The sequence below is a fragment of the Ornithodoros turicata genome, chromosome 2 (assembly GCF_037126465.1).
Source record: "Ornithodoros turicata isolate Travis chromosome 2, ASM3712646v1, whole genome shotgun sequence".
Lineage (NCBI taxonomy): Eukaryota > Metazoa > Arthropoda > Arachnida > Ixodida > Argasidae > Ornithodoros > Ornithodoros turicata.
Window position 1 is genome coordinate 135,290,240 of NC_088202.1, and position 71,901 is coordinate 135,362,140.

At 46.6% G+C, this 71,901-nt stretch overlaps 3 protein-coding genes across 3 annotated transcripts; 2 read left to right on the forward strand and 1 right to left on the reverse strand.

Moving 5' to 3' along the window:
• The first annotated feature begins 3,099 nt into the window (after window positions 1-3,099).
• LOC135384108 (uncharacterized) lies at window positions 3,100-19,327 on the forward strand. The gene is made up of 4 exons (XM_064613331.1): window positions 3,100-3,269; window positions 5,447-5,955; window positions 16,512-16,906; window positions 17,910-19,327. Exons 1-4 carry the CDS (start codon window positions 3,243-3,245, stop codon window positions 18,965-18,967), a joined length of 1,989 nt encoding a protein of 662 aa, XP_064469401.1. The 5' UTR covers window positions 3,100-3,242; the 3' UTR covers window positions 18,968-19,327.
• A 12,412-nt stretch (window positions 19,328-31,739) lies between these two features.
• On the forward strand, window positions 31,740-43,775 carry LOC135385063 (uncharacterized). Its single transcript, XM_064614238.1, has 4 exons — window positions 31,740-31,892; window positions 38,230-38,735; window positions 41,236-41,633; window positions 42,628-43,775. The coding sequence occupies exons 1-4, from the start codon at window positions 31,740-31,742 to the stop codon at window positions 43,695-43,697; spliced, it is 2,127 nt and encodes a 708-aa protein (XP_064470308.1). The 3' UTR covers window positions 43,698-43,775.
• A 12,507-nt stretch (window positions 43,776-56,282) lies between these two features.
• Window positions 56,283-66,121, reverse strand: LOC135385064 (uncharacterized). The gene is made up of 5 exons (XM_064614239.1): window positions 66,086-66,121; window positions 64,589-64,801; window positions 61,885-62,390; window positions 57,630-58,027; window positions 56,283-57,450 (listed from the first exon to the last, which is right to left on the reverse strand). Exons 1-5 carry the CDS (start codon window positions 66,119-66,121, stop codon window positions 56,381-56,383), a joined length of 2,223 nt encoding a protein of 740 aa, XP_064470309.1. The 3' UTR covers window positions 56,283-56,380.
• Window positions 66,122-71,901: the final 5,780 nt, after the last annotated feature.

Below are 71,901 nucleotides of genomic sequence, written 5' to 3' on the forward strand. Positions count from 1 at the left end.
CGGCGATGGCTTGCTCCTCCTTCCTTCCTCTTGCACCCTAGCCTCTAGACTTCATAAGTACAAAGAACCATGCAGTTCACAGCAGATCATCTTCTACTGCACCGAAAAGTGCTGGGAAATGGCGTACGGCAGAGATTCCTCTATGCTCTGAACCACACACCAACCTCTTTCCCGTGGTTGTTAGTTGTCCCTGTTGCTTGTGGGGATGCTGTTCACACTGCGGCGCTGAATGAAAGAAGGCAGCCGAGGCAGAAATGTAAAGTGTAGCTGTCGTGTAGCACATCTTATTATTATTATTTTTTGTTACCCCTCGAGTCACAAAAATGTACAGGGATATCGTGAACCTTTTGGAGGTGAGGCTGTAGGATGTGTGAATGGACTCACCACTTCTTGGTTTATCAATTTGTTATATCCGCTCTATCAATTCGACAAGATTCCGAGCGATGCAGGGAGCTGGTGCCCGGCAGTCGCGTGCCGTTTTGACCATCTGGCGTACCGGTTACCGCATCATATTTTTTCCGTTCAGTTCCGGTTCGTTCAAAGGGAGAGAAAACATGTTTACGGTTCGGTTCGGGTTCGGTTCGGCAAAAAATAACCGCTTTTTCGGTTTTCGGTTACGGTTCAGTTACGGTTTGAACCCCTGCTCTCGGGGCATCACACACTGCGCTCTGTCATAGGGCGGTAGCCGGCCTTGTAGCGTACATCGTGCTCTCCAACCGCTTCTAGGCACTTCCTTCCTACTCTCATACACTTTTACGTACACACACATTCATACAGTTATACTTTTGGCCATGCATAGTCGTCATACGCATATTCCTACCTACGTGCATATCCATTTTTTCATGTATTAGTCATCGTACATTGTTACGTTCCTACACTGTAGCAGAAAAGTGTACGGGTAACACGATCTGCGCGAGTTTTCGTGGAAGACGTTTCGGCACCGGGACGGGCTGCAGATGGCCATCAGTTCCACGAAGGTGTCGCCTTTCCTTGTTTTGGGGGACCCGTCCGAGAGACATTCGCTCCAAGACACTGCCACAGTTTCTCGCACCCAACAAAGGATTCGGGGAATGCTTTCTCATGCCGACCGAACAGATATAAGCGGAGACCAGAGTGACCGAGGCGTCTTTCTCTCAACCGATGATGAGCAGGCTGGACGGATCGCCGACAGTTTCTCTGTATCATCCAACTCTTGTACTTATGTAAATAGTTAACTTCATTTGCTTGTACCCTGAATTGGCTCATGGTCCTTTCATTGGTGTGTTGCCACGCTACCAGAGACGACACACGCAACAACATCATATATATGTCATAAGTTACTTGGGTCTGACCTGGCCTTAGTCCCTACCATTACTGCACAGACATAGACATAGACAAACATCGTTTGTCCCTTTTGTCCTGGCCACTCTCCCTTAGGGGCTCACGGACATCATCTCCTTGGAAGAAGAAGAAGAAGCTTGCGACCACTGCTCCGAGGACAAAGAAGAAGAGATTGCGCAAGTATAGCGCAAGTTCGTGGCAACTATGGCAACTAAATGAAACTTACTAAATCGGATACAAATACGGCGACCTCATATCACCAGTATTAATCAGCGCTGGATTGAAGCGACTTGTCATAAGGAACTACTATATGATGCACTCTCAATTCATCACTCAAGACAGCTAACGAAAACTTTTTTGAAGTTTGAGACAATCGTACAATTGAGATAATTTATCAAATAAACATGTATATGATTGAAAGAACAGGTCTAGCTTCTTTTTTAGTTTTTTTTTGTCATCACAGTTTCAAATTTTACGCATCGCAAAGAAAACATGATACACATGATACACAGAGGGTGAGAACAATTGCTGCTGACTAGAAAAGAATATTCTACGTGCAAGAATTCTTTCTAAGTCGAATGGAGTCAGAAAGGACTTCCAAAACAGTTTTCTAGCCGAACCGCGCAATTCATAACCCCCATGTCCCGTTAACAATAGAACACAGAGAAGCACCGTCCTTACAAACTTCAAGGCCCAAAAGATTGATCAGACCGAACGCCCCAAGGTAACTGAGGGGGGGAAGGACTTGTACACACAGTGAAGATATGTCACTGAAATTCTCAGGCACGGACTACGTCTTTTTCTTTCTTTCAAAAAGGATCGGTAATTTTTTTGCGAAAACTTGCACGTTTTTTTATGCATTAATTTGCGTGGTGCCTATTCGCTCTGAAAATATTCAGCTCAAATCTCTCGCCTCTTATTCTTGAGCAATGACAAATGCATAACCGAAAGAATGTCGCTAAGCTCTTTTGTTAGCATATCTTGTAGGAGCCCACTGTCGAATCGCTGGATGGAAATGGTCAGTGAACACTGCGAAGATCCCACTTTATCAAGACCCGGAAAGATATTGCTCCATGCTCTCCCTAATTAGGTCCCTGTCATTAGGTCAGGCCACTTCATTTCGACTTCGCTTGACATTTATCCTCCCAAAAGCATGCATTCGCAGCAGAAATGAGCGTCGCATAAATAGTGCCATATGACTGTGGAGGCCAATATGCAGTGCTGGTACACCCAGCAGCGCATTCCTCCCTCAGAGTGACACGCTTGCAGCGAGAGGGAGGGCGCGCATTTACAGATATGTGGCCGAGTAACCCGCAGTCACCTTTGTGCAAGTTCGTACGGTCCCATTCGCTGTTAACGTGTTACTCTGAAGAAGGATTGCGTCTGTTGCGTGTTCGCTTAAAGTGTTGTCGAGCACATTTTGGGTAGAACCTTTACACGTCTCCAAGCTTATACAGAAAGAATTTCAAAGAAGTCAGCGATTACATAACAAAAAACAACGTATATCATCATGCAATTCGTATCCGACAACCTGGGACCTACCTAAGGTGTACAAAAACAACGCCGGTGTACAAAAAAAAAAAGAAAAAAGAAAGAAAACAATTTCGGAGCGCTTCACGTCGCCTCGAGACGCTTTCGAGGTAAATAACTACATGATACCCTTGTAGTTATTTAAAACCTGTGGCCATGACAACAGCTCTTTTTTCTTTCTTTCTTTTCTCTGTAAAGTTATCCGTGACGTAGATGAAGAAGACAATGTGTTCTATCTTGCACGAGGAACTGGCCACTGGCTGGTGGCCACTGTTCCTAGTGGTGGAAGAAGAAGAAGAAGAACTGGTCGTTCTGCGTTCACGGCATCCTTCTGCAATTCATCAGCTGAGACAACTGCATTTCGTACGTGGCGCAAGAAATACACAACGAAGATGAGCTCCAATGCTGAAAGTGCAGAGGTTAGTAACAGTGCAATAGCTGGGGAACATTCGCGTGATCGACAGCTTTGAATGCATATCTGGACCGCTGCTTACTAGATGATAGTATTATCGCCCTGTACCCTCCCGTGTGTGACGCTGTTGCGCTGATGTCCTGATGTGTGGGGGGCCCATTCATTTAAGCTTATGAGCTGTAGTGTTGTTCTTTATTGCCCTGAACAAATCATTGGGCATGTCATCATATGACGCAGTGTCTGTAGCCTGCGTTGACGTGGTCATGCCATTGTGATATCACAGTATTACGATTATTATTAGAGCTAGTTTTATTAATAAACGCAGAGTAATTGGAAATTGGGCTGAATGAAACCTGTCCCTGGCTCACTATGAACCTGTGTAATGCTTTATCTCAAATTCATAATGACGTTCTTATATCACTTGATATTGGTCTGACATTGTGCGGTTGGCCAAAGCTACCATCACAGAAGGTTCGCACGAGGTACTAGCGCTATATCAGGCACTGCGACACAGGAACGGTTATAAACGGGATTAATATCAGTGACCGGAGAAGTCATGTCAATATAGATCAACTCAGGCTACAGTCGTGCGGTATCCGCGCATTGCGAAGACAGGTATAGAAACCAAGGTTTAAACATGAAATGCCAAGACTTCCTCAGTTTGACCCAAATATACTTTTAGCACTCATGGAAGGACTTATTCATAGGTTCACATATATATATATATATATATATATATATGTGTGTGTGTGTGTGTGTATAGGAAAAATCAGAAGATGACAAAGAGCTTACAGGAAAACACAAAGGGGAGTTTATTAACACATATAGGGATAGGGGTCGACGTTTCGGCAGTCAGCGCTGCCTTCGACGGGACTGGGGTTTGGTGACAAGAACAAGCTTTATATATGGGAGAGGGTTATGTACAAGGGAAAGAGAGCAGCGCATGCGCTTTTGTCATGACTAACATAGGTTGGTGACTAAGTGAAAGGGGGATGACCGGGTCTGTGCAGCAGGACCTTGAGGTGATCTCCTCGAGCCAACGAAAATTCTGCAGTAAATCTCACTGTCACATTCAATGGCAGCGTTCCTAACATTAGCCGGATACTCAACCGCCACTACACAATTCTTTCACAATCTGATTGGATGAAGGAAATATTCTCACAGCCACCGCGCGTAAGTTATCGCCGGGCGCGGAACATCCAAGACAGACTAGTAAATGCCAAAATTAACAAACTTCCAGAAAATAACATTGGTTGCCACCCTTGTAATGCAACTAGATGCCAAATTTGTAAATCAATGCAAGCCGCTAACTCTGCAGATAGTACCAGTTCTAATTATCGGGTCAACATTAATGGCGACTTTAACTGTAATTCTTCCAATGTTGTCTATCTTCTTCAATGTAATGAATGCAACGCCCAATATATCGGACAGACAGCTACTTCATTTAGAACGCGATTCAATAACCACAAATCTGACGTCGCGAAGAAACCTAATCTGCCAGTGTCGCGCCATTTCAGTAAACCAGGACACTCAATCACCAATATATCTATTTTCATCCTGCAGTCAGGCTTTCTTTCCCAGCGGCTCAGGGAACAGCGCGAGTCTTATCTCATTCATAAATTCCAGTGTCAGATAAACGAAGATCCAGGAATCCTTTCTACTATTCGCAACCTGCGTTCCTAATCCAGCACAATACATACACTCTTTTGTCTCTTTTTCAGGCTCACGGGTATTTCCTCAAGGTCCTGCTGCACAGACCCGGTCATTCCCCTTTCACTTAGTCACCAACCTATGTTAGTCATGACAAAAGCGCATGCGCTGCTCTCTTTCCCTTGTACATAACCCTCTCCCATATATAAAGCTTGTTCTTGTCACCAAACCCCAGTCCCGTCGAAGGCAGCGCTGACTGCCGAAACGTCGACCCCTATCCCTATATGTGTTAATAAACTCCCCTTTGTGTTTTCCTGTAAGCTCTTTGTCGTCTTCTGATTTTTCCTGCTTATTTCATTCTCGTGGTCAACCGCCCTCCTAAGCTTCTAATCTATATATATGTGTATATATATATATATATATATATATATATATTGTTAGGGAGGCACCAGTTGACTTATAACTAAAAGTGCACTTTTTCTGCCGTTGCGTTCTGAACCGTCTGGATGTTCCTAACCTGATCTAACCTAACAGCAACTAGAAACGGGGCCCAGCGGCGAAGAGGAGGGATATAACTGGCAGGCCCAACGCGAATATATCATGGAAGTAATGCTGCCCATCTGCTCGTGCGGCATGGCCACTGGGATTGCCCTGGGAGCCGTACTTACGAGCTTGGTCCTGCAATTTTTGATCTCACCAAAGACCATCAGGGACATCATTGGGCTCAAGCCAACCACAACCACCCCACGGACCTACTTCGCGTACCCTCCTCCCGCAAACGTATGCTTCACCAGGAGTTGCCGCACGATGTCTTATGTGCTGCAGAGCTTGCTGAGCCACTACGTAGAACCGTGTGACGATTTCTATGGGTACGTATGCGGTCGATATGAAGGCCCGGGAAGAGGAATGAACGAGACTTTGCAAATGGATGTGGAGAAGAGTGCTCGGAAATGGGCAGAAGCTATGGTGATACCTAAGACGGGACAAACGCCAGAGCAGAAATCTGTAGCTCTACTGCGAGCTTGCAAAGCTACGCGCACCAAGTGAGTATCTCCTCAGACTAAAAGTTTAAATAAGACTTGTGTACATATTAGAGAGCTAATGGCTTGATATGGTGCGTATATGACCGCGTAGGCTCGTGCTTGGCTTCACGAGACAGACGCTGAGAGTGCCGATGCCACGTGATCGCCAGACTGTTTGATTTGCGCTACAGACATTAAGAGGCTACCATAGTAACAGCGACAGGATTAAGCAATTTCAGCAAAATTAATATGCTTAAAAAAATTATAAAAAACTAAGAGGATGTCAAAATGAGTGTCCCCAAAAATTTACTGCCAGAGGTTGCCCCATAATAACGCTGCATTTCAATGCGATCGGGGCAATTCCCAACGACGAACTTCCAGAAATGTGCCTACTGCACTTTTGTCATGGGTAGAACTTTGACTAATGCGCAATTAATGAACGCTAAAGTCTCAACGCAAAAAGTACCTGTACAAAAGCTTCACGCAGTTTGCTCGTAGAGTAGTAACTTGCAACACAGTGAATTGCCCAATCGTGTACCGGTTCAAATGCCGTTACTCCTAAGAAGAGCACAGAGTTACCGTCAAGCAAGAACACCTGACATTGACATGCCTGCTCCTGTGGAGCGTTCTGAAGATTGCCGGAAAATTACTGCCGTAGGTAACGGGGCGCGTTCGTCCCCGGTCACCGCCAAACTGTTCCCAATCACGTTTGGTTCCGCCGAGCCCTCTTTGAAGCTGTAAAAAAAATGTTTGTCACTGCTCAAACGTCGCACTGCCGGTACTGCAGAGCTGTTTCGGCCTTATTGGACCATCGTCAGTAGTAGGAAGGCAGGCAGCGTTTTGGACGGATGGCGTCAGAAGGTCACGTAGCACGTGATTCCACCCAGCACTGTTTGCTAACACACCACTGGAAGCCCAGTGCAAAGCCAGTGAAGTGTATAAGGGAAAAAAATTGCTGGAGCTCTTTGGCTGCGTATATAGCACAGTATAAGGGAAAAAAAACTGGTTTGGCACTGGGTTTTCACTGGTGTGTTAGCACACACTGACTGTAGGAATCACGTGCTGCGTGACCTTCTGACGCCATCCGCTCAATCGTTGCCTGCCTGCGTACTACTGACGATGGCCCAATAAGGCCGAAACAGCTGTCCAGTACTGGCGTGGCGACGTTTGAGCACTTAGACATATGCTAGACGTGGAGCCAAAGAGCTCCGGCTTATTTTTTCCTTTGTATGAGACTATGTTCTTTCAAAATATAAAACAAGTGGACATGGACCTTTTTGAGAAGGAGGCACACAACAATCTATACTGCTGGGAATGAGAGGTGCACGATCCTCTCGTTTTTAACTCCCTCGTCGCGATTCTGTGCCACGAAACAACGGGCTCATCTTACCATGTTGACCTGCAAAAGTTTCAACTGGCGACTGGCTTTGGAGGCTAAACATTTTTATACAGCAATTAAGGCTCAAGCGTGTCAGGTCTAGATGCCGTAGCGACGTCAAATTTTGTTATAGAACTCGTGAAGGCCTGCGACTGAACATGATGCGGCATGCGCTCAATGGTAAAGTCGAACCGTCAAAAATGGCGTCTGAGTTTACAGGTCGGCTAGCTGTATGTTATCTGTCATTCGTGGGAGGTTCTCGAAAGTGGAAATTGGTTCTCTAACTGCGCAGAAAATTTCGAGGGACATTAACCTTATCACAACTTACAACGTGCACGACGATGATGTGAGTGAAATCCCCCGCATTCCCCACAGCACCACCAGCAACGGGGTAGAGTATCGCCCCTAGCGATGCAGCTCCCCATTCATCATCTCGCAATAAAGTTGTTGGTGGTGGTAGAAATGACGTGCGAGTGTATCCGGACACAATGCCACTAGTTGAAGAACAAACGAGTAATAAATAATCTTTGTATTAAGTGCGGTGGGGGGGGGGGGGGACTAATACGAAGCTTTATGGTGGTCACATCCTCAGCTGCCGTTCTGAGAATTTGTTGCACGATAGGCTAGTTAAGGTCCTCGTTCCTCCTACAGATGCCCCGGCGCAAGAGTACATGTTTCTCTTCCTTGTTGTAGTGCCTTACTTTCACAAAATTTCTCACATCCTAGAGAATATAGCCGAAAAAGCGAAGGCAGCCTTCATATTGCGTTCTCGAATAGCTCTAAGCTGCCAAGATGAACACCTTCTTCAAGTACATCCAATTGAGTCACCAAACACACAACAGCGGACACCACCTGCGCCAGGAACGTAGTCTACTGTCTCTTTCCCCGTGGGTCAGTGTATGTGGGACAGACTTCCCGTTGTCTTGGGTGGTTAGGGAGTAGGAAGCATGAGGTCTTACTGTATTTTCTAAGCTGTCGTTCATGCCGACCACTTTGCACTAATACGACTATTGCTTGCTGTGGGTAGAGTGGCAAAAAAGAAAAAAAAAAGAGAACGGGTTGTCCGTGATGAAGTGACGATTCTGTCCACGGATGTTTCTGTGGGCAATCCCTCTCTAGCCCACGCGGGCGCGATTCGCGACTTCGTTTTCCACCAATTCTGTGTCCTGTAACATGTTGGATTTATTGTATCAGAGCGCACAGGACGTCTTTGGTTAAGAGGGTGCGCCCTCTCGTTACGCCTCCGGGTTGCCCGGACGCGCACCGAGGAAATCGGCCAAATGAATCACTCGTTACTCGGTGCATGGCCGATGTCCCAAGGATAAGAAACAAAACAAAAAACGGCGCCAACTGTTCGTGTAAAACACTCTACTCTTGGGACGTTCGGCGACACAGTACCATAATCCCTAGCGCGGTTCGCTATTTGCACGGGCATCGCTATGGTGATGCATGTGCTCCAGGAAAAGCATGTCCTCAGTTGCGCTGGTTGACGACGTAGCATTGACAGAAGTACGAGAAAGGTAACGAAGCTTGCCGTAGCCGAGCGGTTGCGCGACGTCGCTCAGCTAGGCGTCATCGCACTTTACTTTCCAATATGGGGACAACATCGTTTAGACCAGTACACGATTTTTCAAAACAGATCCACCGTGTAGCATGCTTCGCCTCGTGACACCCGTACAAAGCTGGGCTAGTTGGTGACTGTTCATAATGGAAAGGAACGAAATGCCACTACGACACAGAGCTCGCACGGATCATCCAAAGAGTTGAGGGTAGCTACTCTTCACATTCCACGATCAGCCGAGGGTAGTGACTGTGACAACACCGGATCGACTAGCGCTACTCCCAGAACAGATGGATGCGGCTAAGAGCAGGGTTGGGGGAAGCCTGGGACACTTCCTGGGGTTTTGTGGTTCCTCCCTGCTAATCCCGGGATCCCCGGGCAGGATTCCGGGATTGATGTAAAACCGAAACAGCACGCATTTGCAGCCTTTGTGTGGAAACTCTTTCTGTGTGCGTTCGTTTTCTGTGTCTGCAGGCGTTCTCCAACTACGTTGTAGTGAACAGTTTTTAATATGCAGCTGATAAAGGCATGCTTTATGGTTTCCTCAAATGAAAAGCTCGTTTTTTATTCGCAGTGATCACGTATACCGCCGACCAATTTATTTCATACTGTCACCGTGTACGAAGATTCAGCTCCGAAAACTAAATCACTAAAGTCTCAAAAACTTGCAAAGCAACAGGAAGGAGGAAACCAACGGAGGGAGCTCCGGCGCGTGTGTCACAGGCGTAAAAATAGTGCATCCTTACCGGCACCAAGGACAAAGAATTGCGTGCTGAAATGAGATACCTCGTCATTGTTATGCTGCGCAGTGCTGTGTCGCGACTGCGCCAATAATAGATTTGAAGTATCCATCAACTCCCGATATCCCGAATTCCGAGATTCCGAGCAACAAACCGGTATCCCGGGATATCCCGCACCCCAGCACTAGCTAAGTGTAGTGGCGCTAGAGCTGCCGACGTCTGCTTCTGCTCGTCTCGGCTGCATCATGGAGGACGCCCGAAAATTGAGTGCGGATCGACCTGCTGTTCTCTTCACAGCAGCATGTGCAGCGGAACGATAGATACAAGACACATCAGCTCGTTGCATGTGACGGTCGAAAGATGCTTGAATATGTGTTGTTGTGGAATATCCACTCCGAGAATGAAGGAACTGTACTTGCCACTTCAAATACGTTTAATTTCAGCGACCAGCTTCAACCATGTCCGAGTATACAGAGGTACAGCAAAAACGTGTCCGCTCCTAACACGAGCGCAAGGTGGAAAAAAAATATATAGAAAAGTCCCCCAAAAGGCTCACACACACGCGCTTCTTACACGCGTTCTCAGTTGCTTCGTAGTCGTCTTACGATGCACACAAAGAAAGCTGCAACATCCTCCCCCGCGCAAAATAGAGTTAGTCAATGTCTAGTCATTTCTAACGGGTACAATAGCTGCACAGGCCGTCGAGTTATAGTCCCATTGGGTAGCCTCACTGTACAAGAGCGTACATTGCCATCTCGACCGGGATGAACTTCGTTGACTCTAGCCAGCTTCCAGATATGTCGAGGTGTCTTATGGTCGTGAAGAAGAACCACGTCCCCTTCCGAAAGCTTTGGGAAGCACTCCGTTGCGTTTGTTTGATGAGCTGACCCGAGCTCGAGGAGATACTCCTGCTTCCATCTTCTCCAAAACATGTCTGCAATTTTCTGTTTGTGTCGCCATCTTCGGATGCTTGACTGGGCTGTCGAGGATTGAACTTCATGCGAAGGTTTCTCGGGTAGTGCCGTTAAGGTCCTGCCTATTAGTAGATGAGCTGGAGTCAGCGCGGCAGGTTCGTCGGGAGTGGAATGAAGAAAGGTGAGAGGTCTGGAGTTAACAACTGCCTCTACTTCATGAAGAAGAGTTTCCATCTCTTCGAATGTGAGGCACTGTCTTCCCAGAATTCGCCGCAAGCAGCTCTTGACCGTCCGTATCAGTCGTTCCCACATTCCGCCCCACCATGCAGCCCGTTCTACGATGAACCTCCAGTTAATACGTCTTGCAGACATAAAGTCTTGTGATTCGGTGCTACGCATTATCCTCCACAAGTCTTGAATGTCCCTCGACGCCTTCTTGAAAGCAAGGGCATTGTCGCTGTATATGATAGAAGGAGTTCCCCTTCTTGATATAAATCGTCGGAACGCCGTGAGGAACGCTTTCGCCGTTGTATCGGTCACTAACTCGAGATGAATCGATCTCGTCGTGGCACATGTGAAGAGGAGGATATATGACTTAGAGGAGGATTCGTAACCTTTACTAGCTTTGATGTACAACGGTCCCGCAAAGTCGACACCTGTGGTCTCAAAGGGGTGAGTCGGGTTTGTCCGAACGTCTGGCAAAGGCGCAGTTGGCGCTGTGATTCGAGTAGCACGAAACCTTACGCACACCGTGCAGTCGTGTATGATCGACTTCACAATCTGCCTGGCCTGGACTATCCACCACTTCTCTCGCAAGGTCGACAATGTCAGTTGTACCCCTCCATGTAGCGTTAGTTCATGTGCATTCCGAACAATCAGCTTGGATAGCGTGTGCTTCTTTGGTAGCAGAATGGGATGCTTGATATCTTCAGTGTTGTCCGAGCACTGTAGTCTGCCCGTAAGCCGCATCACTCTATTTTCATCGAGAAACGGATTCAGCCTCAGAAGCTTGGATGATTTGGCAATTTGCTCGTTGCGACTGAGTGCGAACGTCTCTTCGGGGTAGACTTCACGTTGCACATGTCTCACCCATAACATCTCGGACTCCGCCACTTCAGATGCCGTAAGCGCCCCTATGTTTTTTACATTAGTGCGGCAATTCCACACAAATCTTCGTATCCATGCGGTAACCCGCACAACGCGGTTGTAACTGCTGTACTTAGAAAGCTCGAATAGAGGAGAAGGCCCCTTTAAATCACCTGCAATCACTAGTGCGGCTCTCAGCTTTTCTTCCTCGACGCTCTCTAAGTCCGCATCTTCTTCACCGCAAGGCTTTGGCCAAACTGTGCGTGGATGGGCAAGCCACCCGGGTCCTTCAAACCACTGTGTGTTCTGACTTAATGACCTGACGGTGAGTCCCCTTGTTAAGGCGTCCGCTGGGTTATCGCAGCCTGGGCAATGCCTCCACTGCTGCTGACGGCTATTCGCCTGGATCTCTGCCACTCTGTTCCTCACGAAGGGTTTCCACCTCGTTGAGTCACCTCGGATCCAGCTTAGCGTAATGGTGGAGTCGGTCCAGAATGTCGTCTCAAGGTTCGACAAAGACAGCGCCTGACTCAGGAACTTGGCTATTCGCACTCCTATCAGGGCCCCCATTAGTTCCAGCCTGGGCAAAGTGATCTTCTGGAGTGGTGCCACTCGTGACTTTGAAAACAGCAGGGATACCTTTGTTTCTTCAATCTCACTCGTGCTCCGTAGGAGGGCGCATGCTCCATATGCCTGCGGACTAGCATCTGTGAAGATGTGCATTTCATAAGTGTACAAAGACCCTTCGGTTGGAAGCACACATCTTTCCACTGAGATCATATGTAGGTCGGGCAGCTCCTTAAGCCAGAGGTTCCATGTCTTCGATATCTCCTCTGGAAGTTTGGAGTCCCAATCTATCTTCGCCTTCCAGAGTTCTTGGAAAAGCATCTTCACTCGAATGGTATACGGTGACAGGTACCCCAGAGGATCGAACAGTCTGGCGGAAGCCTGCAGTATGGACCTCTTGCTGTCTTTCATGTCGGCAATGACATCCAGCAGGTGCTGTGCTGAGAAGCTCAGTCTGTCACTAGATCGGTCCCACATCACCCCAAGTACCTTAGTGTGTGCAGTGTCGACGAATGATTTTCCTTCGCTAGCTCCGCCGGTGTCGGACTGCAGGAACATAGTCTGTAGCTCAGCAGAGTTAGACGCCCATTTGCTTAGTTTCATTCCTGCCCTCTGAAAGATGTCTTCCGCCTTTTGGACCAGATGTTTCCCTTCCAAAACGTTGGCTACGCCCACAAGCAGATCGTCGACATAGAAAGAATTTATTAGTGCCTGGGCCAGATCTTTGTTCGACCCCTCTACTGATCTCAGGTGATGCTGTAGAGTTGCAGTCAGCAGGAAAGGACTCGCCGATGTCCCGAAAGGCACCCTCGTCATTCTCCAACACTCCACTTCAGGCTGTGGATCGTCCAATGTTGGAGCATGGTTAAACCACAGGAAACGGAGAGCATCTCTGTCTTTCTCTCGAATGCCGATTTGCAGAAATGCCTTTCGGATATCCGCTGTGATTGCTATTCTGTGTAGTCTGAAACGCAACAGGACAGGCACCAAATCGGCTCCCAACTTAGGCCCCTTCTCCAAGTGGTCATTCAGCGACGTAGCTCCAGATGCGTGTGATGAGGCGTCAAACACCACACGTATCTTCGTTGTCGTGGATTCGCTACGTACTACTGCCCTGTGAGGCATGTAGTAATGCAAACCAGTCAGGGCTGTGTCTTCGTTGGCCTTCTCGGCGTGCCCATTTTCAAGGTAGCTCCTTATAACCTCGTCATACTTCGTCAAGCAGTCATTTTGGAGTAACCGTCTCGTAAGTCCTCGCAGTCGCCGGTTGGCTTCCTCGAAGTTGTCTTCCAATTCTTCTGTACGAGGCTTCCAGGGTAGGGCCACCTCGTACCGGCCGTCCACATAACGAATGTTTCTTTGAAATACTTCAAGCACCGCTGTGTCATGCTCGTTGTTGTTTGTCGTTACGTCTGCGATTCCAATACTTTCTAACTTCCAGAACTTCTCCAGCACATCATCTGGATCCACACAAACTCCTGTTCTTAAGACGCATATCGTCGTGGCTGCTGAAGTTTCAGCATAGCCATGTGTGACCTGTGAAGGCCCTTGAAACGTCCACCCGAACACTGTTCCAATTGCTACCAACTTGTCATCGTCTGCATGCCTCTTCACTTCTCCTGTCAAGAGCTGCCACATTTCGTCACTGCCTATTAGCAGTCCAATGCCAGCTTCACACTGAACATTGGGGAACAAGGAGTCGTCGGCTATCTGCTGTCCTTGTCGACGAAGCCTTTCGACGAACTCCTGATTAGCTGGAACTTCCGCAAGATCCTTGCAAATGAACGGAATAGTGGTTGCGCGTATGACATAGTCCACAGGACGATACTGACTCCGCAGGTGAAGTTCAACCACCTTCCCTAAGTGGGTCTTGTTAGCGGTAGACGAACTGGCAAAAGTGTTCAACTGCAACTTGCTCTCACCTACAACTTTCAGTTTCAGCTTCTGCGCAATGTCGTCACGGATGAAGGTCAGCTGACTACCTCCATCGATGATGCCACGAAGTTGGGTACACGCGGTGTCAGATGACGCCCATAGTCGGAAGGTCTGCAAAAGAACCTCGGCACGTCCCCGTTGGTCCCTGTGCTGGGTGGTGGTCATTATGTTGGTCACGGTGTCGTTGCTACTTGTCGGACCTGGTCTCTTTGAGGGATCGCAGACGACGGAAGCGTGTCTGTTTCCACAATGTTTACAGACAACGTTAACACGACAGTCCTTGGACCGGTGACCTCTTTTCGTACACCGAAAGCAGCGCATATCCTTTGACAGTTTTTTAATCTTTTTGGCGATCGATAGTCCAGCATTGCAGTCCAGTGTGCTGTGGCCAGTTGATGCACAGAACACGCACTTTGGAGTTCCTTCAACGCATGCTTGGAGAACCGCTCCGGTAGCAATAAGTTTGTTTCTTGCCCCGTTAGTATGTTGGGCCCCTGAAGCCTTCTGACTGTATTGCAGTCCAGACCGTTCTAGGCTATCTAATTCCGCTCTGATGAAGTCGAGGACCTTCGACAACTCATCTGTAGTCTCTACGCCGCAATCATCTTGAGCAACTGGCCTGGTAGACCTATCCCTGTGCTCTGCGGTCCCGTCGTCGCTGGGGGTCCTCTTGTGTCGATGCATTCGGTGGTACTCAACCACCATCTCTGTAGGGATAGCTGAGAAAAGGATATCGACCATCATCGACGAGTAACTACTTGTTGACACTCCCAGCGCCTTGAGACCTCGCATGTTGGCTTGTAAATGGTCATACAAAGACCGTAGTCCATGTACGTCTCTCTGTGATTTCACAGCTGGTAAATCCCGTAGCCTCGCGAGATACTCCCGTTGTATAAGAGAGGTGTCTCCGAAACGCTGCGATAGTATCTCAATCGCGTCGTCGTAGGAAGACTCTGTTGATTGCAGTCCACGAAGGGAATCAGCTGCTCGTCCTTTCAACGACGTGTTTAGGTACTGGAACTTCTCTGTCTTATTCAGCCGCTGGTTTTCATGTACTGCCGTCTTGAACTGCTCCCAAAATGGTCGCCATTCTGTGAGCTCACCGGCGAAGGTCATCAACTGCAACTTAGGTAGCTTGATCCCCGCTTGGACTTGTTGGTTGATCTGTGGCATACGAGGCGACACTGGCTCCGACTGAGGAGAAGCCATGTGCCGTTCCAAAAGCTGAAAATCAGCCAGCCGTGTCCGTAGTTCCGCAGTCGCATTAGCAGTTTGCTCTTCATATCGGAATACTGCTTCGTACTCCGCGGGTAAATCCTCATCCTTTATGAAGGGCTCGATTTCTGCGTTCACCGCTTGTAGTTCCTTGTAACTTTCTTCTATGCGAGCTAGAAGTCCATTCAAAACGGTCTTACTGACACCGCGACGTCCTGCCGAAGATCCGTGACCTCGTTCACGAGTCGAGTAATTTGTGCACGCCGTGCTGCTCTTTTAGGCTTAAGCCGGTCCATGATCAGTCTTCGAAACGTTCAATATCTTGTACAGCCAGGCCAGTTCCCGGGTTTCGGCACCAGAAATATGTTGTGGAATATCCACTCCGAGAATGAAGGAACTGTACTTGCCACTTCAAATACGTTTAATTTCAGCGACCAGCTTCAACCATGTCCGAGTATACAGAGGTACAGCAAAAACGTGTCCGCTCCTAACACGAGCGCAAGGTGGAAAAAAAATATATAGAAAAGTCCCCCAAAAGGCTCACACACACGCGCTTCTTACACGCGCTCTCAGTTGCTTCGTAGTCGTCTTACGATGCACACAAAGAAAGCTGCAACATGTGTATTAGAGCTAGCTCCAGACCTAAGAAATAGTACTACCGTTCCTCGCAATACGCTGTAAATAGGTAAATACCCTTTGTTCATGGCATGGATGCTTTACCAACACACGAAGATGATCCCGCGCCGAGTTCAGCACAGCCAGATGTTCGATGTTGAACAGTCAATGTCGTCTGCTGTAGCGATGTGGGGGATCGTATTCCCGACCCGTTCCACAACCATCTCGAGGATGAAAGGGCTTTGCCGGACGGATATGCTTGGAGCGATTACATCCTTAGGGGGCGTTTTGAGCCCTTGGTGCTCAAAACGCCCCCTAAGGATGTAATCGCTTCTTTGTAATCTTCTTGTAACCGATTCTTTAGTGTAGGGGGCGTTTTGAGCACTTGGTGCTTTGTTGTTGTGCGCTTGTTCCCTTTTCTCACCGTTCTGTAGTTCAGTGGCGCTTCCTTCCTCTCATTATGATTTCCCTTTCACTGTAATGTCTGTATTTAGACGCTGCCTCACTGGATTAGAAACGTTCGTTCGACTTAACCTATCTGTGATGAAGTGTATTTTATTCCGCAGCAACGTCAACGACCCAACGGACCTGCTAAGTTTTATTGCGCATCAAAGCGTGTCCCTAAGTGGTGCAGATACTTCCGATCCCTTCGGCCGCATCTTCGGGTTATCCTTGCACTACAGCCTGCACTTCCTTTTTGTGGCTGCAGTACCAAATTCGGGAGATCTAACACCTTCAGGCGAACGGGTGCTGCGTTTGAATTACAACAAGAAGTACAAGTCTTGGATATTCCGCACACCCAGTGTAGATGTCAACTACTACACCAAACGGCTGACTGCGTTTGGTGTAGATACTTCACTGGAGCCTGGTATAACTGGAAGTGAAAGTGTCGTTCGCCAGGTTATGCAGACACTGACAAGACCCACGACTCAGAAAAGAAAGTTTACCATCGCAAGCTTAGGTATGAACAGTGAACACAAAGTGTACAGGGTGTCTCAGATTGAACTGAATTGAATTTATCATTATTATATAGAAGTAGTAGTGAGGCCAAGTGGTGATGGCGTACGCGTGACACCGTATCGCGACATGTACTACACCATTGGGGGGTCTTGAGTACATACCTCTCCGAGAAGACAAAAATCTGTTCTATAGTCATCGGAGTGCAAAAAGTTCTCTTTCACAGCGCTATCTGCCTCGGAATTGCGTATTCTTCGGCGTGTTTGGCAACAGTGCATGCTGATATAAAACTAACAGCCTGAAGGCTAAGGACTACGACAGAGCAGACTTGATCCCCGCTTGACATCTTTCTTGCGTTTGTTTGATTTGTACGTACATTTCTTCGCGCCTACGAGACTGCATGAGAGCAAGGGCTAAGGGTCTTGAGCACACCATGTTGCCAAACATGTGGATAGCGCTCTGAAAGTGAGTCTCAGAAACCAATTACTTACTTGAAAAAATCACTACCCGATGAACTTTTTTTTATTGGTGAGGTATGTACCCAAGATACTGTCTCCGGTGAACATTGAACACTGATTTTTGGGGAGCAGATTTTTATTTGCGGCTAATTAATGACGTGCGCACATCAATTTCACGCTCCATGGCTATTGGACGATACGTCAGAAATGCTTGCAAAACAGTTTCCTGGTAGGTGGCACCCTTCTCAAATTATTCGGGCTGGGGATTCATCTGAAAGAACATATATACATTTGTGCCCTTATTTGTACTTTGTTTCAATGTTGTGAACAGCTTTTCCTTCACAATGGGAGATAGGCAGCGATTAAAAATCGCTCTGCTACCTATATTCTCATGACCAAGGAAGCGTCCGCAAGCAAAAATAATCACTAGCTAACTGTTCGATACTTTAGAAGCCTTTGCTGAGTTTCATGCATCCGGTTAATGCAGGATACACAATCGGCAGCCCCCGCTTTTGGTAGCCTAATACTGAGGAAACTATCCTTTTTCAGATTCTACAGCAATCCCAAAGGCGACCTGGCATGCAGCTTTCATGAAGTATGCATCGCCACACTATACAGAGAACGACGAAGTCATAACATCAAGAAAGGTGCTAGACCTTGTAGAAGGGGTTTTCGGGGGTGTATCAAAGCAGCGCATCAATCTATTGGTCCTGTGGGAACTTATTCGCCAATTTGGTCCATACGTCAACAACGAGCTTAGTGTCGACGACGACGATTCAGCTTACTACGCCGGCTGTGATAAAATGTTGGAGCAAGTTGCCCCCATGAGTTTCTACTACTCTCACAGCGTTGTCACGCCTGCCGCCCTTCGATCGGTGGGATCCCTAGCATCTATCATTCAAAACGGCCTTCTAGCGTGGATTTCCACATCGACACTTGTAGACAAGCAAGTTTCCTTAGACAACGTGGCGAAAGTGAACTTCGTGCTTGGCTTCCCAGAAGGCTTCCAAACCAAAGAGGACTTGGAAATGCATTGGTCGGTCGTGCCTAATGTTGGTGAACGTTTTCTTGGAATATGGCTTCGTAAGCGCAAATCTGTGGTGACGTGGAAACTGAGCAATCCCAGAGCTTTCCTCTTTTGGCAGAGTAGGAAGCAGCTTCCGCTCCCACCTAAGTCCCACGTTATCGGCGTGCCAGCGATGCTGCTTCATAATGTTTTGTTCCGTGAGGACTTATTGGCTGCAGTAAACTACGCTGGCCTGGGGCACCTTATAGCCACTGCTCTGGTTGAGCGTTTCGTGACTTTCAAAGCCAGCAAGACGCTCTGTAAACAGACAAGTTGGTTGCTGGGACTGCACATCGCCCACAAGGCCTACCTGCAAAATTCGGTGGAGCAGGCAATCCGCTTGCCGGTGTTGGGCCTGTCATCCCGGAAGCTGTTCTTCGTGTCAGCTTGTCTGAAGACGTGTGCCTTGCGCGGCCTAGACGGCACGGAGGAGAACGCAGACTGTCATGACCTGGTCAAGAATATGCAACCTTTTGCCGAAACTTTTGAGTGTGCGGCTGATAGTAACATGAACCCCAGCCAAAAATGCAGCCTGTCATGACTCAGATAATAAGCTGCGTGTGCGTATTACTCTGCATCTAATTTTCCATGTTACAAGTTTTTCGTAGGTAGACATCCTTGCATCTTTCAGCATACTGAAACATAATTGCTTGCGTCCATAAAAATATTTCACTTCAGAAGATACAGATGTAATTATTGTGATTATTTTTGTTCTTATCGTCCTGTGCAGTTGTTGTACGAAGAGCTGGTATAGTCTTAGAGCATCGGGGCATCCGAAGTCTTGTGTGCACAGTCAGGATGACTTTCGCTCTTCGAGGGACGCAGGCAGATGTTATGTGCAGTGTGAGTGAATACGCATTGTTGCTTAAAGGTGTTGCGACACTTTTTCTCATATATATGCATCGTACTGATTATGAGAACACAGTGAAAAAAAAATTTCCTCTCGCTAGATTGGTTCGGAAAATAGGCGCAGCCAAAAACTACGACCCACGATGTGACCTCACGGACCCCTCTCCCCCATTTGGCTTGGGAGACTCTCGTCTTCCCTCGCTGCTCCTGTGTGACGTCACCAATGTCGCTTCTTCGGGGCCGTTTTTCTCCGTACCTGCTCACGTCATGGACCTGAAATATGGGATGATGTCGGGTGTCTGGCAAAGCTGGAAACCAACTGTCACAACACATTTAAAGGTACTCTAAGGCACTCATTTAGTGTGGCTATTCGGTAGTCAAGCCATTCCAATCGGCGGTTCAATTAATTATAAAATTACAATTAAAGATTACGGGCAACACTGTACTAGGTATTCGAAATGAATCCGTACTCCTGACACATACGGCGGCAACCACATTGCATGCGAATAACACTGGGCCCGACATAACAATCCACCGCAATCCACCATAAAATCCGCCCCTGCAATGCACACAACGATCCACATCTGAGGATAAACGGATAGGCGAACTGAAATGAAATGCTGAGCCATTGAAAAAAAAAATGTCAGAAAGCGTCGGGACTTGTTTGTTCACAGAGGTTCACACAGTTTGTTCACACAGAAGGAGCGCGCAGGCGCAGCAGAGAAGTAGGGAGAGCCTCCATCGAACAACGCCCAGCGCTGGGTTCCTTCGCAAAAACAGGGGTTAACAAGTTAAACTGTTAACAGGGGTTTCAGAATGCACAGGTAAACACGAAAAGTAATAATATGGTTACTAAAATAACGAAGTCCCGATGTAAAAGTGTGTAATACCAATTTTCAGTGTTATCCGCTGTACAGGGGGTTGTTTGACACCAGGCGTCGCACCGCTCCACTACGCCGCAGAGCCCATTTATAGGGAGAGTTCTATGGCCATTCTTTGATCTTTTGCCGCCTCATGGGAGGACCTTATTTTGACGTCAGAGTCTTCGTTGCGCCGCCCAAAAAGCATGAATCCGAGCGGAATCCGCTTTTCAGCCATCTAGTCCGCGCCATATTGATGCTGTCCGCCAGCTGGTCGACACCTTCGTGGTCGCGCTGAATGTAATCTACAGGAATAACCGGCTTATGCCCCACTGGCGTAAGTGATAAGGGGGGGGGGGGGGGGCTTTGTTGCCGAAGAGAAAGAGTTTAAGGACGAAAGGCTTTCGAAGCAAGAAGTACGCACGTATCGTCTCTCCTTGGATTGTAAACAACGATCAGCATCGATATGGCGTTTGCGACCGGTTGACGACTGGATAACAATAGAGCACGAGGAGGGAGGTCGTTCGGCCGTGACGTCCCATGACACGCTTTAAGTTAGGCTCCTCCCAATGGCCAAACTCTCTCTATAACACACTCTGTCGCTCTGCTACGCCGCATCTTTCGTGGCAAATTAAATATATTTATAGCGCGTTGTCGGTCGTATGGTTCCGCATATGGTATTTAGAAGAAACAAACTCTCTAGTCACATCACCGGCATATCATGCTTGTCTACTGCTTTACAGTACCTTTAATGCACGTACTTCCATATGAAATGACTAGTATAGTGTGCCAATCAATGTAAGGCACATAACTAAAGTATGGATTACTGTGTCTCGTCACAAGCTGCTGCTATTTTCCAAAGGTGCGTGCGCCAGCAAGCGCGTGGCGCAAAGCAGCATGGGAAATTCGGGTTTCCCGTTATGGTCTACTCCGACTCACGCGGCTGCTATAAGCACATCAATGGCCCTGCTTCAGACTCCGTTTCTGGCCGTCCCGTAATGCTGTGAGGCTATCGAAGTTCCCATGAGCCCTTGCACGCCACATGTGGCGCTTGTATTTTTAAAGAGCTCTATTACGTTATATTACGTTATGCTCTGGTCTCCCTTCAAATACGCGTATACGGTGGAGGGGGTCAAATGGGAGCCGGTCCCTCATATACCGAAGAGGGGCCCTTTGATAACGCGGTCCGCCCCCGGATGGGCCGTGTCTTTGAATGCGCGGCCGATAGAAAAGTCGTCGGGGCAGTACCGCTTGTGGGGCTGTTCCGGGAAGATGTTTTCTTAGATCTACTACGTTCGAAGTATCTCGACTGCATTTGTGGAGAGGTCTTCTCGTGCCCAAGGCTACAAATTCGAGGTTACCCAAAAACTGGCCCAAAGTCATCCTTCGTTGCTGGGTAACTGAGGCACACAACAACTCTGCAGCCACTTGCAGCCATAAAACGGGCGAGAACAAACAAAAACCATTTATAGGCTGCAAGGCAGCACATATTTCACTCTGCCATTGTGCACATTGATCTATTCCGCTTGCATTTACAAGCTGCGCCTGACTGAACTAAGCAAAATACTGATTGTCAGTAAGCTTGAATGCCGTGTTGGTCAAAGGTCAAAATCTAGAAAGATCGTTTGTGAGAAAGTATGCAATTTCGCTTCAGAGTGGCCAGTTCTGTAGCCAGCGGTGTGTAGGCATCACGTCGCATGGCATGAGGGTCGCTTAAACGTGGCTTCGACAAGTGCAAAAACCCCTGCACGCAACCTCTTTTGTTTTTGTTTTTTATTTTTTTGATTGCATGTTAGCGCCGCTAAGCAACTGTGGCTATGAGCGGCGTACAGATGTGGACAGACGTAGAGAGGACAGCAGGAAGGAGTGGGGGACAGGGGGATTATAGTATGCGTCCTGGGCCGACTTCATGGGGAACTGAGCCGACATTCGTCTGGAAAGTCTTCGGAAAACCCAGGGAAAACCTCAGACAGCACAGCCGGTGGGAGGATTCGGACCCACCACCTCCAGGTCCTCAGCACGACCTTGGTTACCACCAACGAGCGGACGCCCTAGCCCACTCGGCCATGCCGCTGGTCCTGTACCCAACTAAGACGATCCGAAGGACTTCGTACCTATCGTCAAGGGGAATAGGAAAGAACACACTGTGCTTAATTCAGCATTATGTAGTGGGTGATGAAAATTGTCCTGATTTAGGTGTACAGGAGTCTCAAATGTAGTGTGAGAAAAAGCAAAAGAAGCCAGTGCCAAAAGAAGCCAAAAGAAGACAGAAAATAGCCATTTGGCATTTCCCAAATTTCGGCGTCGCGACAGTCAGAAGGTAGCCAATTTGGCACGAAGTGGCGAAATCTGACAACCCTGCTTGCATGTTGCTGCCAGACTTCGAAGTATCTTGAGTACCGTACCCTAAGTACTGTGTCCTGAATACTTTTGTTGGTATCGTACTGTGTACGCTTCGTGAAAAGTATTTGTACTGGTATTAAAATACTTTTTAGGTACTTAGTACTCAGTACTCTAATTACTCTTTGTGTCAGTGATGTGTTCAGCCAAAAACCCGAACCGAGACACAAAAGATCTCGAGTAGTCGTTACCATGCTCTCATACCCTCAGGGATACTCTCAGGGATGTCAGCGTCCTGAGAGAAAACAGGCACCCACCTCGTGAAGTGATCAGTAACCACAAATATGTACTGATTGCCTCTAGGACTACATACAAAAGGTCCCATCACATCACAAGCAACTATCTGCCAGGACCTGTTGCTCATAACAGTTTGTATGAGCTCAGGTGACAAACCATCGCAAGGTGCTGCTCTCTGGCATATCATACATTGTGAACATATTTTGTTACGTCCTGTCTCATTCCTGGTCGAGTCGCAGCAAGACATAACTTTTCATAAGTCATGTCTTGCTGCGATGTTTTCCTGCCACTGCTGTGCCCCGCGAAGGCCGAGCCATGACAGTAACGTATTCAACACTTACATAACTTCCCTGGCACCAAGATTCTGAATTGGTGGAAACCGTCATCGTCATCGCCCTGGGTTATGTACCTGAACAGGATATCATGCTTGCCCAGCAGACAGGGATCGTGCCGTCCGTCCGTCTTTCTGGCACCACCGAGTCCTGCACAGATAACCATATTGAGACACCCGCGCTGACAAAGGCGGTCAGCTACCTGATCCATTTCTAACTTGTTTTATTTATTTCAGAGGTACAAAGTTTCGGTTAGGTTGTACAGAAAAAGGTCCCATACTTCATACTAGTTCTGAGACCAGAAGTTATCTTATTTTGTTAGCAGCCGTATATGGTAACTGTATATGTTAGGAAGGAATCACATCAGGACTAACATCTCCATATTTTTCTTTCATGTCTCATTCCAATTCCAAATACGGGGTAATACCTATTTACGTACAGTACATGTCGGAATAGGTAAATTAATACAATAGAATTATACTGTATACTCGTATAATATACACATAGCCATAAATGCGCATCCCATATACATACACAGTCAACCACCGTTTATACGGGTCTTCGTTTATCCATACCCCGTGCTATCCGGACAAAAATGTTGGGGACTGATTTCAGTCCATGTATCTGGGTTCCATTTATCGAGGCTTCACGGTCCGGATCCGGAGAAGAATTTTTGGGTACCATTGCTGTAAAGTACCCAAAAACCTGCTTCAATTATCCGGTCTTGCGTCTGAGTCAGTCTGCGACCTACATTTTTTTTTTTCAGTGGGGGCGACAACGTTGACCACACTATACTGCGCTTTGAGGATTACCCACTTTACTGTAGTGCTGTTGTGGCCAATGCACCCCGCAAGGAGCATCAGTGTACGCTGATGCTTGGTGAGTGGCGCCACCACGGACCCCAGCCCCCTTTCCCCTTTTATCTTTCCTTTTCCCTTTTTTTTCTGCCAATAAATTCCCTCTCCCCAGACTCTAGTCCCAAGTCCCAAGTGTTATGCTTACCGTGCCGAGGGGATGAAAGGCGAAGTGTAGAAGCCTTGAACAGCGGCGGTCGGAGTCTTGGTCAAGCCCCGGTCGATGGTTGTCGTTACCACTCCGAGACCTTCCCACATGTAGGACTGTGAAGTGTGGGCGACCGGTAGGAACATTCATTTTCTTAAACCTCGCAGGGTTAAACATTGAAACGGTAACCGAACTTTCTTCCTTTTACTGGGAGATTTCGATGCCATAACTTCCTGCGGGGCAGCGGAATACTGACGGGCGTGGCAAAATGGTAGAAAGGTACTACTTTCAAGACAAATCCGCATTCTCAGTACAGAAGCAATTGAGAGCAACCCTCGTGAAAGCGATCACTTCTCAGTAGTGGTGGTGGTGGTGATGGTGGTGAAGGGCTTGCCGTTGTCGGCCTCACGTATGTGGGCAACGTCACACGACTGACGCCCTGGGGAAATGTGCGTCCTGGGCCGACTTCCAGGGGAACTGTGCCGACATATGTCTGAAGTAGGGGGGGGGGGGGGGGTGTCGAGGTAGCTTGCCGTTGTTGGCCGCACTCAAGTGGGCATCGTCACGACTATAGCCAAAAAAAAAAAGGAAACGAAGGTGGGAGAAAGGGAGTTGAGGACTTCAAAGTGATGTAGAAGCAGGATGACCGGTATTGATGGGACGGAAGCACACTGTAGGTGAGAGGTGCACTAGTCGTCACCTCTCACTAGTCACCAACCAACCAATCAATCGCTAACTTCAGCACACATCCACCCAGGTGGAAATCGTCAGAGGCAAACAGGAACCTTTTCAAGAGAAAGCACGTTCCTTCACTTCCAGCTTTCATGAACTAGGAGTTGATGAAGCAAATATTCTTATCACACGCACCATAATTAGCTCTGCCACCGAGTCCATCCCACAAACTTCCGGTCGCGCCTCCCCAAGCGGCCAAAACCTTGGTGGACAAAGAAATGTCAGACTACTAGAACAGAACAAAATCCGTAGCATGGGGCATCTTCAGAAGATACCCGACTTCGGCAAACCTGGTTGCATTTAAAAAAAGTCAGAGCAAACGCAAGGCGGACGCGCAATAGAGATAAGCGCGAGTCTTGGGGAAAGCTTTCTATCATCCCTAAATTCTAATACACCATTAAAGTTTGCGTGGACCGACTGAAGAAAGCCAAGGGTGAATATGGCTAACTTTTCCACTTCTCTTTTATAAGTCAATGATATGCTATCTGTGATAGTCTCGAAGAACAGCCTAACGCGCTTGGCTAGCATTTTCAGAGCGTATCAAGCTCTTCACATTATAGTATGGATTTTTTTTAGGAAGGAAGCCGCTGAGAAACGGAATATAATTAATAATACTGGTGACAATTATCCATATAATGAACCTTTCGCACCATGCTAGAATTGTCAGGAGCTATCATCGATACACACAGCACCAGGTCCAGATAACATTGAATGTGCTATGTGGCAACATTTATCTGAGATGTCAAAAGAAGGGTTACTTGACTTCTTCAACCTGGTACGGAAGGAGGGGCATCTTCCTTCACATTGGAAAGCAGCAGCTATAATTCTGTTTTTGAAATCAGGGAAGGATCCTTCCTGTCCCACTAACTACAGGCCAATCGCCTTCACAAGTTACCTCGGAAAAACTTTTAAGAGGATGGTGAACAACTGCCCTGTATATTACCCCGAGAAAAGTCAGTGCCTCAGCCAATACCAGCGTGGCTTCCGAGCTACGTGCATAACTGTTGATAATCTTGTTTGGTTAGAGCCAACTACAAGAGTAGACTTCGTCAGAAAGCAACATTGTGTGTCAGTCTTTTTCGATTTAGAAAACGCCAACAACTCCGCATGGCGATATGAAATCTTGCGTGATCTGTACTCGTTTGGAATACGCGGTCGTCACCTAAGCTTCATTGCGGATTTCCTCCGGGGAAGAACTTTCAAAATCCAGTTGGGCAATATACCCTATCACATTCTCTCATTCCGGAGAATGGTGTTCCTCAGGGATCCGTTCAAATCATTACACTTTTTACTGTAAAGATAAACTCTGTCATACTGCAGTCAGTCACATATTCGTTATATGTAGATGACATTCAGGTATCTTATTGCTCATGCAACGTGGCTGTATGCGAGCGCCAAGAACACAAACAATCAACAAGTTAGTCAGATGGTCCCATGAGAATAGCTCTAATTTCTCCTCTGAAAAGACTCCGTGTTCGTTTCTCCAGTGTTAGAGGACCATTTGTTGAACCTGCACTGAAAACAGACACTCAAGATATGACTGTTTAATCATAAACTCCGTGGACTTATCTTTGACGAGAAGCTGGCTTTTGCAGCACATATCAAGCACTTAAGAAACAAATGTGTAAAATCATCAAACCTGTTAAAAATACGCTCCCACCGATTTTGGGGTGCAGATCGGAAAACGCTGTAGCGGATCTATTTCTCCAGTGTCCTTCCAAGGCTGCACAATGGATGTGCGGTATCATAACGACTATCTAGCCTGAAAATGTTAGATCCATGTTAGATCCCTTACAAGGGGTGCCGAAGTGGCGGCAAGCGTGGCCCTCGAGCAAAAAACATAAAAAAATCGTCCCAAGCTTCATGAACGGTCGTGACTTCGTGAACGGTCGTTGCTGGGCGTTGGCTGGGCTCTGTACTCGTGCAGTTGATCTTGCATTGGTTAGTGATAGAAAGCTGTTTCCATTGACCTGTAAGAGCCGATGACTCTCTAAATGAGAGACTAGGTTACCATATAGAGGTACGATTGGGGCCGGTTCCTATATGGCAATGATGAAAGTAACACAGAGAGAGACAGGAAACGTCGAACTTTTAATCATAATCAACCTTTAATTTAGTGATTATATAATACGATTATAAGTTGAAAGTTCGACGTTCCCTGTATGGGTCTCTGTGTAGCTTTCGTCGTCTTCGCTGATGACTCTCTAAGCCTGCCCCCGTTGGCTGATTTTTACTTGATTGATGTTGCCAGTACATTCCAACCAAAATTTCGGATAAAACCCTACATGGCCGATTTCTGATACTGGTGTCTTCTGACCTGTTCACTCGCAAGCCTCGTGATCTCCCGACCAAAGATTCTTCGAGTACAAGAGACTTGAAACGGTGCTTTTGCGGTGGCCGTTTTCGGCAGCTGTGCACAACGTTCCCCTTGCACTTACAAATAGAACTGATTGACCTGCAGTGCGATGTACCGATATAGAACAAATTCGCGGAAGCTGGTGCGGCTTCGTTTTATTCTTACGGTGGACGAAAATATCCGAAGATACGTATGTTGTCGCAGCGCCGTTATTCATGTTCGGTACAAGACAAGTCTTCTAATAATATTAATTCGTGACTTCACGTCCCGGACAACTGTACCAACATAAGTCTGTGAGCAGGTGTTGTCTGTGATGAACCTGTATAAGTCAAAGTTACGCTCCCCCCCCCCTCGGGACTTTCCTGCCCCCCCCCCCCCCCCCGGGTAGTCTACCCAGCTCACACTCAAGATGAAAGTTTCGAGGACGATCCTAGGAATCGATCGCGGGTTGCATGCAAGTGCTGATGAAAACGATGTAAAAGTTCGTCTCACAACGTCACAACACAGAATAATTCCTGATACCCTGCCCGAACTCTTTGCATGGGAGGGGGAGGGGGCGTTGTGCCCCGGTCCCTTCCGGCAGATTGAAAACTCTCCGCCTATGGCGCAATTCCTTTCACCCGATGTTGATGCAATAGGCAAAAACAAGAGGTGCCAAGCTTCCTCAGCACACAGCCAATAAAAAGGATTGCTGACCATGTGGTTTAGCAACGCAAATATATACGGAAAAGGCTACCCCAAACCGTGCTACGCTGGATCGCGTAGTTACTCCACGGCTCGCGTAGTTACTCCACGGCTCAACGTGGCCCGCGAACACGAATAGGTTCGGCACCCATGCCCTAGAGTCTCCACCCCAGCATCGACACAAGGCGGCGCTGGCAAGGAAGCAGGCCACGCGCTCCCGCGCTACGGTTAAGCGTGGTGGAGCCTATACTTCCGCTCTAGGAGACTATGTAACTACAAAGTGACTACTTACCTAAAATTTAAATTCAAAAGATTTATTGATTGTTCTTTAATTAGGGAATTTCGGGCAAATAGCGAGATATAGCAAAATGGGAGACAAGCCTCGTTGACAGTCATTCCATCTTTTCAAAATCCTGAAACGAACGTGTGCCGTGAAATATCCGTCGTCCAAATTCGCTATCTAGCTAATTTCGCAAGATTTGTTGAAAACTGGAGGCGGAGCCTATTCTGTGCCGTGCATAATGGCCATCAAATAGGCTCCTCCTCCCGTTTTCAGCAAATCTAGGGAGAGGACGTTGTCATTCGGGATGATGGTTGGCTAGGAGCGTGCTATGTGGTGAAATTCATTTTTAAGAGTGTAGGTGAGTACGGTAGAGGATGACGCAAGCGGGTTGGTGTTATCTTGATAGTGACACTAAACAGCTGTCGCTGTAAAGAAAAGAAAAAAAAACGACTTCATTGACAATAACAACTCAATTTTAAGACGATGAATGGGAAGTTTCATCGCTCTATACTCCATTTCTGGGTGATGTGGTGAATGAAATAATCAGCCTCTTCACCATAAGGATCCGAGTCCTATGGTGTCCAAAAGTGTCAAAAGAACTTAATGCGGAACGTTGATGCTGACGATAGCTTTTAATGGGGAATGTGACCTTTCCCAACATTACGTAGTAGGCGTGAGCTGTTAAATCGTACAACGACGTTGCTCACAAGATGAGCCGAAAACGAGGCTGACTGCTGTTATCTCCCTGTTATCACCACTTCACCAACGTCCGGAAAGACATTCCTCCACGTTTTCCCTCGATGGGGTTCATCAGACAACTTCACTGCAACTTCGCTTGACGTCGATACGACGGACAGCAGACCATTCTAACAATAAAACCAGTTAGCGTCGCCTAAATAGTCTCTACGCATGAGAGGAGGCAGTGCGAGGGTAGAGGGAGGACGCCGCCGTAGCCAATGGGACTTTCCGAGTGGAGTAACCGGGAGAGGAGGAGATATGCGCAGAACGCTCGGTTACTTGCAGAGCGTGAAGACAGCTTCGGTTGTGGTGGTAGTGGTGATGGAACTGCTCTCCGTTTGTCGGCCACGCTCAGTCAGGCAACGTCACGACTATCGCAGAGGGGATCGTTCGTCCTGGGCCGACTTCACAGGGAGCTGTGCCGACATTTGTCTTAAAGCCGTATCGGGGAAAACCCGGGGAGAGCACCGTGACAGCTGAGTTGTACGTAACGAACGCCATTTCATCAAAAAATGGACGTTTCATCGAATCGGTGGCCGCCGCTTTTTCTTGCGGCAACGTGTGAAATACGTAAAAGGCTCTCCTGACCTAACCTTGGTCAGGCGTCAATAAAACGACGTTCGGTGAAATGGCGTTCGATAAAACGGCCTCGATGAAACGACGTTCGATGAAATGGGCGGACACCGTAACTAGTAACGTATTTCGTTACAAAAATTGGTAACCCGTTACCTCAAGTTACTCTACTATTTTTTCCCGCCGTTTTTTTTTTCTTGTCAGTATGGACGACATCCTGAATTGGGTCGTCCTCCCTACACTTCACACGTGGTGCTCCGACCTGGTTGAGTCAGCAGGTTCCCGGTATCCAAGTCACTGACCGATATACAGCCTTCTGGGAAAACCACACCTCTTGGTCTTCCTTCCTGACCCTTTGCTAAGAGAGCGTAATGAGCGATCGGGACATTCTATGCCTTTGTAAAACCTGCGCTATATAACCCACGGTTAGGACAGGTATCCCGGAATGCTTAACAAACAACACTGTCATAACCGAATGGGCATTTTAAGCATAAGTGGGGAGTAACGCGTTACAAAGTAGTGCGTTACCGGTAACGCGTTACATTCGAGTAGCGAAATATGGTAACGCATTACATTTGGGAGAAAAGTAACGGATAACCTAACGTCACTACATTTTTAATAACTAACGCGTAACGGCGTTACGCGTTACTGCGTGTTCAGGAACATTGGTTCATCGTCTAAACTTGAAAGCTTGAGGGAGGATAGTGCCTGCAGAATACGGGAAAATTCCCGATTTTTTCTGTTCATCTTCAACAATGACAAGAAGGTCACATCGGCACCCACGGAGAACGCAAAAAGAAAGATTATTGACCTACCCTGGTTGAGATGTCACCTTTGTTTACCACCTCTGTTTTGTTTTGTTCACCTATGTTTACTACACTACCTCTGGTATTTTTCAGACGAATGGGGCAAAAGCGACAGAAAAATAGCCTCTGCCCTCTGAACAAGTAACAAAGTACCAAGGAATTCGCTATTTGGATTTGTACTGTGTGAGATAAAAGGTCACCGCCTCTATCAACCTTGACAAGCAGCACTCACTGGTCATTAGGCGTCCTCTCAGCCAAACGGGCGAAGCTCAATTTTGAACATCAACTACTTCTGCGTTGCAATAAATCGTACATGTAAGTTGTGTTCATGGGTGACCCTTGGTTGTGCCCAACATTCCTTGTATTGGTTTGCGGAATGCACTTATGTAGCTCAACCAAAAATGGTACATATTATAAGGACAACTGGTGAAGTAATGCAAAAGTAACGGCATTACTTATTAGAAGTAACGGCGTTAGTAACGCGTTACCTACTACCGCAACAGTAACGAATAACGTAACACGTTACGTTTTGAAAAAGTAGTGAGTAACAGTAGTGCACTACAAAATAACAGTAACTTCCCCGCATATGATTTTAAGCAGCAACTGCTACTGAAATTAAGTTCGGTATGAAGTGTGCATGACAATAAAAGCGTGTTGTGTCATAATTTGGCGTACTGTAACATCAGTCGTAATGGAAAAGTAACTCGTGAATAACGAGTAACATAAACGCGTTACTTTTTTGGATTTCAGTAACGAGTAACGTATTTCGTTCTTTTTCTCTTTATTTTTTTTATGTAACGAGTAGCGGTATTTAGCTACTTTTTTTTTTTCTAACGTGAAGAAGTCTGCCAGACAGCACTGCCAGCGGCCATATTCAAACCTGGATCACCTCCCAGTCTTGGCATGGAACGAAAAGGAACACACACAAGACAAATCAGAAATGAGAGAAAAAATCAGAGTCTGAGATTAGGTAAGAGATACAATATATTATCATCTCATCCGTGCCTGACAACTTTGAACCTGCACAAGCTGCACAAAAGTAACGTCGGACGTATTCCGGAATGCCTCACGTCGTATCGAGAGCGCTTTCGAGGTAAATAACTACACACTTAAGGTAATGTAAAACATGTGACGTAATAACTGTTCTTTTTTCTTTTTCTTTTTTTTTTGGATCGCACCTTCCTTATCTGCAAAGTTCTCCGCAATACCAGGATGAGGAAGACCTTTTGACCCTGTATAGTCGCCATACGCATATTCCCACATACGTGCATATCCAGTTCCTGCATTAGTCATCACATGTCATATATGTCATAAGTTACTTGGATCCGACTTGGCCTTAGTCCCCATCATTACTGCACAGACATAAACAAACATCTCACGCCCTTTTGTCCTGGCCAATCTCCCTTAGTGGCTCACGGCCATTATCTCACTGGTAGAAGAAGAAGAAGAAGAAGGAAGACTATGTGTTCTATCTTGCTCGAGGAACTGGTCGTTCTGTGCTGCTCGGGATCATTTTACAATCCAACAGCTGCACGGGACACAACGTATTTCGTGGCTCAAGAAATACACGACGAAGTACATAGGAAGATGAGCTCCAATGCTGAAAGTGCAGAGGTTAGTAACTTTGCTAAAGGCGGCAGTTTTAACTGTATTTCTGGACCAGTGGACCGAGCTAGTTGACAGCATTATCGTGCTGTCGTGTGTGATGTGACGCTATAGATTTGACGTTGATGTCGTGCGGCGTAGTCGAATAATTTGTGTGCATTCATTTAGACTTATGATTCGTAGTGTTTTCGACCCGCATACATTGTTCGGGTTGTCGTCATTCGACGCAGTATCTCTAGCCAAGATTGACTGGAGTAATGGTGATATCATGGTATTAGTATGATTAGTATTAGAGCTAAGGGGGGCGTTCACACGGGCCGATTTTCAGCACCAACTCAGACCAACTCGAAGCAACGTCTTTGGACCAACTTCAAGACGGTACCGTCTCCACGTTCACACGTACCAACTCGTTAGCTCCGCCCACAACCAACCTCACGGCAATCGGGGTGTATGGGTTCAAGTCCAACCGCTGGTGACTTTTTTTTTAACTCTCATTAATGAAAACGAAGTCATTTTATTTCGCCAGAAGGTCACCAGTATCTCAAAAAATGCCTATTGATATGTTTATATGGCGCTAGCAACCAAAAAAAAATTAAAAATCATCATGTACCCTTGTAGGATTTGAACCCATGCCAGGCAGTACGACAGGAACGAAATCGCTTGACGCCCTGGAGGGTCACGTGGCAATGCTCCTCGCGTTGATTGGTTAGACCACCACCAACTCTCCGAAGTTATCGCTCGGCGACCGATTCCCACCAACTCGAGTTGGTCATGGTCGGTGATGTCGGCCGACTGCCACCAACTCCAAAGTTGGTCCGAGTTGGTGCAGAAAGTTGGCCCGTGTGAACGCCCGCTAAGTTTACTGATAAACGCAGTCGGTAGAAATTGTGCCCAATGATACCTGTCCTGGGTTCCCCATGAACGTGCTTGATACGTTATTAGATTCTTTACGTACGGTTGCTGTACAGGTATTTCCCTACACCCCCCAGGAGATGTGCACCCCTGAGGGTGTAGGGAGATCCCTGTTCAGGGGGGTGTACACCCCCTGCATTTTTGCAAATCCCCCTCTCCCCTGAAATTTCTCATTTTGATGGTTGTTTCCAATGATGAATCACATTGGCCGAAGGAGATACGAAGGTAACGTTCATGTGCGAGGTAGATACTACCGTGACCTCGTCTCACCAAACGCGAAAATGACTAATAGCGAATTCAGCTGGTTGGTTCAGTGTAGGTCAGCGCTGTGCGCGGGTGCAAGGCGCGTGCAGTGCGTGCGCCAGTGCCGCTTACACTGATCCGCCCAGCCGATCAGGCTAGACTGTGCTAGTGTCTGCCAAAAATACGAAACTGCGTTCAAGCATTGTTGCTCCGCACTGGCAGTAATACAGCGGGATAACTCATGGAACTGATATATAACATGGAGCCGTAGGACCATCGCTTTAATAACTTTTAACGCTTAAAGGTACTGTAAAGCAGCACCGATCAAATGTCATTTAGTGTGGCTATTCGATAGTCTAAGCCACCAGGACAAAAACTGCGCAAGTTTCATTCCAATCGACGGTGCAATTAATTAGAAGATTACAATTAAAGATTACGGGCAACACTGTACGAGGTATTCGAAATGAATTCGTACTCCTGACACATACGGCGGCAACCACATTGCATGCGTATAACACTGGGCCCGACATAACAATCCACCACAATCCACCATAAAATCCGCCCCTGCAGTCCACACAACGATCCACATCTGAGGATAAACGGATAAGCGAACTGAAATGAAATGCTGAGCCTCTGAAAAAAATGTATCAGACGTTCAAGAAGCCAGACAGCGTCGGAACTTGTTTGTTCACAGTGGCTCACAGAGAGAGTTTGTTCGTTCGAAAGAGGCCGCGAACAGAAGGAGCGCGCAGGCGCAGCAGAGAAGTAGGGAGAGCCTCCATCGAACAGCGGCCAGCGCTGGGTTACTTCGCAAAAAACACTGTTAACAGGGGTTTCAGAATGCATAGGTAAACAGGAAAACTAATATGGTTACTAAAATAACGAAGTTCCGGTGTAATAGTGTGTAATCCCAATTTTCAGTGTTGCCCGCTGTACAGAGGGTTGTTTGACACCAGACGTCGCACCGCTCCGCTCCGCCGCAGTGCGTTGTATGCCAAAGGGAGTCTGGCCATTCGGAGGAGCCTAAAGAAGGGGCTCGACCTGTCAATCAAATTGAGCATTTTTCATTGGCAGCTGTTTTCTATGCGGGCCGCCATGACACCAAAAGTTCCCGAAAATGGCGGCGTAGCTTGGAACGGCGAAGCGAGGATTTCATGACAGTTTTTTTTACAAATTACGTCAATTTTATTCAGTAAGTGTACATTATGTTGCAGTTGTCTTACAAATCACCTTTAAATTACGCTCCAGTGTCGATGTTTACCTGAAAACAATATGTTTCGTCGTCCTTGTTAGGCCTAGTAATGACAGCGATCACAGGCAAATAGCAAGAAAAACGCTACGGATGGCCAAAAATTTTCATTTTATGACATACTTTTATTCATATACACACCTTTGCCCGTTCCTGGTTCAATCTTGTTATATTTCATAGTTAAAGTACGCACCCAGTCAGAAAATTCTGTCCTACGGATGTCCATCGGATATACTTTCACGGAGATACGGATATCCGCAGAATAATAATTCCTCCAGTGGAGATACTACGGAGATCCACTTGGCCGGGCTTCGAACTTCCTACGAACGTGCACTTTGCGGACGTAACCAGAAAATACGGACAGAAACAGGAGCTCTCTGGGATGTAGCGTGTATCTCGAGCGTGTGTTACTTTTTTATTTTTCAGAAGTCGGTATACGCTTTGTAGTAAAATATAAAGCGTGTTTCCGCCATTTTTTTAACATCCGTTGCCACCGTCGCCGCTCGTTTCACTTTCTGTTGCTCCGCTTTGCTTCCCATGAGGGAAAATCGACGCAGCGTTTCAAAAAAAAAAAAAAAAAGAAGAAGAAGAGAGAAAGAAAAAATAAACAACAACAAGAGATTGGGCCATTCAGCCGAAATGCTTTGGATATGAAGTTGCATTCACTTCCAAACAGGAAACAGACACTATACATTGGTGTTATCGCGAGCTTCCACACATTCGAGAGCCTTTTTCGCCTGTAAGTCGAAATGTACGGTGAGCTGTCTAAGTTTAATTCGATTCTGTGCACAAACAACGGCTAAATGAGAAATTGCTAGGCGTATTAAGTCGGCGTAGAGGCAATGTCTGTTTCTTACTCATGTAGCGTGAGAAAGTGAGTTGGTTCATGGAAAGCCGGATTTCTGCAGTGCTACATCGTCCCGCGTTTCTCTCTCTTCAAATACATGATCCGTACAGTATCCCATCACGGAGCTGATTCGGATAATCCGTGAAACGGCCGCAACAGGACCTCCTGTGGATATACGGATACGGATATCCTTCCATAAATATCCGAGGAGAGTCCCACGGAGGTCAGTTTTCGGATATGGACATTGGGATCTATTTCGGATGTCCGTAGGAGATGGTGTTCTGTCTGGGTATAATACCGGCAGTCTGTTCCAACTAGCGGTTCTGCCGGCCAATCAGTTCTGCTAGCAAGCACTTCTGCTTCTGCTATTCTGCGTCTGCCCGGCGTGCCCCTCACCATCCAGACGGCGCCGTTAAAAGTGGACGCAAAATCCATTATGTTGCTAGGTCCTCAGGGAATATCCTATTCAATCTAATCCAATCCAGTTTCCCGAAAATGTCGGCACCCAGTGAATAGGGTAATATATAGCTTGGATAGCCTGGGGTTAATAGCGAACTGTATATTGGCTCGTGATTGGCCAGAGAGCTGAAAGTGGGTGGAGCTCCAGGACTCCCTTTGGCATACACGGCACTGGTCCGCCGCAGCTTTCATGGCAAATTAGAAATATTTATAGTGCGTTGTCGGTCGTATGATTCCGCATATGGTATTTAGAAGCAACAAAGTCTCTAATCACATTACTGGCATATCATGCTTGTCTACTGCTTTACAGTACCTTAAACGCTTTTTTATTCGGTGTTAGCGCCGCGAAGCAACTGTAGCTATCAGCGGCGTACAGACGTGGACATATGGAGAGAGGACAGCAGGAAAGAGTGGGGGATAGCGGGGTTAGTATGCGTCCTGGGCCGACTTCAGGGGCAACTGTGCCGACATTCGTCTGGAAAGTCCTCGGAAAACCAAGGGAAAAACCTCAGACAGCACAGCCTGTGACAGGAAAACATGGCAGTACGGGAATCCACATTGACGACCCACATTCATAACCACTAACCACGTTCATACCTCATACCACATACCTCATCGTCCGCGTATCGCGAAACAGTGTCCACAACGTATAGTTCTCTAGAGTCACTAAATGAGCTGCAGAGTATCGACACTCAGGTCCAAGGGGGAACAGCAGCGCCATCTTGTTTGCGCACCACACCGGTACCATCTCCAATAAACCTCCACCCGACAAACGTCATCATGACGTTGGTAGACAGGCCGAAACCAAAACAGATCGGAAGGGGAAAGCTGGGTTCCACGAATGAGCAATAGGCGATTTCAGATAATGCCCTTGTGCTCCGCACGGGGGCCCTCCGTCGCCCAAGTCTCGCGCAATGCGTCGTGGGAAATGGTTTACATTCGTGCTCGCCTGCCTGTTGCTCGAAGGTGCGGGAGGTGCACAAGAGAGAAAACCGAAACCGTTTGCTCTCTTCTTCTTCTCTCTGACTCATGAAAACTAAATCCCAAGGTGCAGCGGGGCTTTCGCAATACGGCGCACTCTGGTGGGCCGTCCGTGCAATTTCTGAAATCGTCTATTGTTCGCTGAAAGAAAGTAGGACCGAAGGTCGCGTCCCTTTCAGAGACCATCGTAATCCCCTCAAGACCGTGGCTTTCAGGCGCGACCTTGTTCGCCACTAGCTTTGAACGTAGTTCAACTCTACCAAACTCGTGGGGATGTCGAACATTATGACGTCATTTGTTTACACAGGTAGAGGTCTATTCAGGATCAAAGACTGGTAATATAATGCTCCCTGTGTGATTGTTGTGCGGTAATCCGTGTATCGTCCACCAGAGCGTCCCGAGGATGTCAAGGTGAGCTCAAGGCCGTCAGCCTTGATGAGCTGCTTGCAAGAGAAAAGAACATTTCACCCGCGCACGATAGATGGCATCGTCTTTGCTTTTGAAATGCTTTTGAGGTGCGCGTGGCTACAGTGTCCGGTTGCGAATGGCGCGGAAACAAGATGGCGCATGCTTGCTCTTGGAACTCAGTGTCGACACTCTGAAGCAAAGCTTGTTACTGACTCTATAGTTCTCCACTTTCGGATGCTTCGCCCGTGACCACTCTCATCCCATACGATCAAAAAAAAAAAAAAAAAAATCGAACGCCTCAGCATAAAGCGAGGTGACGAACTTGACTCATCCAAAGCATCCATCATATGCACTAGGTCTGCCGGTTCCATGGCGGCCATGTTGAGCAAGTGTAAAAAGGAGGGTGAGAAGGAGCGGAAAGCGGAACTTCAGAGCTCGTCTTCCGGTCCTTACGGCCAATATTCTCGGTGTGGCTAGAGATGCAAAATTTCCGGAGATTTTGAATCGCTCGAAAAAATCGGTTATTTTGGGGGGGGGGTCCGAAAATTTTGAAGAAATGGAAACAAACGCGGTCACTGCTGAGTCGAAGCATTGCCGGCCAAGCCACAGCATACAATGAGTTAAGAGCTTTAGTAGTGTTCACTCTCTAGGCATAAATGCAAAGCAGAGCATCCCATGAGACTGCTTAGCGTTACTTAGAGCTCCCATGAGACCATCAGCGATAGGTAATTGGAACAACTCGTCTACTCCGACCAGAACTCCGACATTATGTGAACGCGATCGCTTGGAGCAGCAAGACGGAACTCTGAGTTGGTGGTTGTTGGCGGATTAGAGGCACCGCGGGTTGGAAGGCGTCGAAAACACGAAAATTTACATTTTTGAATTTTGTCTCCTGGAAACTTTTTGAAATTTTTTTAGAGATGAGAAAAAAAGAGAAAAAATTTCCCAAAAATTTCTGAGTTTTTTCCGGGGCTTCGCATCTCTAGGTGTGGCCAACCTGCACGGCGGATTCAGTGCTCGCGAGCGCACGCTGCACGCGAACGACCAGCGGAACATGTTGCATGTTGCCCTATTATGACATGCTGAATTCGCTATAAGTTACATGACGACAACACCAATGTGCGCTTGTTTTGCCAAAGATCCACTCTTTCCTAGTCGCATGATATTCTTGGTGTACCATGCCGCGGCCGGTAGTCTATGCTCGTTGTTTGTTCTTAAGTGCCTGACGAAGGTACCTATTCTAACAGCAACTCGAAATGGTGCCCGACGAAGAGGAGTCTTATGACTGGCAAGCCCTCCGAGAATACATCATGGAAATTATAATACCCATCTGCTCGTGCGGCTTGGCCACTGGGATCGCCCTGGGAGCCGTACTCACGAGCTTGTTCCTGAACTTTGTGATCTCACCAAAGACCATCAAGGAGTTGATTGGACTCAAGCCAACGACAACCACACCACGAACGTACTTCGCGTACACTCCTCCCGCGAACGTATGCTTCACAAGGAGTTGCAGTATGATGTCTAACTTACTGCAGAGCATGCTGAGTGAGCACGTAGAACCGTGTGACGACTTCTACGAGTACGTATGTGGACGGTATGACGCCCCGGAAGAAAATATGCACAAGACTTTGGAAATGGATGTGAAGAAGGCTGCACGGGAATGGGCAGAGGCCATCGTGGTGCCAAAGACAGGACAAACGCCAGAGCAGAAATCGGTGGCTCTACTGCGAGCTTGCAAGGCTACGCGTACGAAGTGAGTACCTGATCATACTATATGTTTAAATAACAGTTGTGTACACACCAGGGATGGGCAGTATTTAAATACATTGTAATTAAAATACTATTTAAAATATAAATACATGTATTTATATTTTGTATTTAAATACAGACTTGAAAATGTATTTATAATTATATTTAAATACCAATTTTCGGGTATTTATTTTTGTAAATACTTTATAAATACTCTTAAATACAGAATATACTGACTCATACCTTAAAGTTGCCCTGCATTTGACCTTTCGGGAAGGAGGGCGAGTTTGGGGCGCAATTATGCCGGGTTTGCACTAGCATATGCGCATGCGACAAACCATTTTAGATGGCGAGTTTTTCACTGTTGTTGCGGACAACGGTGGTGACCACCCGATTACATTGTTCTACGAAGCATCTTCGTCAAATTTGATACAAGCATTTGTTCATCGGCACCTGTGGAGATGCTATTCTCCTTTGCGAATCTGATTGTATGGCCGAACAGAAGATGCCTAAAAGAAGCAGTCTTCGAGAAATTTCTAATATTAAAATCGCCATGATAATCTAACAAATAAATGCTATTCCTTCTTGCTGATTTGTCCTAATGGTCATAATTATTTATATAATTGCCGATGACATCTTCCTCACAGTATTTATGGTGGTAGTTACGGTATTTAAATACAGTATTTATATTTTGTATTTAAATACTCATATTGAAAACTATTTATGAAGAGTATTTAAATACCCCCGTCAACAAAGTATTTTGTATTTATATTTAAATACTCAAAATGTATTTCTGCCCATCCCTGGTACACACTAAAGGGCGATATCTTTGTATGGGGGCATATGACCGAGTAGGTTCGCGCTTGGCTTTAGCAGACAAACACGGCGACAGGGACGGTACCATTTGATCGCCATACATTGTTTGAATTACGCTGCTGACATTTGGCAACTACCGCATTAACGCTTTCCGGAAACATTAAAAGAACATAGGGTGTAGGATGTCAAGATAAGTGACTGCCAAAAATTGACTGCCAGCGATTGCCCCATAAGCCCAGACAGAACACTATCTCCTGCGGGCGTCCAAAACAGATCCCAACGTCCATGTCCTGAAATGGATATCAGGTGGACATCTCTGGGAGCTACATGGATGGACGTCACTAGCTGTACATCCGCAGGATGTACGGTAAGGGCCGTTTGAAGAATTGTCCGAATAGGGTCCCTGTACATGGAGCATTATCGCAGGAGAGAGAGAAACATGGCAAGGTATGTCGCAGCGTGAATTCGACTTTCGATGAACCAACTGAATATATCCCAAACCAAAAGCAGTAAAAAACACAGATGTTATCCTTATATTGAGTTAATAGGCCAAGCAGTTCTTCCGTCCAGTGTCATTGGTATGCGCAATCGCATTAAACTTCCCCTCACTCTCACCCTTTCGTTTGGCAAACAGGACTCTCGAATTTATGGAAGCTCGCGAGACAAGCAATATATACAGGGCGTGCCAGAAAACGTATCATTGAATTATAATAAAAAAATACACCACCTAGAGCCATGCGGTCAATGGCACTTGTTCTTACTGGGTTTTTGCCACCTCCTGATGTGAATGTCGTATAACGTAAGTTTAATTATGTAAATTTTTGCGAGCTTAAGTCGGAAATTTGCTAGTAAAGGTCACTTTGTTACCCCACCAATGTGAAGAGCGTGTCTAATTTACTCAAATTAATGATAATTGACAGTGATATTCACCAGCTATCCTATCGGAAAAATAGCGGAATATCATGCTTTTCGGAGCACCGGACCATAACGCGCGATGTAAAGCAGGGCCGCTGCAGAGTGTGCAAGGAGAAAACAATACTGTGAGGCAAAGTTTGTGGAGTGCATCTGCACAATCACTGCGCAAAGCTTTTCCACGAGGGAAACTTTCTGTTGGGTGGCCTTGATGTTGTGAGAGCCCATTGTCCCCATTTGGGATCCATTCCGAATCCGGGCAACGGCTACAAATTTTTTCTTGTAAATTTGTAATTGCCTCCACATAATAAACGTTTCTTCGAAGACCCGTTTGTAGCGGCGACGACAACGACGACAACGATGGCCACGCGCGTGGAGCACCGGCTTCAGTTCCACCGGCGCGGCCATGGAGACAGGCCACCGTCATCGCCTCTCCGTGGCATACCATCATCGCCGGTCGGGGCTCATGTAGAGGAAGACCACCGTCCTCTACACCGTTCTCTTAAACTTATCGGAAAGCACCCTGCTCGTAATGCGTGGCCTCGTGATTTCACCGGCTTGCTTTGGCCACCTTGGTCAAAAACTATTGCTCTCAAGAGCAAACGTTGTTGCATCGGCGTTGTTTCTGACCGGGTTCTTCCAACGGAATGGTTTCTGTGCCTCCCGCGGGCAAAACATTGGCACAGTTACGCCAATGGAATGCGCCATTAGACGCCGTCTCATTGGGTTAGAAATGTTGACTTGACATATATATCACGGTGCTTTTTATTCCGCAGCAACGTCAACAACCCAGCGGACCTTCTAGGTTTTATGGCGCAGCAACAGATGTCCTCCAGTGGTTCAGATACTACTACCGACGGCTTGGATCGCCTCTTCGGGTTGTCCTTGCACTACGGCTTGCACGTCCTTTTTGAGACTGGGGTACCTTCTACGGGGGATTTAACCGCTTCTGGCCAGCGGATGCTGCATTTGCGTTGGAACGCGGACTACAAGGCTTGGATAAGTCGCAGTCCGCAAGTAGATGTCCACTACTACAACAAACGTCTGTCTGCGTTTGGTGTAGATACTTCACTGCAGCAGGCTATAAAGGGAAGTGAAACCACCGTTGGCAAGGCTATGCAGAGTGTTGATGCAGAATCCGAAACACAGGTTCCGAAAGCCATCAAAGATATGGGTATGATCTTTCCCGGTGTATCTAAAGAATATGCATTTGTACTGTCGTTACAATGTTGCGGACTGAATCGAACCGATACTGTTGTCGGTTTGGTTCACGAATCGGTTCAATGGCATGAACTTGCTTCGACTAGAATGTCGCTGCGAAGTTGACGCGGTACATTGCGTCGCAACATTTTTCTTGTTACATTTAATTTTCTATGGCGGGCTGGGGCAGGAAATTGCAATGCTCATGGCGGATTTTTGGGATGGTTTAACACGGAGGACGAGGAGCGTGCACTATTAAATCGCATGTTCTCCTCTATGTGTATAAGAGCTGTAAAGACAAAGCATGAAATGCAGATCCCACCCTGTGACATGCATTTAGTCCAGAAATTGACTAATGGTTGGAGCAAGTCATTTAGTCTCTAAAAGGTCTAAATTTGGTGACATCGAGTAAATTTAGTCCTTTGTGTGCATCCTCCTTTTCGACGCTCCTTTGTGATGCTACAACTCGTTTTATTTTTTTATTGTTGTGGCATATGAAAGTGTTCGGCGTACATCAGTCACTGGCACTGGCATAATTTAAATTTCTGCCACAGTCGGTAATTTGGGGATAGGAGTGAACAGTTATTTGAACCGGTTACCGAGTTTTTTTTTTTTTTAAACGGTTCAGTTCATGTTCAGCTCCAGGATGGCGCCAATATTTCCGGCTAAAAATAAGGGTTTTCGGTTCAGGTTCGGGTTCGGTTCGACGCTTTGGTTGTGGATTGCCAGGCCGCGATGAACAAACTCTCTACAAACGCTCTTCTATTTGTCTCTCTGTTCTCCAAGGAAACGTAAAAAAGAAAAAAAATGAATAAAAAAGCTAGTTAACTGTGCGATACTTCTACATTTAAAATTATCCACTACATTTAGAAGCCCTTGTTGAGTCTTATGCATTCGAACAATGCCGCAGAAACGTTATTCTGTCCCCGCTTGTGTGATAGCCTAATAGCAAACTATCTTTTTTTCAGATCCCGGTGCAAGGGGAGGTGGTCCCTGGCTTTCTATTCTCAAGAAGTATGCGTCACCGCACTACACAGTGGAAGACCAGGTCTGGACGTCAGAGAAACTGCTAAAGTTTTTGAATACAGTCTTAGCAGGACTACGAAACGACCAGATCAATCTCTTGGCCCTGTGGGAACTCATTCGTCAGTTTGGTCCGTTCGTCAACAACGAGCTTAGCGACGACTACGACGATTCAACCTACTCCACCCGCTGTGATAAAATGTTGGATGCAGCTGCCTCCATGAGCTTCTACCACATACACAACATTGTCGATCCTGTCGCGCTGCGATCAGTGGGATCCCTAGCATCTGACGTTCAAAACGGCCTCTTGGAGTGGCTTTCGACATCAACACTTGTGGACAAGGAAGCTTCATTAGACGACGTGGCGAAAGTAAACTTTGTGCTCGGCTTCCCAGAAGGCCTCCAAACAAAACGTGACCTGGAAACGTTTTGGTCGGTCGTGCCTAATATTGGAGAAAGTTTTCTTGGTGCATGGCTTCGTAAGCGCGAGTCTTGGATAACATGGAAGCTGAACCATCCCGGAATTTTCCTGTTTCCGCTCTTTGGAAATGAACTTCCATTCAATAAGATATCCCACGTTGTCGGTGTGCCAGCGACGGTGCTTCATAACTTCCTCTTTCGCGAGGACCTGTTGGCTGCAGTGAACTACGCTAGCCTAGGACACCTTATAGCCACTGCTTTGATTGAGGGTTTCGTGACTTTCAAACCCAGCAACACAGCCTGTAAACAGACAAGTAGGTTGCTGGGACTGCACATCGCCCACAAAGCCTACCTGCAGAATTCAGCGGAGCAGGCAATGCGCTTGCCGGTGTTGAGGCTGTCATCCCGAAAACTGTTCTTCGTGTCAGCTTGTCTGAAGACTTGTGCCTCGCGCGGCGTAGACGGCGCGGAGCGAAACGCTGACTGTCATGACCTCGTCGAGAATATGCAATCTTTCGCCGAAACTTTTGAATGTGTGCCCGATAGTAGCATGAATCCTAGCAAGAAATGCGACCTGTCACGACGACTCGGATAATAAGTTACGTGCTCAGATCACGTGCACATCTCGGACATCATCGTCGTGTAAATAAACGTCATTGGCAAGTTTAGTATACTGGAACATACAGGCGTGTGCATGTTGCGAAGGAGGGACAGCATGATTGGACAGTGATTTCGTAGAATGTAGAAAAAGGCTGTAATGCTTTTTGTTCCTAGCCTTGTTGACGAACCGGTCTAACCATATACAGTGAACTCTCGTTAATATGAACCCCGATAATCTGACATACGCACTTTACGACCATACTCCTGGAGAACAATTTAGTGAAACCTCTGCAAATGCGCCCCGTTAATATGACAATTCCGCATTATGACCAAGGAAGACCGGGATCGACCGTGGTCAGAGGGTTCAGTGTAGTGTGACCAGCGGCATGGCCGAGCGAGTTAAGTCGTCTCGCTCTTTTGTGGTAGTCAAGGTCGTGCTGAAGACAGCGAGGTGTTGGGTTCGAGTCCTGCCCTCTGCTGTGGTGAAGTCTGTCCAGGACTCATACTAACCCCTGTTTGCTGCAGTCTTCTCACCTGTCCACATCGCTCATAGCCAAAGTTACTTCGCGGCGCTTACACGGAACGAAAACAAAAACAAAAAATCTGTGTGGGCGCATCACATCTCCTGTGTGGGCTTTCGCTCTACAAGGAACGCAGGCAGATGCTGTGCACAGTGCGTGTAAATACGCATTCCGCGTCCTCTACGCAGTCCTTTTGCGTCGAGACACGTCGTTTTAATTAAGGACGTATTAAGCGTCGACTGTCTCATTCTGTCTGCAGTGGGCGCGCGTTGGAAATGTGAAAGTCCCGGCACGACGCATATAGACATTGAGTGAAGGGGTAAGGCACCGAAAGCGCGTCAAACACACACCTCAGACTGTCGGGAGTCACAGTGAGCCGGCAGTCAGGGAAAGGACAGATGCTCGAGGTGATGCGGTGTCAAGATAACTCAAGGAGCTCGTGGGCGAACGACAACGAACACACATGATACTGAAAAACTAGGAAAAAAAAAACTGACAGATATGATGCAAATTATAGTTGGTATAAAATCAACAACAGCCACAGAGTTGTTTATTTGAGCTAGTATGTAGCTACGTACATGGTTCGCCCTGCTGATCGTAGAACGCAGCAAGATCTTCGGTACGTACAGTCCCTAGGATGACTCCTAATGCCGCACCTCCGCACGCACGCGCGCGCGCACACACAGTACCATGATTTTTTCCAGAGTGGGGCAGGCCTGAATGTTTCGGGTGATGGTTTTCACGGTACGGGGTCTGCATATGATTCTGTGCGTCGACTGCTCCCGGAACGATTATCTTGGCTCAGAAACCACACGTTTCTCGAACGTATAGAAAAAAACAAAGTAATAATAATTTGCCATTGTGTTGCAACGGCAATGTTTACTTGCTGAAGTCAGGGGAGGCAACTGTCCCCCTTGCCCGCCACCCCCGTGACGGATCCCCCGTGCAGTACTGTTTCCGCTGCTGCAGTTGGCGAAGAGAAGCCGGTACGCGCGTGGTGGAACTGTCCACACTGAAGATGTCTGGAGGGGCACCGCCGCTGTGCCACTGACTTGCCACTGATGTGCCACGTTTTATCTGAGACACGTGACGCCAATGTCACAGACAACGTGACTCTCCTAAAAACCTGCAGGTTGAAAGAACAAAGGAAAAGGAGGATATCATTTTGCGTCGTAAGGGGTAAGCTGTGTGATAGAAGTGTGTGATCAAGCTTCACTTGTATTCATACCATGACTGTTGTGCTGTAGGGTTTTGTATGTTTCGAGCGGTGGCTGCAGTTTTGCGTCCCGTCAGGTAAGTGTACAAGTATCAGCTAGAGGTCGGTGTTGATTGTGAACCAAATTTGTTGTTGCTATGACCATTTTACTCGGATTTACTCGCTTGCGTTTGAACATTACTAATTTGCGATTGAATGCCCTATTAAGACATGTTTCTCTCCAGCGCTTCAGAGACGTCGCTTTCGCCGAAATTCAGCGAAGTTTGAAGTCTACCATTATCGTGGGTCGCCAGCAGAACTCAGACAGCAACCGGTCATTGACCGTCTATTGTGCGACGCGACACTGTGTTGCATAAAGCATGTGTACGTGTGGAATACTTCGCTACTGTGTGCGCGGGATGTTTTGTATGATTGAGTCGACACTGGATACCACTTTCAAGGTATGCATTTTCGGAATAAATAAGATACATATATAGCAGTTCTTCATTTCGTGTATTTTACGCGTGTTGCGATTGAGTGAACAATAGAACGGAGAAATTGGCTTCGCTCAAGTCAAAGAAAGTCCACAAAAAGTCTTGACATCATACGGGGATGGTGTTAATCGGGCTTCAGTAAATCATGTATCTTCCGCGATTAGGAAGAATATACCGAGTGTTTCACGTAACGGTCGCCAAGCCTTTTAAAACATGACGAAGGTAGCTTCGTGGGTGACGAAGACTCATTGACAGCTGAGTCACAACAAAGTCAACAGAGAAATTGTGATCACATATAACAAGACTTGCACATGAAAGTCACACGAAATTTGTGTTAAGTATATGGAGAGTCTACAGAAAGACCTGTTACCTTCCTGCGAATAATTGTCAACAAGACTTAAAGTTCCGTAGGTCAATATAAGATCAATATGTGAGGTAAACACAAGGCTTATAGAGAGTCAACTGAATGTCTGTGCTCTCTGTTGACGAAGTTCTGTAGAATGGAAGCGAAAGGTCAACAGCCATTTTTGTAAGGGATACTAACCAAGAACTTTTGAAGCGGCATGTGGCAAAAACAGAGGAAAAAAGAAGGAAAAAGGAGTCTGGGAAAGCATTACCTGAGCTAACCTTTGCACTAAACTTGCACTTCTATGAAAAAAATGGCTAGGAAGCAAGCGAGCTGGTGAAGATGATGCATGATGTGTTTGTGTCTGTCCCTTCGTGTTCCCTAGTCTCGGGTTTTTACATCATGCGTTGCACTTCTACTCATCTCGAACCTACGAGTATGTTAGGAGCATGTTTGACACTTGTCTGTCTCACCAAAAGACATTGGGAATGTGGTACCAATCCACTGATGGCAGACCAGGGTTTTCATGATTCACCTTACGTGTAGGTCTACTCTCTCTCTCTCTCTCTCTCTCTCTCTCTCTCTGTTTCTTTTCTTCTTTTCAATGGAGCAATGAAGGCAATTAAGATGAAAACAACAGAAAATACTTAGTCTGACTTCAGTAGGTTTCCCACCTACACTTATAGAGAAACGTACGACTGACTGCTGCTGCTCCTTCCTGGTGCAAACCTGAAGCGGGACATCCATTCTTGATCAGTTGTCGCATACGTGCCATGCAGATAACGCAAAACACAATATATCGAGTAGAAGGCCTGCACAATCACCAGCAGCAACACTATTAAGTATGCGTTCGCAATTTTCTTCTGTGCAAGTCAATAGAGAAAGTTTGTTCACACACCACTCAGGAACGGCGTAAACTGTCGTAACAACAGAAGTACTGGCGTGTTCTCCTTGCTTTTCCCTTGTCAATGACATTTTTTTACGCATTTTGTAGAATTCCACGACTATTCGTTGATTTGTATTGAGCCCGAATTCGCAAATATTCTAGTGTGCGACACTTTATCGAGATGGCAGCACATGTTCGAGACGCACCAAACTTTAATGCATTAAAAATCAACGGCTCAACATTGTCCCCTAAGAAATACGCCATTTACTAGAGAAAAGCTAAGAGAACATGCCAGTACCAATTTTAAGTTGGTAGTTTAGAGCGCTCACGTGTCTTGTGCGAAAGAAAATCGCCCATAGATTTATGAAGAAGTGATTCCCCCCTTACAAGGAACTGTAAAGTGAACGGAAATCTCGTAGAAACTGTATGGTTTTCTGAAAGGTTGTAACTGGACGCTTCAGATACGTGACAGTTCTGCTGTAAATTCATTATTTTTTCAGCAACGGAGTTTCAAAGATAGCTAGGTAGCTCCAAGCTAGCAAGCTAACTGATTTCAGAAGCGCCCCAATCATCGGGCGACTCGAGCGCCATCTATTGATAACGCAAGACTAAGCGATATATCAGATGAGATGGTGCGTTTCAGGCGAGTGCAGTAAGCATTTCATTTCGAAAGTGCACGGTTTGTGTATTCCAGAAGATAAGAATGCAAACGACACATTAGTTTAAATCACTTCGATGCGAGGTTTTGCAAACAGCAGAGATACAGTGAGCAGACGACACAGAGACGCGGATGGAGAGAAAGGCCAACAGATGGCGCAGATCACGTCTCAGACATAGAGTCACTGTACCGGGGGAAGAGTACCGCAACCGCTCCGCGTCGTCTGCTCCGGCAGCCATATTGCTTCCAAGCCGCCGCGGATCGCGTGTTAGGATTGCTGTGGTCAGTGTTACATCGCGTTGATTTCGCGGCTGTGCACGAAAAAGTTTGTGACTTCCTGTGGTGGAACTCGGCTAATACTTAATGAAACAGGGCACAAGCGTCACTACAGTATAGTTTGTTGTATTCTGTAGCTAACAGACGATTTATGTTGGCGCGTGTTCGCCTCTAAAAGGCATCGTCGAGTCTCGTTTGCGCTCTATAGATCAGTTTTTTTTCTTTTAGTTCACTTGTTTTGTGGACATAAACCTATAGTGCTCATGTGCGCAGCTTCAGGTTGACATACATAACCTCCACCAGTTTTGTTCTCATCTCTTCGCAATTAAATTTCTATTTCACACTTTCAATGACTATGTGAATGCCAACGTTTTTTCACGCGCATGTAAAGTGCTGTGGATTGTTCTTCCAATCACCCGCTCCAACGCAAGCAGTTGATCTTCCATGAGGAGTAGACAGTGAGCTTCAAGTCACTACATTCCGTCTCAGCCTTTGCTCGTTTCTTTTAAGACTGAGACCTCGTCGAGGGGACCATCACATGACTTGTCTGCAGGTTTTTCCTGCGCATATTCCTCGATGCTCTGATCACATAAATTTGTGACGGTGTTGTCTTCCTCTGCAAAGTTGATTCACTCACAATTACAGCTCAATATTTAGGAATAGTTTTCATAACTTTCAATATTTAGGAATAGTTTTCATAAGTTTCAATAGTTCTCATAGCACATATCTACATATATTTCGACGCATTACCATCCTCCACTGCCCCTTGATCAATATTTAGGAATAGTTTTCATAAGTTTCAATAATTTTCATAGTGCACATCTATATATATTTCGACGCATTATCATCCTCCACTGCCCTTGATCTTACACTAGGTTGTCATCAACTTCAGTGTGCAAGTCTTTTGGTGACTCCTCAGAGAACTCTGCGTGCGAAGAACGGGGGATAGGAGCCTTCCTCAGCGTCGTAGGTGTCCGGTATGCAAAACTGCTTGGGACTGCCGTCCACTTCAACTTCTTTCGAATCTCCTTGTCCTCGAAGTCGTCGCGACGTGTGAAGTGGTCCTGATAGTGGGGTTTTGTTAGCGCCGCAGGACAGGGAACGCAATGGGAAGATCCAACAAGCACTACTTTGATACGCCCGGCTGTTCTTCGCACAGTTGAACTGTTATTCAATATTGTGTGCAAAGGTTCTGCAATGAAAAATAAACACGTCACGAAATTTACCTCGCTCAAGCGTGTGTTATTCGTAGGCGTGAAGTTCTTCCGGCAGGTTCTGTGACGATCTACGCGTCTCGTCACTTTTGCCCGTCGGAATGCAGAAAAATGTTTTGCCTGACTCTGTCCCGTTGCAGCACAACATCCAGACATGGTTGTTCGAAGTTCCTCAGCTCTCTGAGATCCATTTCGCGTACAAAAAAACAGGAGCGGCGTACGAACATACGCGCACATGCGTCCCAGCTATTGCGTTCCCCGTAGACCCTGCGGGAGGTTGGAAGCAAAGAGGAGGAAAACGCGCCACGTGACGCGCCTCGGCGAATGAGTATGGCGGCGGCACGGGGAAAGCGATTGCGATACTCTTCCCCCGGGTACAGTGACTCTATGCCTGAGTAGAGTCGACAGTTTCCTCAAATCACGATATATTTGGTTGTCGTTCCAGCATACTTGAGGATATCCGCAGAGGGCGGAGCAGCGGGTCTGACAGGTACACATTGATTCCGTCAATTTTGAAAAGAAAAAGTTGGTGGATTTAAAAGATTTGGTTCACCGTTTTGGTCACTGGGATTCAGATTGCCGAATCCCGAATCCCTGCCTAGGATTCGCGGATATGGTTGGCCCATCCCTATTAAATAGTTCTAGGCTCGTTTGTGAAATATTTCTTTTTTTCGCATTATCTGGGATGCTTCGAATATATGCGGAACGAACAGATGTTGCGAAGTTAAATTTGAGAATGAGGAGCAGCAAAAGCGCTGAGAAACATGTATCACGTGCGCCACAACAGACTGGCAGTGCCTTGTTTGCAGAGTTCCGGAACAAAAAAAGGAAAGAAAACAAAAACTCACAATCGCACAATCACAATCACCGAAGCCAAGAGTCTGAAGTGATTACAATCATCTTGGCAAGAGACTTGCGATTATCTTAAAAGAAGGCTGATGCAACGTCAAGGAGGAGGAAAGTTTTTTGCGGTTGCTCTCAGCTGTCGTCTTATCTCGCTGGTTCGAGCAGTGCGATCACACTGTGGCGCCCCACGGCGGTGCGAAGAAGCAACCGCAAGGCATGCCGGACTACGAAATGGCGCGCTTCATGGAATGATTTCGTGAGCGCGCCACCACAAGCTGCGGCGCTTTGAAGGCCGGTGCTCCAGTGCGGTGCTCTTTGCTTGAAGTTGAAACAGCTCGCGCGCGTTCACGTTCAGAAAAGGTTCCGCGCGGATATGTTTACTTTTTTTGTGGCATGGTCGATTATTTTGCATCGTATCCCGTATCGATGTCGATGCGCATTTATTGTACTGCGGGGACAATAGACAGAAAATGCCATAGCCGGCACCGCTGACTATACGCGTGCGACTGAAATGGCAGCACACTATATCAGATGATTGTGAACGTGAGTTATCGTGAGTCAAAATGCCGATCGCTGCTTGTTTGCAATGTGCCGGTGCAATGCATTGGGGATAGTCAAGAGCGAACTGGTAACGATTCGTTTTTCTAGGTTGTCGCATTTTGCCCCCAAGGGCAGGGGCAAGATAACCCGACTATTTTTGCTCTACTGCTTTTATACATACAGGACGGAATCTCGAGATCGCCGAGAACGCTCATGTCACTATTTTTTAAAACATACGCACAAACACAAAATGGCGTTTAATTGCACATTTGTGTCCCACATTGTACCCTACTTCTTTCGCAGGAAAAGCAGTACTCCCTAAGAACTAAAGCACTAGAACAGCTACATTGTGGAGGACAGTAGTTGACTGCTCCGGTTAAATACCTGATCAACCTTCATGAGAATCAGTAGAGAAAAACGAAAGAAATCTCTTCAAAAATCTTCCCTTGGTCACCTTTGGTCACCAAAAAAACTTCATTTGGGCGTGAAGTCGGAACCCCTATACCTTCGTCTTTCTTTCCTTATCGCATCACCATCACTTCCTCCGTCTTCTACTTTTTGGACGTATTTTACATCGCTTCGCGCGAACTTCAGAATACAGCCCGATTGTGATATATGCCTGGGTCAAAACTAGCCGGCTCATTAGTCAGATGTGCCGATGTACCTTTAATTTAAAGCACGTTAGCCACAGGTATCGCGTCAGCTCACGATTATTGATGGCTGTCATTATATAGGCAGAATATCTTTTACTTGAAGCACGTGTTCATCACACGGACAGCTCATTGCTCAAAGACTCATTACTTAAGTGCATTACTTAGAGCGGCTATTCCTGAACTTCCTTCCCGAATTCGTTCCCGAATTTCCTTCCCGAATTTCCTTCCCGAATTTCCTTCCCTTCACTGGTTGCGCGGCCAATCTTTCGTACTGCGCTTTTCGTTAATATCCACCCGGCAACGTACCTGTGCTCTGTCATTTCCAATCGGCGATATATCGTGCCAACACATACGCACAAAAGAAAAGAAAAAGAAGAAAGAAACTGCATTCATTAATTATTGGGATACCACGCGACGTCGCCCTACATGAAATATTGCGTCCCTCGGCATCGCTTTGTGTGTCCAGGAGAAGCAACGTTCCAGGAAACACCGCGCGGCAAGTTCGGGGGAAAACAGAATGACGCAACGTTCCATCGTGCATTCAAAGACTGCACGCAGAAGAAAGGATGAGGGGTGGGGGGATATATTTATTAGACGAAAATGGAAAGAAACGGGGAAAGGTCAGCCAAACGGGACGTCGGCTTGCTATTCCGCAAAGAAAGAAAATATATGGAAGAATAAAAAAAAAGAATTAGGAAATAAAGGATACACTGACAAAAGGGTTAAAGAAGGATTAGATAGATCGAAGACAAAGATGACAAAAAAAAGATGACTAACAAACGGTGAAAGAATGATGAGATGGATCACAGAAGATGACTTTAAAATGAAAGGATGAGGGAATATCATCCAGATGTTCCCATTAAACCCGGGCAGTCATAGTAGCTGGTATTGAAGCGGCTGCGAGACACCCTGCAAAATATTTCATTTAGATTCCATTCATATCCAAGGAGTATGACGTTCTGGCCTGGTAATAGGTGAAAAAGCCATAATTCCCATGAGCTCGAGATAATGCCAGAAGACAGACAAACTCTATGCCTGTCTATCTTGCGGTGTTGCCTCCAAGTCAAGGAAGTGATGCCCAGCTAACTAGCCTCCTCCTCCTCCTCCTCCTCCTCCTCCTCCTCCACTCAATTTGAACTCTTGGTACTCGGTTGGTACTCGGTTGAAAGTCAAGATGGGACGAATCGAGAATTTTGCAAATCCGAATCCAAGGAAGGTTCTGCACGGATCTTACGAATCTCGAATCTTTGAAATCCGTTCTTAAAAAAGAGTTCGAAAGAGTTTAAAAGAGTCTTTAAAAAGAAGTCAGAGAAAACACTTCTACCGAAAATGTTTTGAAGCAGTATTTGACATATTTCTTTAATAAAAACCAAAAACAAACAAAAACAAATTAAATTATAGCGCACTTTCAGGAGAAAACATACCGTTATGCTTATTTTTAATTGTCATTTATTTAACGTGTTGTTTATCCACTAAAGGAAATACATAGATTCCCGAATCTCAACTCTTTCCATAAAACTAATCAACAATCGAAAGCAAGACCATGTTACTTTTCTACGACTACTACGATTCGCAGCGCCGTCCCAGGATTAGATGTTCCTACCCAGGTATCCTCCTTTCTTTTGTACTCGTCTGCGAGCTTGCCCTTAGCGTATTCCAGCGTTAGATCTTCATCCGGAAGAGCAGACCACTCGAAGCAGCTACCTGGATATCTGTAGCCTCTTGTCTAATCCCTCAGAGCCGTTCCACCAGTTCAGGGCTGCACCGCACGTCCTTCTTTGTCCTTCTCTGTCACATGTCTTTCTCTGTACGGAGATGTGACTGATACAACTGGCTGAGTAGCTAGAGCTTGATACTGAGGTCTGCACCTTCCGTGCAGACCTTTCGTGTACCTTCCGGAGCTCTACCCACATTTCTCGCGCAGTCTTGTACTTGCAGACATGTCCAATCTGGCTATCCTCGATACCCATAGGCATTGTACTCTGCGCCTTCTTGTCACCTGCAACCCAGGGCGCCGTCGTTTTTTTTTTTTTTTGATTGGGTGTTAGCGCCGCGAAGCAGCTGTGGCTATGAGCGGCGTACAGAGGTGGACAGACGGAGAGAGGACAGCAGGAAGGAGTGGGGGACAGGGGGAGCCGTCGGGGTTTCCGGATCCGCTTCCTCCACGTACGCCCAAGTTCTTTTTCCCTACCAGTAGCATCGTTGAAGTCGAATTTCCACGCCTGGTTGTTCGCGTCGGTCAGTCGGCTACCGCGAACTTGGCTGCTGCAAACTCTGCCATCCTTGAACCAAAGCAAAGCCAAAACTCGGCCGTCCGCCCTATGCGTCCAACACCGAGTAGTCCCCTGGGCCAGCCACACCACTCGGGAACCCAGATGGGACCATTCACATTCAAGTGGGACCAGTCCGGATTCCTGCCTTGCATGAATCACATTGTTTCTTGTTTGTGGATATTTCGGTACTGTGAGCAAAGTTTTCTCATAAAGCACGGTAAATGGAGAATATACGGCCGAGCTTACAAAAGTTCCAAACGAAATCATGGCGACGCCGACTTTAAACCAGCCGCGCCCCCACCGTAGCCCAACAATACACTCTGGCGTGACAGTGACAATATTTGCCAGTGTTCGAATGGCCATGTATCCACGGCGACAGTACAAGAGAACGACAAAGAGCTGGAGACCGGTGGTTACGAGGAGGAGAACGTGCAACGTTTGCATCACCTACAAGTAGGGTTTGGCGTTTTCGGCGTTTCTTCCATGGCAGATTCGGCGAATTTTTTTTTCGCGATTTATGCGTTTTGTCAAATTCGGATATTTTTGGGCATTTTAAAACGTTTACGCCAAAAGTAGACGTTGTAAAATCGGCAACCACCTGGGTACTTAAGGGCTTAAGGGTACTACAGGGCAACTTAAGGGTAAGGACTATGGAGGCGGATAGCAGCTCGGTGGGAGGACATTGAGAACGCAATGAGCTTAATTGGCTTCTTGGCTTAATTGGCTAATTGGCTTAATTGGAATAGTATTCAGGCACCCTGAACTAGAGGCTAGCATCTCCATTAGGGCGCTATTCCCGATATTGCACCTGGAAACGAGGTGAAGGAGAAACGAAAATGTGATGCCCACGGGGAAGAAAACTGCAATCGGGTGCCGCCATTTTCAGTGTGTGTCTGGCACCGTATGCAATACGGAGTTCATCCGAACATGCCGAATTTCGGAAAATATATTCGGCGGGTATACTCTTGGGCATTTTTCGGCAAATGGCGAAAACGCGGAATCCTACCTGCAAGGTAGAAGCTTCTGCATGTTTAGCGGCGTTTCAAACCACGGACGTCGGCGTAGCTGCTGTACCCGTGTCACAAAAGTATTTGATGGAAAAAGGAGGAAGAGTGGAAGCAGGCGTGGCAGAGAAGAAAAGGGAGGTTTTTTGCTTGGGTATTGATCATTTGACCACAAAAAGCTGAGGCTCTCGGAACCATAAGTCGCCGTTCCATCATTCGTGTCGCTATGCGTAGGTATGCCCTACCTTACGTGTATAAATGTTACACCTGTTGTTCTGGTTGTACCCTATTTTCACAGCTCCCTGATTATTGCTTCAGTAAGCTGTTTATCAAGCAGAGGAAGGCACTCCGTCTCTGCCTAGGGCTACTAAGCATACTGCAAATGATGCGTTATATCATGAGGCGCGTACGTCGCCTAATAAAACCCGCGTTAATTTGCTCACTGTGGGTACCAGGCAATGAATCTGACTCTCCGAAAAATCCCTGCAAGCTTCGGGGAGGTACTATCAGATTCCTTATCAGTCATATCTGCCCTGGCCAACACCCCAAAGTCCTTAATACGTACATTTTTGCACCTCGTACCCACTGAAACATCAGATCTTGTAGGCTTTCACTCAATGGGACAGCGGACAGCCTGGCAGAGGTATGCCTCTCTGGACAGACACTTGTAGGATTCGCGATGCCAGCAACCTAAACCTTGTCGCGTTGCTGGAATCACCTGAACATCGCATCATCGTAAAGGCGCATCGGTTCGGAGCATCTGTCCTTTCCCTGACAGCCGGCTCACTGTGACTCCCTACGTTTGACGCGCTTTCGGTGCCTTACCCCTTCACTCAATTTCTATATGCATCGTGCAGAAACTTCTACGTTTCCAACGGGCACCCACTGCGAGCAGAATGACACAGTCGACGCTTAATACGTGCTTAGATAGTCTTGACGTAAAAGGAACACGTAGAGGACTCGGAATGCGTATTTACTCGCACTGCACATAGCATACTGCCTGCGTTCCTCGTAGAGCGAAAGCCAATCGCAAAACAGTGATCACAGGACAACGCATGCGCAGACACGGATTTTTTGTTTTTTATTCAGTGTTAGCGCCGCGAAGCAACTTTGGCTATGAGCAACGTGGACAGATGAGAGCACCACAGCAAAGAGTGGGCGACAGGGAGTTAGTATGCGTCCTGGACAGAATTCTGGGGGAACTGTGCGGGCGGACATTAGTCTAGAAATGTCTTAGTATTCAGAAAACCCAATGGAAACATGAGACAGCACAGCCACTGGCAGGATTCGAACCCATTATCTCCCAGCCTTCAGCACCACCTTGACTACCACCACTGAGCGGGACGCCTTAACTCGCCGGCCATGCCGCTGGTCAGACATTACATGGTTAGACCGCCTCTTCGTACGACAAGTAAACAAAGGTAGGAACAAAAAGCATTAAAGCTTTTTTTTTTCTTTTCTCAGTGTAACATTTATGTCTAAACGCTCTACGAAATCACTGTTCAATCATGCTGTCCCCCCATCGTGACACGCAGATATCCCGCCGCGATCAGTTATCTTGCCTTATTTCCTGTTTTGCCCTATCTTGGACAGCTCCTTTTTCCTATCCAAACACACAAATGGATAACTGTGTTGACGAAAATACTACAGATGAAAGATACTAAAATATGCAAGGACAAGTCGAATTTATATAATATGTCCGAGATGTTCAACACACCTTTGCGTAAAATCATACGCACACCAATATGCACGTCACTTGAGCATGCAACTTATTATCCGAGTCGTCGTGACAGGTCGCATTTCTTGCTAGGATTCATGTTACTATTGGGCACACATTCAAAAGTTTCGGCGAAAGATTGCATATTTTCGACGAGGTCATGACAGTCTGCGCTCTCCTCCGCGCCGTCTACGCCGCGCGAGGCACACGTCTTCAGACAAGCTGACACGAAGAACAGTTTTCCGGATGACAGCCTCAACACCGGCAAGCGGATTGCCTGCTCCGCGGAATTCTGCAGGTAGGCTTTGTGGGCGATGTGCAGTCCCAGCAACCTACTTCTCTGTTTACAGGGTGTGTTGCTGGGTTTGAAAGTCACGAAACCCTCAATCAGAGCAGTGGCTATAAGGTGTCCCAGGCTAGCGTAGTTCACTGCAGCCAGCATGTCCTCGCGAAACAGGAAGTTATGAAGCACCGTCGCTGGCACACCGACAACGTGGGATTTCTTATTGAATGGAAGTTCCTTTCCAAAGAGCGGAAACAGGAAAATTCCGGGATGGTTCAGCTTCCATGTTATCCAAGACTTGCGCTTACGAAGCCATGCACCAAGAAAATTTTCGCCAATATCAGGCACGACCGACCAAGACATTTCCAGGTCACGTTTCGTTTGGAGACCTTCTGGGAAGCCAAGCACAAAGTTCACTTGCGCCACGTCGTCTAATGAAGCTTGCTTGTCAACAAGTGTTGATGTCGAAATCCACGCCAAAAGGCCGTTTTGGACGTTAGATGCTAGGGATCCCACCGATCGCAGCGCGACAGGATTGACAATGCCATGTATGTGGTAGAAGCTCATGGAGGCAACTTCGTCCAACATTTTATCACAGCGGGTGTAGTAGGTGGAATCGTCGTAGTCGTCGCTAAGCTCGTTGCTGACGTAGGGACCAAACTGACGAATGAGTTCCCAATTGGCCAAGAGATTGATCTCGTCGTTTCGTAATCCTGCTAAGACTGTTTTCAAAAAGCTTCGCAGTTTCTCTGTCGTCCAGACCTGGTCTTCCGCTGTATATTGTGGCGACGCATACTTCCTGATAATAGGAAGCCAGGGACCCTCTCCCCTTGCACCGGGATCTGAAAAAAGATTGATAATGATAATGATAATTTTATAAAAAAGATAGTTGATAATTTTAAGTGCAGAAGTATCGCACAGTATCGGCATTGAGCCGGCCGTATCTGAGCCGGACTCAGTCCGCAACAGTGTAACGACAGTACAAATGCATATTCTTTGTATTCACTGGGAAAGATCATACCTATATCTTTGATCGCTTTCGGAACCTCTTGCTCGGACTCTGCAGCAACACTGCGCATGGCGTTGCCAACGGTGGTTTCACTTCCCTTTATAGCCTGCTGCATTGAAGTATCTACACCAAACGCAGACAGCCGTTTGTTGTAGTAGTGGACATCTACTTTGGGACCGCGATTTATCCAGGACTCGTACTCCGCGTTCCAATGCAAACGCAGCACCCGTTGTCCAGAAGGTGTTAAATCCCCTGTAGATGGTACCAAAGCCTGAAAAAGGACGTGCAAGCCGTAGTGCAAGGACAACCCGAAGAGGCGATCCAAGCCGTCGTGAGTAGTATCTGAACCACTGAAGGACATCTGTTGGTGCGCCATAAACCCTAGCAGGTCCGCTGGGTTTTTGACGTTGCTGCGGAATAAAATATGCACATATGTAGGTCAAGTCAACATTTCTAACCCAATGAGACTGCGCGTCTAATGGCGCATTCCATGGGCAGAACTGTGTCAAAGTTTTGCTCACGGAAGGTACAGGAACTGTTCCATTGGAAGAACTGGGTGAGAAACAGCGCCAATGAAACAACGTTTGCTCGAAAAGACCAATAGTTTTTTACCCACGTGGCCGGAGAAAGCATGAGGTCACGCGTTACGCGCAGGGTGCGCTCCGCACCTTAACCCATTAGTGGCCGTCTTGCTTTCGGATAAGTCTACGAGAACGGGTCTTCGGAGAAACGTCTATTACGTGGAGACATGAGCAATTACAAATTTACGAAGAAAAATCTGTAGCCGTTGCCCGGATACGGATTGATCCCAAATGGGGACAATGGGCTCTCACAACATCCAGCAGAAAGTCTCCACTCGTGGAAAAGCCTTGCGGAGTGATTGTGCAGATGCACTCCGCAAACTTTGCGTCTCAGTGTTGTATTCTTCTTGCACACTCTGCAGCGGCCCTGCTTTACATATAAGCTCTACCAGTCCGCGTGGCCACTGCCCATGACGTGCGGTGACGTATTCAAGGCGCTTGTAATTGGCCGGAATGGCGAAATACGGCCAAGTGAAAAAAATAAAGAAAGAAAACACAGAGGAAAGAAAACAGCATTATGGACAGCGTTGCGTTTTCGCCACAAAACATCAAATCACCAGCGACAAAACAGTAACCATGCTCAAGCAGTACGGCAATATATTTATATTTACTACGTTGTTTCATTACACTTTTGTGCATTCTACTTGTTGGGCTATTTCGTACGTGTTCATATGAGTACAATGGCCTTGCCTCGAATGTTATAAATACATAAGTACAGCAATGGGTACATAGTTACAAACTTCTGCAACTGAGATTTTTTTCGATGAGTTCTTTTCGATCGAGAGCACTGCAAGCCCGGACAACCTATCTTGTGCCATGGTTGCGCGCAAGAAGTAGCGGTAGTAGTACAGGTTGGGACAAAAGTTTACGGAACACGCGGGCGGCGTACTTTTTCTTCGGTGCAACACCCTAGCGGCTGCCGGAAGCGGGTTAGTTCATGTTGGTTTCTATGTTTGTTCAGTAAAAGGGTTGCTGTGTCTGAGATCGTGTGTGTTTCGTGTTCTCTTTCCTCTGTCTCTGGGTTCCCTTCGTACTATGTACCAGCTCGCCTGCGCCCTTGCACTTCTTCCGTTAGTCCACTACTTCGGAGGGATTTAAAGATGCGCTGCTAGCGACGCACGGTGGTAGTTCCGGTGTCGCTTCGGTGTGCCTGGAAAGTGGAACCTACCGCTGTGTGTCGCTAACAGCGTACTCTTCCACCCCTCCGAAACAGTGAAGTCATCCGCTTCTGGCGGCCGCTAGGGTGTGGCACCGAAGAAAAAATTACGCCACTCGCGTGTTCCGTGAACTTTTGACCCAACCTGTACGAGCAAGTCTTAGCACTGGCGGCTTTCACTGTAATAGTGGGCAAGAATCCGTGTGCCACAGTGATGTTTCGAAAGGACTCCACGCATGTTTCGAGCCGTAGGAAGGGAGTCTAGCTAGCGGTTGCGTATACGATGTACTAAAGCTCACTAATAGTTTCACAGTTACGGAAGAAACGGCCTTCCGCAATAGCGAGTTTTAAGGCTGATTCACATTACAGCGTCTACGGCTGCGTACAGCGTCTTACGTGTACCTTCGTTCTATCCTGAAAGAGGTTCCGCTGCAATGATTCGCTGTCCTTGGGGGACACCAGATTTTACATGAGTTGTATTCGAACATGTTCTATCCCGGTAAATCATTTTACATCTTTATTCGCTCGAAACAGGCGTATTCTTACAAAAAAACACCCTTTTCTATCCCGCAAACTGTAGCAAATGGTGCAAAAAGAGCATTGCTAAAGGTGCAATATCGACATGCACCACGTTTTATCCCATGCCGATGATTAAGGGTGTAACGTGAGGTGTTAAAGAAGTGTTTACGTCCTATACACCTTTTTTACACCACATTTCAACTGGGAATATGGTGTTTTAATTCGTGAAAGAAAAAGCTTTCACAGCTTTATGCAGCAGTTAATCACATTGAACACAGTATTTGACAGGGACGAATGTCAGGAGATAGTATCCTTGACTCGTTGCAGGCGTAAGTTAATTGCAAACACGAATTCCCGACACCGTTGCAGACGTTTTCCGTGCTCCTACACTTAACGAAAATGCCCCCAACACATTGTATTCCAATTCATGACCCATGGGATACGCCAATATAGGCTACCGAGGGTGCCCACGTCTCTTCAAGCTTCGGCACCCACGCCTACGGTACCTAACCAGGCGAGCCTATGACGAATTGCGCTCCGGGCTAGGTTGCAAGTCAACCACGGCTGGAAGCCTGCCGTGTTCAGGGTGGTGCTCGCCATAGACGCAGGAACGTCGAACTGTATATCTCGGTATGCTGCCGCGGGGGCTTGTATTACTCTAGCCATTGGAGAGGGAGTATTTGCCACGGAACAACTCCATCCTGACAGGTGTTTTCAATACAACGCTCCCCTTTTCACTGTGTTTGTTTTTGAACGCCCATATAAGAGTGTTTTATAAGGAATACACCTAATTGAAGTGTGTTTTAGATAACACCCTAGATTCGGGTGTAATGGCAACACCAACAAGGTGTGCGCCATACACGTGAAACCAATGTTGGTTCGGATGTCAATAAAACGTCAAGTGTGGCTGATTGGTGGGTAGGGAAGGAACCGGGCAGGGAATCGAACCTACAGTTAGATCGAGAAACCGAGAATCACTGGACTTAATACCAGAAGTTACGATTGGCCTTGGCCCTCATTCAGTGTTCGGAAAGTTGAAATCGCTACCAAGCATGAACGGGCAATGAGGAAACAGGCAAGGTGAAAAGCCCCCAAAGTCCAGAAGCGAGCGATCGAGAAGATTCGTGGTGGAAGCAACTTAGACAGGCCGGCGCTTCTCCCTACCAGCCGGGCAACTTCGACTTGTGCGAGTATGAAAGTGACCTACAAAGACGATGGAGTGGATGAAAGGGGGGGGGGGGGGGGGGGGGGCTCAGCACCACGCAGGAGCCAAAGCCGAGCAAAAGATTCGAATGTCGTGACGTTTTCATGTAAAACACTACGGCTCTGACACTTCCGAATTTTTTATTGAAGATGTGAACAATTATTCGATTTGATGATGATTCGCTATGATGAGCTTTAACGTACGACTGCAACAAGGCATGAAGGACGCACGGGGTAGTCATTTAAAATGCGGGATTGCACATTCGGATAACAGGTGACAGGATTTGAACAAGTACCCGATAGATCAATTCACTGCGTTGCAGGTTACTACTATATGAGCAAACTCTGTGAAGCTGTTGTACAGGTATAGGGGTCTTTTGCCTTCCGACTTTCGCGTTCTTTAATTGTGCGTTGGCCAACGTTCTTCCCGTGACAAAAATGTACTAGACACATTTCTGGAACCCTTTTCGTTGTGCGTGAATAAGCGTACTGCATCGTTGGGCAATTGCGCCGTACGCGTTGAAATGCAGTATATTTATGGGCCAATCGATGGCAGGAAATTTTCGGTGACACTCATTTTGACATCCCATATCCTAAGTCCTTTTAATGTTTTCTGGAATTGTTACTGAATTGTTAAAGTGTTGAATACAAAACAATGCATGGCGATCACATGGTAGCGCCACTGTTTCAGTCTTTGTCTGCTAAAGCCAAGTGCGAACCTACTCGGTCATATGCCCCCATACAAAGTTATTGCCCTTTAATATGTACACAACTGTTCTTTAAACATATAGTATGATCAGGTACTCACTTCGTACGCGTAGCCTTGCAAGCTCGCAGTAGAGCCACCGATTTCTGCTCAGCCGTTTGTCCTGTCTTTGGCACCACGATGGCCTCTGCCCATTCCCGCGCAGCCTGCTTCACATCCATTTCCAAAGTCTTGTGCATTCTTCCTTCGGGGGTGGCATACCGGCCACATACGTACTCGTAGAAGTCGTCACACGGTTCTACGTGCTCACTCAGCATGCTCTGCAGTAAATTAGACATCATACTGCAACTCCCTGTGAAGCATACGTTCGCGGGAGGAGGGTACGCGAAGTACGTCCGTGGTGTGGTTGTCGTTGGCTTGAGTCCAATCAACTCCTTGATCGTCTTTGGTGACATCACAAAGTTCAGGAACAAGCTCGTGAGAACGGCTCCCACGGCGATCCCAGTGGCCACGCCGCACGAGCAGATGGGCATGATAACTTCCATGATGTATTCTCGGAGGCCTTGCCAGTCATAAGACACCTCTTCGTCGGGCTCCATTTCGAGTTGCTGTTAGAATAGGTACGTAGAATAGGTCAAGCAGTTTAGAACAAACAACAAGAATAGACTACCCGCTGCGGCACGACACGTCATGATATGATGTGATTGGGAAAGAGTGGATCGTTGGCAAAACAAGCGCACGTTGGTGTAGTCGTCGTGTAACTAACACCCTAGTCAGACGGCAAACCCAAGTCCGTTAGCGGAACGGCGATGACGTCACCTGTTGTCCAACCATTATTTCGAATGACATTGTTCTCTGCCCTGATTTGTTGAAAACAGGACGCGTACGCCTTTTCTTTTTTCTTTTCTTTTTTTTGTGGCAATTAAAAACGGCATAATTGTCACACAAAAGGTGTACGCCTCCCATTTTCGATTCCTTCCTACGTTTCCTTCGTATCTCCTTCGCAGAATGTCATTCATCACCGGAAACAACCATCAAAACAACGTACGCATGTCATCGACGGTTGCCAACGCACTTGGCTTTCTTTTGCCAACGACGGATCGCGACATCTGGCTTTGTGACGTAGATTGTTTGCCAACATTCATACTAGTCGTCCATTAGTCCCACTTGTTCGATTTATATGATTTGAGAACAGAACGGCAGATAAGCTGCTACTGTACGCATCTTTTCATGACGTTATTTTTCAATGCCGACAAACCAAGTGGCCAATAGATGGACATTGCTGAGCTCTGTCCATCTTACAGGTATTCCTACGTCCATGTAGAGACCAACGTTTCTTTTTCTTCTTTTTTTACACAGATTCACCCGTTCCTCCCTACCGAAGTATAGACGTAGGTAAAATTTGAGTGTAGTTCCGTATCGGGACCACTCTTTTTTAAAAAACAGCGAAAGCGTTTGGAAGGTAAATATTGCATAGAAGTGCAAGAAGGTCATATACAGAATCTAAAAATGTAAGAATTAAAATCCTGTGGACTAGAACTTTTTTTATAGGCATTTCAACAACCCCATGTGATGCACTTCTAGCGCAGGAGGAACACGGGAATGCTAATCCTTAGGGATTCGAAACTTGCCATCTTGCAAAAGGTACGGTCGTTGAATTGGGCTATATCACTTCACTTTAGTGAGGTTGGGTCAGTTCAGGTTAGACAGAATTGGGGAGGGGGGTCTGGAAGGGAGGTGGGAGGGCGTGGAGACCCTGCCTCGGGTTACACCGGGAGGTCCTCAGTAACGATGGAGGATAATCTTCAAGAAACGGGCGATAAAATTTAATTTTCATACGTTTGACGCAATACACGAGGGTCATTCCTGTTTAATTTCATTACTAATTAGTTCCTCTTTTACGTAAAAGCGTTTGATTTTTGTTTTTATTCTTTTTTCTTTAAAGAAGACAGTGGTCCTGATACGGAACTACATCGGATGTAGTTCCGTAGCCGGGCTTATGGCTTTTTTAAACAAACGGAAGTAGACATCAAATAACGGATGATTTTACTAGAAAGACGTACCAAACATACAAAAATTAAATTTTATCGCTCGTTTCTTCGAGGCAATCCGCCATCTTGGATGAGGACTTTCTGACCTAACACGAGGCACAGTCTCGACGCCCGCACCGCGTAGTGCGTGCCTGGAGGGGCGCCCCCCCCCCACCCCTCCCAACATGTAGAACCTAACTTAACCTAACCTCACTAAAGTGAGGTGATTTAGCCTCCTACCTTTCGCAAGATGACAAGTTTCGAATCCGTTAGGCTTAGCACTCCCGTGTTTCTCCAGCGCTACAAGTGCATCAGATTGGGTTGTTCAGATGCATATAAAATCTTCTAGACCACAAATTCTTGTAATTCTTGTTTTTTTTTTATATTCGCTATATGGTCTTCTCTCACTTCAGTGCATTATTTCTCTTCTGAACACTCCGGCTAATTAGAAAAAGCCATAAGCCCGTCTACGGAACTACACCGCTTAGCTCTAATACTAATCATACTAATACCGTGATATCACCATTACCCAGACGGTCTATGCTAGAGATACCGCGTCGTATGACGGCATTCCAAATAATTTATGCGGGTCGAAAAATAACACTACGAATCGTAAGTTTAAATAAATGCACACAAACTATTTGACTACACCGCACGACATAAAACGTCAAATCTTATAGCGTCACACCACACACGACGGCACGATAATGGAGTCAGCTAGAAAACACCGATCCAGAAATGCCGTTAAAGCTGCCGCCTTTAGAAATGTTACTAACCTCTGCACTTTCAGCATTGGAGCTCATCTTCCTATGTATTTCGCTGCGTATTTCTTGAGCCACGAAATACGTTGTGTCCCGCTCAGCTGTTGGATTGCAGAAAGATCCCGTGGAGCACACAACGACTTCTTCTTCTTCTTCTTCGTCCCACGGAGAATGGCCAGTTCCACGACTAGTTCCTCGAGCAAGATAGAACACATTGTCTTCCTCATCCTGGTGTTGCCGAGAACTTTGCGGAAAAGTTAGATACGACCCGAAAAAAAAAAAAAGAAGAAAAAAAGATGAGAATAGTTACTATGTCACATGTTTTAAATTAGCGTAAGTGTGTAGCTATTTACCTCGAAAACGGCTCAATTCATTCATTCCCTGAATTTCCGGATTATGTCTGACGTTATTTTTGTGCAGCTTGGGCAGGTTGTAAGGCACGGATGAGAGGACGATTGGTCTCTTATATAATCTCAGACTCCGATTTTCGCTCTGATCTCCGTTTTTTTTCTTTTTTTTTATGCTAAAACTGGGAGGTGATCCATGTTTGAACATGGCCGCCGACTGTGCTGCCTGGCAGACTTGTACGCGTTACCAAAAAAAAAAAAAGTAACTAAATACCGTTACTCGTTACGCGGAAAAAAATGGAACGAAATACGTTACTCGTTACTGAAATCGAAAGAGTAACGCGTTACTCTTACTCGCTACTGACGAGTTACTTTTCCGTGACTACACATGTTGCAGAACGCGAAATCATGAAATCAACGTGCTTTAATTTCCATTCACACAACACACTGAACTTACTTTCAGTAGCAGTTGCTGTTCAAAATGCCCGTCGGTTATGACAGTGTTGTTCTGTAAGCACTGTGGGGTACGTGTCCTAACCGTGGTCACGTAGCGCAGGTTTTACAATGTCGTAGAATGTCCCGCCAAGCTTATTGTTCCGTCTTTGCAAACGGTCAGGAAGGAAGACCTAGAGTCACTAAATAGGACTCACAGAGTATCGCATTCGTTTTCCGCGCCGGAGCCGCCGTTCAGCGTCCGCGATTGGGCAAATCGTGTCACGTGGGTTCCCCTTCCAAGAACGTGCCGTCCATGTTGCCGTCCAGTCAACACACTGTCGAGACAGGAAACAGGAAGTCCACAATAAGTCTGCAGAAAGGAAAAATCCGTTTCCATAAGGGGTAGCACCAGGACAGAAGCGTCTTCTTCAAGCGGTATCTTTCGTTGTCTCGTGAGACACCAGACTACGTTTTTCAGATCAGCATTTCGTTTTTCAGTCTTCGGTTGGTCTGTTGGAGTCTCTTAATCTGCTTGTTACTTTTGGTGTGTAGGGAAGCATACCCCTTCGCCCGGTGCCCTGGGGAGTGCTGGTGCATGGTCGTACCTAAAACAGATTCATTTACTAGGTGAATTGTCTTAATTGCTATGGTGGTCCTTTTCTTCATTGCATTCTTCCTAGTATGATTACTATGTCATGGAAGTTCCTTGACGGTTTCAATATGAAAGTACCTTCCGGAACGACTCTACGAAGACTCTGACACTCATTGTTTTATCAGCGTCACGTGCTGTATATATATTTCAGCAACATTATATGTAGTCCAGCTTTAGTCTAGCTTGTTTCTAGCTCTGCTACAGGGCCCCCCTCTCTAAGTGTAGCATGTTTTTCTATCTTTCTTTCTTTCTTTTGCAAACAAATAAACTTAATGCATTCAATATCATCAATATTCATCAGCCATCCACGGATGTGGTCAACACACTATACAATTAATTTACGTTTTGTGTTGTAGCTTATTCATCCCCATGATTAATGTATTCAGGAAAATAATCACACATTCATGACGTTGGAATATCTTTTTATCGACTCCTTTTGATTACAATATATTGTGCCAAGCAGAATTACTAGATGTTAGTAAAATCAGTAGGCATCAGGACTGAATCGTCCATTGAAGTGAAACCTTCTCATTAACAAGTCAAGCATACATTTTATAAACATGCATGCGGACTGAGTAGTATAAGAAGAGAGCAGGTGTTAGCAAAAACCATTTGTACAGCAACTTACACGCATATTTTGCCACCTAGAGTAAATCCGCAGGCATGCTTAGATCGTGAGGAACTACAGCAGGCTCGACTACATACTTGGTTTTGTAGCTGTGAAACCTCAGTAAACCTCACCTTTTTTATGGCCCATAACGATTGTGCACTTGTAGAAAAAAATGGAAGTGCAGCTTGCGCAAGGAAGTGCGCAAAAATGGAAGTGCAGGTTGACATTTCTTTGGTCTACATCAGTGAAAAAAATTTACGGCATATATTTACTCACAGTAATCTCGCTATAACCTCCATTTATAGGACGATAGCATCATGAAAAATAAGAAGCACCTTTCAGTGCATACAAACCTGACACATTTGGAGTAGGGGAGCAATAGGTGATCACTCGGTAGTAGCAGAACCACGGTTTCCCTACACACAGCAATTATATCGCATCGGTATTAATAAAACTCACTACTAAAGAGCAACAAAACTCAAAATGTCATATGGCAGAAAGAAGGCAGAAAAATACCTGTTCTGTCTCGTCTACATTCATACTAACAACGGGGTCCCAGAGTAGCCCAGAGACATCCTATGATTTCGCACTCATTAGGCATAAGCATATTCAGCTCCTTAACAACCCAGCTAAACATTCAACTGTATTCAGTCTCACATTTTTTTTCTGCTTTTCTGCTTTGCACATGTGCTTCAGAAAGTATACAAAGGCTGCCTTCAAAATTATACATCTTTTTAAAGCGACGATTAATGGCTGTAGTCCTCATATGTTTACATCGACTACTTCATGATACTGTGTAAGGATGAGATCCTTTTACCTGTGACTGCTGCTCATCATCGTTTATAAGGCGCGCATCCAATGCAGAGTCAGAACTCCCCTGAATGGCACAACACAAAATCAACAACAACAACTTTATTTTGGCTTTGGAGAGTGGGAAGGTTCATCGCCACAGGCGATACTCTACCCCATTGCTGGTGGGACAACACAAAATCACCTTATTGGCCAAACAATGCAATGTGATGCTTTTGTCTTCAAATGAAAGTAGTTTACCGTATCCGCAAACGAAATGCAACTCAATATGAAAAGAGAGAGCCCGATCAAGTGGATGAAGCCTGAATAAAAAATTACCACTTGTGTATGCATGTCTTCTGGAGGGCCCAAGAGGACTCCAGAAAGGGCCTGGAATTTTATAAGCATTTTATAGTACAAGGCATGAAGCCTTCCTCTTCATCCGTTACGAACATGTGTTCCACGTGATCCTCCGTCTTTGAAAGTCTACGTGATAGATGCACTACCTGGAAGATTATGTAGACCGGCTGACATTTCTTTCTTCGAAAAATTGTAAAAAAATCAAGATACAGTTGGAAGAAGAAAATCATCATGATATTCAGGATATTCACACACAATGTGCACGACGAGGCAGCTCTTTGATATTTCCAAAAACTTCCAAAAATATTTCGAACACCGTAACAACAACAATAACAACAACAACAGCAGCTACGCGCATGACGATGGAATGAGGTGTTTCACAGCAGGAGTTGCGATACCCTCCCTCAGTGCGTGCGAGTAAACACCGCAACCTTCTCTGGGAAGTGTGTGGTTTCCGAACGGGACTACCTCGATGGTGACTCAGTTTTGAAATATGTAAATACGGTACTGCTTTTAAATATAGATTCGTTCGGCATTCTTTCGTATAGATTCTTCAGTCGGTGCCGGTAGTAGACATTTTTGTACATCTCGAACAATGCAAAGATTTCTAACAAAGCACATTGCTTGAAACGAAGCACCTATACAAATAATATGAATCACTAAAAATTTAAGCTCAAATAACGTCAATAAATAAACTGTCCAACATATCAATGCGACGAAACTAAAGGCAACGTGATCACGCAGTCCGGCTTCTCCGTCCCCCGCAGATTTTTAGCGGTGTTCCTTAAAACGACGCTGGCATACCCAATCTTCGAGACTGACTAAGCCGATACTCTACTATTTAAAGCTTGGGTAATTCGGTCCTAATAATTGAAAGTTCTACAACCACCTGCACAGATAGAGAAGTCCCCCCAAGCGGAAGCTTATTTAAGAAGGCTCAGGATGGAATTAACGAACAGAAATGGACAGAATGGAGGCAGTTTTCTTCTGCCTTTTATTCATGTGGATTTGCAGCCCCCTGTAATTGCGGCTATGTCACCGTCCCGAACGACCATTGCTAACGACACCCACGTGGGAGGAAGGCTATGCTCAAGAACCGGAAGTAACGAAGGTCTAATCCTGAAGAACTGAGTCGCGGTTCATTGCCTAAAAAAAAAGAAAGAGAAGAAGAAAAAAGAGAAAAAAAAAGACAAAGGAAGGGAGCGAAATTACGCAACGAATAATGAGAGAGACTAAATAAATTAGAATAAGACCTAAGAACTTTGTGAGAACGAGCAGAATTTAACGGCGGAACGTACGAACGAGGTGGTGGGTTCAAATCCTACCCCCGGCTGTGCTGTCTGAGGTCTTCCCTGGGTTTTCGGGAGACACCTCCAGACAATTGTCAGCACCTTTCCCCTTGAAGTCAGCCCAGGACGCATACTAACCCTCCCCCCTGTCCCCCACTCCTTCCTGCTGTCCTCTCTCCGCATGTCTCATCATCTGGACGCCGCTCATATAGCCACATTTGCTTCGCGGCGCTAACGCGCAACTAAAAAAAAAAGTTCCACTGGGTCGCTGTATTTTCCTCTTTTAGACATGGTCCTCGTATAAAGCTGGACATGGTTCCACTACCGAGAGATCTGCCTGCCGGCTATGCTCTCAGGGTGTTTTCGTGTTTAGAACGTACGTCGTAGAATTTGCGTGTTTCCAATTGCAATCGTTTGCGTAGCTCACGCAAAATAATCTGATGCAAATAATCTGATGCAAAATAATGTGAACCTGATGCAACGTTTTGAAGTTAGGGAGCATAGCGTACCCGCGAGCACTGAGCCAGGAAATCTGTTCAACGACCTTCGACGCCTACGGCTCTTCCGAAACTTTCGCTCTTCTTGTGGTCAATCGTCTACACCTTTATACTGGCGTCTTTTATGGCGACACCTTTGTAGGTGCAAGTATCGTGCACGTTCATTACGCTACCTTATAATTATAGAACCACATGACGAAAAATTTGCCGTCAACGATGCTCCATAAGTGTAAAGCCATCGCGCGATCGAGTGGCCCGCGGAGTCGTCAGCGCCGCCAGGCGTTGACGCTGGGTGCGAGATATTATGCTTAGGGAATCAACGTCTCGAACCCAGCTTCAACGCGTGGCGGTGCTGACGTCTCTGCGGGCCTCGTGATAGCGCGTTACGGTTGAGCGTGGTGGTGGTGAAGGCCTTACCACGTTTGAACGTGTTTGACACAATCGCCAATGATGAAGCTAATTGTTCTAATCACCTAGAGCGACGTATAGTGTACATGAAAGACCAAAATATTTCCGTCCGGCAAGGTAGAACTATGTTCGATTCACAAGAGGTTGGATGGGCTTTTACGTAGCATCTCTTGGAAACTAAACTCATGAACTGAATGTACAGACGGCTACTAAAAAATAACGCAGCAATTAAAAACATAAAAACAAGGAAATAGAATAAGTAAAATAAAAGGCAATTGCGTGTCTTTTCAATATGGTACGAGCTACGAGCTTCATACTGCGTTGCTCGCCGATATTACAAAAAGGGAGACAACTAGGAAGAAAAAGGGAGAAAACTATTGATAATTATTGACCACACCTGTCTGTACTGCGTCCCCCGAAACGCACCAATAACAAAGATAAAAAATAACGCCATGACCGGGTGAGTTGGGTAAGGAAGTTGGAGGACTTTGTATGTCGCTCTAGACCTTGGTATGTAACTCTTAACTCTGTTCCAACTGATCATCGCGTAAATAAACCTGTCCGGGAGTGCCGAAGACTTTGTCCAACTTCATCCCCGAGTACAACGGAGTCAACCGGCGACGGCATGCAGTGGGATCAGTGGAAAGAAGAAAAAGAACCACCATGACGACTTTTACTCCATGCAAGTGAGGTCGTATATATATCGAAAGATACCACTTTAACAGAACCAGTGGGCTTTGTGCAATATACGAGGGTTGTTCATTGTTCAATAAGGAACACTGAACAGATATATTTTGGGGGGAAAATGTAGCACTTTTTCTACGTAATCCCCATGCTTTTCAATGCAGGTGCGCCATTGTTTAAGAAGCCGGGTTAGTGCATAGCCAAATCCAGCCCACAAACGCTCTGCCCTGAAAGCACTACTAAACTTTTGTAGACCGTAGGACTTCGGTCCTCACTATGAGGTTCCATTTCGCCACATTTCCGTCAGCAATGGGGTGAAGTATAGCCCCTAGCGATGAAACTCCCCATTCATCATAATCATCATCATCAAAATAAATGTGTTATAGCAGAGAAGTTTTTGGGCCTGCTTGTCGTCTTTGTCGGAACCAATCTTCCGGCCGACGAGATCCTCCCTGATACCGCCGAACACACAATGGTCCAACAACACGAGGTCAGGCGAGTACGGCGGATGTGAGAGACACTCAAATCCCAGACAGCGGATTGTTGAATACGTGGAGTATGCGACCGGACATCGTCATGTTGGAGCATTACGCTCTTTATTGAGAGCAGTAGGGCACACGACATTTGTTGCCATCAGAGACATTCCGACGGGGGAGGGGGCGAGAGGGGCCACCGTCCCGGGCGCCACTGTATCGGCAGTGCCATGGAGCATTTTCTATAATACTTCCTTTCTCGGTTACTAGAGCTGCTTCCGGCTGTGGGGACGCTTCGCTTCTAACCTCCACCAGGCGGAAACTCACCTCGGGATGGCTATGGTTTTGATGGCGGGCTTCAAATATGCCGCCAGGATATCGCGCACGTGTGTTTGGTTCCCGGCACCAAACATACTGCGTCATACATAGTGAGTCACTATTTGTATGACGCAGTATGTTTGGTGCCGGGAACCAAACATACGTCACTATTTGTCACTATTTGTCACTATGAGTCACTATTTGTTCCGTCGAGACTGGGAGGTACCCGGGTTCGAATCCCGGTGCCGGCTGTGCTGTCTGGGGTTTTTCCTGGGTTTTCCTCAGACGCTTTCAGACATATGTCGGCACAGTTCCCTTAGAAGTCGGCCCAGGACGCACATTCCCCCAGGGCGTGAGTCGTGACGTTGCCCACATACGTGAGGCCGACAACGGCAAGCCCCATCACCACCACCACCATCACCACCACCACCACCACCACCACCACCACTATTTGTTCCCTTAGACG

Bases quoted from the DNA above. Each gene is read 5' to 3' on its own strand.
- LOC135385064 (XM_064614239.1), bottom strand. From the start codon at position 66,121: ATGAGTGTCAGAGTCTTCGTAGAGTCGTTCCGGAAG. The intron at 64,802-66,085 runs GTACTTTCATAT...CGGCAACACCAG, and splicing joins TCGTAGAGTCGTTCCGGAAG to GATGAGGAAGACAATGTGTT. The intron at 58,028-61,884 runs GTGAGTACCTGA...TTTATTCCGCAG, and splicing joins TGCAAGGCTACGCGTACGAA to CAACGTCAAAAACCCAGCGG.
- LOC135384108 (XM_064613331.1), top strand. From the start codon at position 3,243: ATGAGCTCCAATGCTGAAAGTGCAGAG. The intron at 5,956-16,511 runs GTGAGTATCTCC...TTTATTCCGCAG, and splicing joins TGCAAAGCTACGCGCACCAA to CAACGTCAACGACCCAACGG. The intron at 16,907-17,909 runs GTATGAACAGTG...ATCCTTTTTCAG, and splicing joins GTTTACCATCGCAAGCTTAG to ATTCTACAGCAATCCCAAAG.
- LOC135385063 (XM_064614238.1), top strand. From the start codon at position 31,740: ATGTGTTCTATCTTGCTCGAGGAACTGGTCGTTCTGTGCTGCTCGGGA. The intron at 31,893-38,229 runs GTTAGTAACTTT...CTATTCTAACAG, and splicing joins CCAATGCTGAAAGTGCAGAG to CAACTCGAAATGGTGCCCGA. The intron at 41,634-42,627 runs GTATGATCTTTC...TCTTTTTTTCAG, and splicing joins GAAAGCCATCAAAGATATGG to ATCCCGGTGCAAGGGGAGGT.